We start from the raw sequence: 64885 nt of genomic DNA on the forward strand, positions 1-64885 counted from the left end.
CCTAAAATCAAATTAAACCCCTCCCCCCAAATTAAGGCCTATATTAAACATGTGAAATGGGGGGGGAATGGCAGGGGGGGCTTGCTGTTAGGAAGTACTTTTGTTGCATAGCCGGATATGGTGCTGCCTGCATTGATTTCGGCGTTGGTGGGGCACTTCGTATCGGGAGACCTTCCGCCATTGCTTTCCCTTCTCCCCATACTGCCGGCATTTGGCACAGCCATGCGCACCCAGCCAGGGCTCCTCCCTGCAACCAGAGCCCGGCAGAGACACTCAGCTTCAGGCGCTCCTGTCGCCGACTTCCCTTCGCCTTTGAAGGCAAAGCTAATTCTTTTAAAAACGATGCCCTACTACCAGTACAACAAAGCCTCCCCTGCCCGAGAGGGTAGCCCAAACCCACGTGGGGAGGTGAATCTCCCGGGGCCGCAGTGCAGGATCAGCCCACCCTAGGAGAAGCCCCCAGTAGCCATCCCTGCCTGGCGCCGGGCAGAGCGTGAAGAGCTTCGCCTGGGGCGCCCACTGCAGCTGACAGGTGGGCCCTCCTGCCCGGTGGTGGAGCTCTCGCCAAGGCAGTGAGCACCTCCCCACCGGGCCCTCCGCTCATCCTGCCAGGGCCGCACCAGAGCTGGGTGGGCTGTGCAGAGCTGGGAAAGCGAGCCACAGGTGCGTGCCCGCCTGAGCTTGGCTTCCTTCCCAAGTCCCTCCAGCCCAAACCCAAAGGGGCCACCGGGAGAGGCCGCCCAAGGCAGTGATAGCGCCCATCCATCCGCGGACAGGGAGGCGAGGTGACAGCCTGTGCCACGTCCTCCTCCGAGCTGACCCCCACCGAGTGAGCGCCTCTGCTCGATGCCCATGCCGCTGCAGTGTTTGGAGCTGTCGGCGCATTTGGAGATGCTTGGGGATGGGGACAGACTGGGTGAGGGGTGGAAAGGGCGGGCAACTTCGGGCTCTCTCTGCCGGACCTGCCAGCCAGGGAAGCAGCACTGCCATCGCCTCACCTCCCTGTCCGCAGACAGGTGGGTGCTATCACTGCCTCAGGCAGCCTCTCCCAGTGGCCCCTTCAGGTTCGAGCTGGAGAGACTTGGGAAGGAAGCCAAGTTCGGGTCAGCCCGGCTCTTTCGCTTGGCAGGCGGCCACACACCCACACTCGCTTTCCCGGCTCTGACCCGCCCACCCAGCTCTGGCGCAGCCCTGGCGGGATGAGCAGAGGGCCCAGCAGGGAGCCGCAGGCTGCCTTGGCAAGAGCTCTGCTGCCGGGCAGGAGGGCCCACCTGTCAGCTGCGCTGGGCACTACAGGCGAAGTTCTTCACGGTCTGCCCGGAGCCAGGCAGGGATGGCGGCTGGGCACTTCTCCCAGGGTGGGCTGATCCTGTGCTGTGGCCCCAGGGAGGTTCACCTCCCCACGTGGGGTTGGGCCATCCTCTCAGGCAGGGGAGGCTTTGTTGTACTGGTAGTAGGGCATCGTTTTTAAAGGAATTGGCTTTGCCTTTCAAGGCAAAGGGAAGGTGGCGACAGGAGTGCCTGAAGCCGAGTGTCTCCGCCAGGCTCTGGTTGCAAGGAGGAGCCCTGGCTGGCCGCGTGTGGCTGTTCCAAACGCCGCGGCATTACTCTAAACTTTGCGGCAGCATGGGGAGAAGGGAAAGCAATGGTGGCAGAAGGTCTCCCGATACGAAATGCCCCACCAACGCCGAAGTCAACATCCAAGCCATCGCTGCCTGCCCACCCGAGGATGCAAGGGGCAGGAATTAAGTCACCCCTGAAAAGACGGCCTAGCCGTTTTTTCGGGACTCAAAAAAAAATAAGGCCCGGCCTTATTTTGTGAGAAACACGATAGATAGATAGATAGATAGATAGATAGATAGATAGATAGATAGATAGATAGATAGATAGATAGATAGACAGACAGATAGATAGGCAGGCAGGCAGGCAGAAAGACAGACAGACAGGCAGACAGACAGTAGATAGATGATTTGATGATAGATGATAGATGATAGATGATTTGATAATAGATAAATGATAGGTAGGTAGGAAGGTAGGTAGATAGATGATTGGATGATAGATGATAGATGATTTGATGATAATGAGGTAGATAGATGATTTGATGATAGATGATAGGCAGACAGACAGACAGAGATACAACAACAAGTAGATATACCACAGTCCACCAGGGAGAATTTTGCTGAAATACATGCAGTCCTTGACTTCCAACCAACTACTTACCAAAGTTACATCCTACCTGAAAAAGTGGATTGATAACCTGGATCTAAAAGTTCCCGAGCCCTGTATTTTACCTCCAAATGCAAATGTCCTGACTTTCCAATCTTAATGCCCAGGTGCAATATGTGTTTGCATGTCTGCGCTTTTTCTTCCCAATCGAAAGAGCTGCCTAAGAAAAATGATTATAACCCTGGAAAATGAATTCAGGGCTCGGAATGGCTATATTAAGACATCTAACGTTATTACTTCAGATCTGACACTCATTCTTAGTTCAGGGGTAGGAGAATTATCAAATGAAATCAGCATTTTGCTTGTCTTTTTTCGTTTCTCCCTGCAGCCCTTTGCTAATATGAAAGATGGCAGCCATCAAATTTATTCACATTTTTCTTGTCAACAATATCATTAACCAAATCCCTCCATTTCAAAGTTAATAAAAGCATCTGGCTTTTCGTGCAGTGTAAGGCTGCCTTGCCTATTTCAACCCTGCACATCAACGGATTTGCATTGGACCAAATTTGCATATTAATGAAGGACTAATTGCTCTGCAGTCAACTTCTTGCATATGAATTACCTGTGCTTTGTATGATACTTTCTGAATGATTAAAATGATGCAACAGACGAAGAGGAATTTTTTTTTCAAATCACGAAAATATTTGAAAGATAGAGCGGGGGAAAGAGATTTGCCAATTATTTTAAGGCTTTAATAGTTCTTCCCATTATTGGTTTGTTCCATTTCTACAAATATTTAATTAAGGGAGGAAGGGATCCTTTGTTTTTTAGACAGATAACCTCACAATTAAAAGGTTTAAGAATTGTTGGTTATCAATTAGAAACTCATTTCATTTATAGCTCTTGAGATATTGTAGTAGTCTTGGAAGAAATATCCATCCGGTTCTGTTCCAAGCCGGGAGAAAGACACTGGAAACATGGAGGCTGATTGGAAAGATGGTTTAATGGTGAAGCGGAAGCACATGAGTAGTTCTGGGCAGCTGACCACATGGAGTTGAGAGTGGGTGGCTTTTATGCCTTCTCTTGGGCTTTGAACTTGAGCTTCCTGTTCCTGTGCAAGAACATGTATTCTATTGGCTGTTGTCAGACTCCCATGGTGCCATGTGGAGTCATGTTTGTCTGAGTCAGATTTGGTTGAAGTTTGCTGAGTGATGCGATGTCCTTAAGAGATTGTGCAATGTAGTTAGCTCTGCCGCTAGATAATCCTATTATGTCCCGAAGGGCCATGTCTTAATCCCATCAGCCTGGAGCTGAAGGTCTTTTATCTTGTACTTAGGATGACCCAGTCCTGCTGGGGCTATTAAGAAAGACTTGCGGGCTGCTTTCTGTTTTTAAAAACATTATTCTCTTTTAGGGAAATATAATATTCTGGCTTTTTAAATATTTCCCCCAAAATTTCATTCTTCTAGGAGAGGGGTGGGTGGTAACTTTCTACAGTAGGCAAAATTCTGTTATTCTGTTATACTCTATACTAGGGGTGTCCAACCTTGGCAACTTTAAGACTTGTGGACTTCAACTCCCAGAATTCCTCAGCAAAGCAAAGCTGGCTGAGGAATTCTGGGAGTTGAAGTCCACAAGTCTTAAAGTTGCCAAGGTTGGACACCCCTGCTCTATACTGTTATTCTGCATAAAATTAGAGAACATAAACATTAAACAATGCTCAGCAAAACTTCCTTTGCAGCAATTTTCAGAGAGTGAGGGCTTCTTTAGGGATTGGCATTCAAAGGAGAGGAATGGACCTTTTGAGGGCTATTACACTCTCTGGATGTATCTTGTAACCCAGGGAAGGTTTGGGAGGAGGAGGAAGAAGAGGAGGAATCAAATGAAAAAATAAAATAAAAATAAATCCACCAGCCGAATGTAAGCTCTACCTCTTTTTTGCACACCCCTTCGCACAGACATAGAAAAGATGGGATACTTTTCAATTGGCCTTATAAACAGCACCACTTTATTTATAAGGCCAATTTAAAAGGCCACCCAATTCACGACAAATATGGATGGCCTGCAGATTTAGTAACAGAACTCTTTAGATATGGACACAGGGATATAGATTCCTTGAAAACCAGGCAGCATACAACTTTAGTCACTTATTACTCTCTGCAGTGCAGTGGTTAGAGTGCAGTACTGAAAGCTACTTCTGCAGCCAGCTGCCGACAATTTGGCAGTTCAAATCCCACCAGGCTCAAGGTGGACTCAGCCTTCCATCCTTCCAAGGAGGGTAAAATGAGGACCCAGATTGTTGGGGGCCAATAGGCTGACTCTGTAAACCGCTTAGAGAGGGCTGTAAAGCACTATAAAGCGGCATGTAAGTCTAAGTGTAGAGGTGGTATTCGGCAGGTTCTGACCAGTTCTGGAGAACAGGTAGCGGAAATTTTGAGTAGTTCAGAGAACCAGCAAATCCCAACTCTGACTGGCCCTGCCAATCCCATCTCTTCTCTGCCTCCCATTGAGTCCCAGCTGATCAGCTGGGTCTCCTTTTGTTGCCCTACACAGGAGAACAGAGCTGGAAAGCAGGCTAGTGGGGGAGGGAGGGAAGGGGGATTTTGCAGTATCCTTCCCCTGCCACGCCCACCAAGCCACACCCATCAAGCCATTCCACGCCCACCAAGCCACGGCCACAGAACCGGTAGTAAGAAAATTTGAATCCCACCACTGGTCTCAACATCTTTTTTACAACGTGGTGACCAAAACTGTATTCATTAATTCCAAATGTGCCCTTACCAAGGCCTTATGAAGTGGAATTAACATTTCACGTGATCTTGATTTTGTCACTCTATTTACAGAAACTTAAAAAATTTAAAGTTTACAGAAACTCAAAAGTTTACAGAAACTTTACAGAATACCTTATTATGGTTGGTGGCACCGTCAGCCAGTTGTTTCAACTGAGTTTGGCCTTCTTATCCATCTTATTACTGCTGTGGTTATTATTAATTTCCTGTTTGTTTCCTGTTAATAGACTGGCTGTCAAATCACATAATTTGACACGAATTCGTCCGCAGAAATCATTTTGATTAAACTAAATATTGTGATACGGAAAAGGAGGCGTTCCTTTCTCGCTTCCTCCTTTTTCCCTTTTGCCTGTAAAATAACAAATCAGAAAAGAAGAAGAAAAACGGCATTACATATGCAGTTAGCGTAAGACATCAAATCTCATAAAAAGGGGGAAAATTTAGATATAGATAGTCCTTGACTTACCACAATTGAGCGCAATATTTCCATTGCTCTGAGACATTTTTAAAGTAAGTTTTGCCCCATTTAATGACTTTTCTTGACACCACGGTTAAGCAAATCACTGCAGTTCTTAAGTTAATAACATGGTTGTTAAGTGAATCTGGCTTCCTCGGGGGCTTTGCTTGTCAGAAGGTCGCAAAAGGGCATCACATGACCCCTCGAGGACACTACGACTGTCATAAATGTGAGTCAATTGCCAAGTGTCTGAATTTCAGTCACTTGACTATGGAGGTGTTATAATGGTTGTAAGTGTGAAAAAGGGAATGTAACTTTTTTCAATACTGTTGTAGTCAGTAAATGAACTGTTATAAGTCTAGGACCGTGAAGGCGAATCTATGGCACACGTGTCACAAGTGGCACGCAGAGCCATATGTGCAGGCACGCGAGCCCAGCCAAACTTACCTACACTGTGCATGTTCCCAGCTGATTTTCGGCCCATCTGAGGCTGTTTTCTTCCTCCTAGAGTCTCAAAGGAAGCCTCTGCAGCCTCAGGAGGCTAAAAAATGGGCCTTCCGGAAATACCAAAATGGGCCCATTTTCAGCCTCCCAAGGCTCCAGAGGATTCCCTCAAGCCCCTGGGAGGGCGAAAATGGCCTCCCCTTGGCTCCAGAGGCCCTCCAGAGGCTGAAAACGGGCACTTCCGGTATTTCTGGAAGGCCCATTTTTCGGCCTCCCGAGGCTGCAGAAGCTTCCCTCAAGCCTCGGGGGAGGGCAAAAAAGGCCTCAAACGGGCCGAAAATCAGTTGGGAGGCACACGCACACGCAATGCAAGAAAGGAGGTGGGGGTTGTATATGCATGCGCAGGGGGGTATTGTATTGTGGGTCCCGGCATGCACGCGCTTTCAGCACACCCCAACAAAAAGCTTTGCCATCACTGATCTAGGACCAACTGTACAAGCAAAGCGCCTCGTTATCTCAGTCACAATAAAATGCATGTAAAAAAAGAGATAGCTGTCATTTTAATTGGTTTGATCCATTTTCAAAAAACTCCCTGAGTTTCTTTCAAAATGGTCTTCTGGTTTCCTCCCCCACCTCAGATTATCATTCACCTTTAGCATTTTGTTGGCATCATCATATACAGGTGGTCCTCAACTTACAATAATTCATTTAGTGACTGTACAAGGTTACAACACACCTGAAAAAGGTGACTTATGACCGTTTTTCACACTTACAACCCTTGCAGCTTCCCCATGGTCACATGATCAAAATTCAGATGCTTGACAGCCGAACTCATGTTTATGACGGTCGCCATGTCCTGGGGTCACGTGATCCCCTTTTGTGACCTTCTAACAATTAAAGTCAATGGAGAAGGCAGACTCACTTAACAACCATGTTGTCAGAGTTCCAACCAAACTCTCCATCCCAATTCAGCACTCAGAGACAAAGTCCATTCAAATAAGAATTGGTTGGAGTTGTCGTAACTGAGAGTTCCGGGTTTTCTCTACCCAAAAGTAAAATCAAAGATCCATCCCCTGTACCCACCAGTCCATCACATGGTCGAATCAAATCTTTCTCCCAACTGGAGACCTCCCTCTAGTCCCATGATGGTGAACCTATGGCATGTGTGCCACAGGTGGCACGCAGAGCCATTTGTGCGGGCATGCGAGCCCCAGGCAAACTTACCTCACTGCGCATGCATGCACCTCCCAGCTGATTTGGGGGCCTTTTTTGGCCTGCCAGAGGCTTGAGGGAAGCCTCTGCAGGCTTTGCAGGCCAAAAAATAGGCCCATTAAGTCACTTCCTGTATTTCCAGAAATATCAGAAGTGATAAAATGGGCCCATTTTTCGGCCTGCAAAGCCTGCAGAGGCTTCCCTCAAGCCTCTGGCAGTCCAAAAAAGGCCTTAAACAGGCCAAAAATCAGCTGGAAGGTGCAGTGCAGGTAAGGGGGCGGCGTGGGGGGGAAGTGCGCGCACATGTGTAGGGGGCGTGGGGGGGCATGCACATTGCCTTCTGGGTGTTGGCATGCAAGTGTGCAAATGCAATTTTTGGCACAGGAGCCCAAAAAGGTTAGCCACCACTGCTCTAGTCCATCCCCTCCAGGTGCAGGGAAACTTGTCCTTCACTCTCTGAGAAAGAATGTTGTTGTTTCACTATGAAATCCCCCCTCCCAAATTCCCAGGCACTGAATGTGGCAGCCTCAAAGCTTCCAAGTGAAAAAAATACACGTTACTAACTTAACAACTGCAGCGATTCACTTAACAACCGTGGCAAAAAAAGTCGTAAAATGGGACAAAACTTACTTAACAAACATTTCACTTTAGCAACAAAAACTTGGGGCTCCGATGTGGTCATGAGTCGAGGAGTGTGTGTACCATCTTCTGGATGATCCAATGCCCTTCAGGAAAATTTGAAAAGGGGGTTTGATTGACAGGCAGCATGTCTGTATTTCTTTTTTCCCCCCTAATCATAAAATACAGAGAGAAAACGTCCACTTCACACAGGCAAGAATTACTATGAGGTTAAGTCCTCTCCGCTCTGAGCACCACTCACTTAGATTTAAATAGCATCCAGCAGCAGAAAGATCAATTAAGAAAATTAAACAAAACAACTGCTCTTCTGTGCATGAGAAATTGGCCAGGGCTCAGAGAGCGGCTGCCCAGGATGGCTGGCGGTTTGCCTAACCCACATAACTCTGAGGTTTGTTTTAGGCCAAGGAGTCTGTGACTTTTTCCCACTGGTGTTTCCATTGCATGCTGTGAAAACACGCTCCAAAATGCAGTCTGTGGACCTAGGGCAAAACCCAACTCTGATTTGATGCCATTAACATGTAGATTTAATTAAACAGAGTTAACTGGATTTCTCTGCCGTGGTGTCTTTTAAAATCATCCCTCTCCCATTCAGGTTAAAAATTAGCATTTGGTAACTACTTTAATTAAGCTTTGAAGATGTTTAACACAGGCAGCATAAAAGTTTATTTTTATTTGTTTGTTTGTTTGTCAAACATATACAAGATAACAAGTACAAGTATGAACATCAAGAGGAACATAGGAAGTTGGCCAAATAAATCAATCCAGGTGTATATTGTGGTATTTTTTTGACTTGTCAGATCTGGCAGAGAAAACTGGATGATCCGAAAAGCTGAAAAATGGAGGCTCTCAATTTTGGGACTGGAGAAGATTCTTGAGGACTTGAAGAACATAGAATCATAGAGTTGGAAGGAACCTTAGACCCAAAGGTTTTTTTTTCCAGAGGCGACTGGATTTCCTTTGTTTTTCCTTGAAGACATTTATCCAAGAAGCTTCTTGGATGACAAGCGAGATGTCTTCAAGGAAAAACAAAACAAGTCCAGTTGCCTCTCAAAAAAGCACCTTTGCAACAACCTTTGGGTCTAAGGTTCCTTCCAACTCTATGATTCTATGTTCTTCAAGTCCTCAAGAATCTTCTCCAGTCCCAAAATTCAGAGCCTCCATTGTTCAGCTTTTTGGATCATCCAGTATCAACAATATCAACAATAGAGACCTTCAAATTTCTACGTTCTATTATATCACATGACTTAAAATGGACACCTAACACCTCTCGAAACTGGAAGGTTGCTATCATATTACCCTCAGTCCTTCTCCTTGGATCACAAGAACAAAAGATTTGATTGTAGACGAAGCCAAACCAGAATGCTCATATGATGCCAAGACAAGACCTTGGAGAAGACCTGATGCTCAGCCAACTGAAGAGGAGGCTAGTAGAAGATAAGGTGGCCAGATACCATCAGAGATGACCTGTGATGACCCAAAGGGACGTGGCACAAAGGCAACACAGTCAGATAATCAGAAGGAGTCCCTTTATTAGCTCCAACTTTGCTTCCAAGGTCCTGGTTATCTTCTGGGCTGGAGAAAAACTCTCCCAGGAACAGCCTTTGGCTGCAGAGAATCAAGCCCAAAACGTGGTTAAAACAAACTGTAACTACAAGTCAAATCAAGGTAAGATGAGATAATTAGTCTGGCAGGGCAAGAGAAGGAATTCCAGAGGTGAAGGAACGGCAGTAACTCAACATGATTGGGAAGATGCCAGGAACGCAGATAACCAAAGTCAACACAAGATAAACTCAGGTTTGCTCTCAGCAGCCTGCCGCATGCAGCCTGCCTTTCTTATCAACTGTCTTCCCAGGTGTAGCTAATGAAGGAAATCAGGGCCCTTCCCCATAAGCCACACAGCCCATGTTGCTCTCTTCTCTGTTCCTCCCTGCATGCCCTAGAATGAAGAGGGGGTGGGCCTGGGTCTTCCTCTGTTGGACGGGAGGATGTTCTGGAAGGATGGTGAGAGCTGGCAGCAGAGAATTGGTGCGAGATACTAGAACCTGCCTGAGATCTAGCTGATTTGGGATCGAGGGAGGAGGCTTGCTTTGAGTGGTGGGAAGAAGCTGCTTGGAATTGAAGACCTCTGTCAGATGTGGTCTTCTCCCTTGGTGTTTGCTCCTCCGGTAGCGCATCGAGGAGCGCGTCCTGGAGGGAGTTTTTCTCTTTCCAGATGTTCTTTGTTCGCCTCCTTGAAGCATTGAATGTGTTCCTGGAGCTCTGGGTCTTCCAGGTTCGACTGTGTGTACTTGAGCTTACTTTCACTGTCTCTCCACCGTGCAAGATGCTTCTCTAACTCCTTCTGCATTAGGAAGAGGCTCTTGAGGGGCAACTTGCTTTTGGGGGTGTCACAGATCTTGACCAGCTCCTTCCATGCGTTTGCATAGGCCTTCTGAGGTATCACGGCTTCTCAAGAGGTGTGCTGTCCCAGCCAGTCTATGGGAATTGGATAGTTACTTAGGAATTATGAGCTGTCCCCTTAAGGGAATGCATCATGGTAAATGTAGTTAAAGGTATCCTGGCAAATGTAGTTCATGTCACGTGGCCACATCTGTAATCCTGATTGGTCACTAATCTGACCCTCGATGGGTTGGGGGAGTTTTCCTCACTTTTGCCTGAACTCTCTAATTCATGGCAGCTGCTTTCTATCTCTACCAGATGGGTTAGGAGATAACCATCTTTTACTACAAGGCAGATATCCAGAGGAGTGGTCATTAAAGAAGAACATCACAAATGTGAGTTATGAGGATACCTGGTGAACCAATAACTGTACTTTGTTACGGACGTCTTGTTGAGTTTATCTATCTGCATCTGCACAGCTTAAAACTCCAATTCTATCATAGCGATAGAAAGCAGCTGCTGTGGCCTTCCAGTTTGAGTCTCTTCGGCGACAGACCAAAATCTGCAATTGTGCGCGATTTCGATCTGTGCTCGCCACCAGAGCACCCCGAGCTGGCTGGTTTCGGGGTTAAGCCACCCTGTAGAGTGGGTGAAGAAGGGGGAGACTGCCAGCAGGGTTGAGGAGAGCCGCATCTCTCTTCCCCCGTTGGCCATTACTCCCTTTCCCAAAGGCAGTTGCAGCAGTGGTCAGAAATGGCCACCTCAAAGAAGAACTGAACCGGAAAAGAATGTGCAGGAGGAAGATAAGAAGAGAAAGTTTTGGTCGACCGGGTTAAACCGAAAAAGCAACAACATAAGGTACCCTGGAATTTAAATTAAATAACATCTTCTAGCCAAGCACCAAAACTTTGATCACATGATCGTGGGAATAGAGGTAGTCCTTGACTTAGAACTGTTCATTTAGTGATCTTTTGAAGTTACAACAGCTCCAGAAAAAGTGACTTATGACCGTTGTTCACACTTATGACTATTGCAGCATCCCCTGTAGTCACATGATCAAAATTCAGACATTTAGCAATTGACTCATATTTATGACGGTTGCAGTAACCTGGGGTCATGTGATCGATTTTTGCACCCTTCCGACAAACAAAGTGTCAACTCATAAAATATTTCTATGGTCTTTTTAGAGTTGGCAACAGAAAGGGAGGCGGGGAAAGGGGTTTGAAAGAGTAATGCGGCAGCTTGGAAGTCGAAAGTGCATTCCATAAATGGTTTTTCAAAGATAGTAATTAGATGACTGAAGTTTCTGCCTAATCTCCAATCTAATTGGAGAACGTGATTGATGACTCTTGACTAATGGATGTGTCTCATTGGAGAATATGAATTACGATACACCCAGGCGGTGGGGGAAGACCAGGGTCAAGGATGACAGTTAATTATGTGTCTCAGAGTCGGCTACACCCAGGCAGTGCTGGACATGTTAACTCCCAATAAATCCTTTTTAAGTTTTTGAAGTTTGGCTCGAGACTCACGATTTAATTGGGGTAACTGCTGGAATCCTGACACAAAGTCAATGGGGAATCCGGATTCACTTAACAACCGTGTGACTTATTTAACAACTGTAGGGATTCATTTAACAACTGTAGCAAGTAAGGTGTCAGCCTTGGAAGCCATATTTGACTTGGAAGCTTCGAGGCTGCCACATTTAGTGCCCGGGAATTTGGGAAGGGAGATTTCATAGAGAGGTAGAAGATTAGACTCAACAACATTCTTTCTTAAAAGTCAAGGAAAAGTTACCCTGCACCTGGAGAGGAGTGTCTGGAGGAATGGCTCCAGTTTGATTGGGCCGTGTGATGGACCGATGGGTGCAGGGGATGGATGTTTGAATTTCTCTTGGGGAAGGGGAAACCTGAATTTGAGAGAGTTTTCCCAGATGTGTCAATATGACGACTCTAATAAATTCTTCCTTGGATGGACTTGGTTTCTGAGTACCGAATGATTATCGGGAGCTTCATTGGAACACTGACATGAGGTTGTAAATGGGGCAAAACTCACTGTACAGATGTCTCGCTTAGCAACAGAAATTTTGGGCTCAATTCTGGCCGTAAGTCAAGGATGACCTGTACTGTGATGGTCGTAAGTGCAAGGAAGGGTTGTAAGTCCCTTTTTTTTTCAGAGCCGTTTTAACTTCAAATGGTTGTAAGTCAAGGACGCTCTGCAAGGGGTTGGAAAAGCAAACGGAGTCGGGTGCAAACCCTTAGGGGTTTATTAGAAGACGTGTAAGGCAACTCGGGTGCTAGGAACCCGCAGCCCAGGGCTTGCAATTAATAAGATGCAAATCTAAGCAGGGGGAAATGAGATAATTAGATCCCAGCAGGAGAGATGGGGCTTCTTAGCTCGTGAAGTGCTGCCTGCAAGGGAAATGGAATTGAGGACTCTTCATAGGAACGAGAGCATCTGCCAGGGAGGGGGGAAAGCAGGGGGGGAAAAAGGACATTTTAAGGCATAAAAGCTGCGGAGTTGGAGGGCCGCGAGAAATCCAAATCGTTAGACAAGGCGCCGACTAAGCTTGACCCAAAGAGATCAAGCTTAGAAGCCCCAGCTAGGAAGAAGTAGTTTGTTTGGCTCTGTAACCCAGCAAGACAGACTTCACACACTTCAACGGATAATTAGGATTGCAGAAAAAAAAACAATTGCTACCAACCTGCCTGTGGTGGAATTAATTTTTTTTTTTTAACCACCGGTTCTGTGGCCATGGCTTGGTGGGTGTGGCATGGCTTGGTGGGCATGGCAAGGGAAGGTTACTGCAAAATCCCCCTTCCCTCCCCACCCCACTAACCTGCTTTCCAGCTCCGTTCTCCTGTGCAGGGCAACAAAAGAAGACCCAGCCGATCAGCTGGGACTCAGGAGGCAGGGAATAGATGGGGGCGGGGCCAGTCAGAGGTGGTATTTGCTGGTTCTCCGAACTACTCAAAATTTCCACTACCGGTTCTTCTCCAGAACTGGTCAGAACTTGCTGAATACCACCTCTGCAACCTGCCTTCCATGGAGGACCTGCATACTGCACAAGTCAAAAAGAGAGCTGTGAAAACATCTACATCCCGGACATAAACTGTTTCAACTCCTTCCCTCAAAACGACACTATAGAGAACTGCACACCAGAACAATAGACACAAGAACAGTTGTTTCCCTAACGCCATCACTCTACTAAACAAATAATTCCCTCAACACTGTCCAACTATTTACTAAGACTGTTTTCAGTTTCCATCCATTATTCCTTGTCTGGCCTTCAGGGGCTTTGGAAAATAGCTTGACCCCTTCCTCCTCTCTGTGGCAGCCCCTCCAAATATTGGAAGGCCGCTGTCCTGTCTCCCTTGGTCCTTCTCTTCACTAGACTAGCCAGGCCCAGTCCCTGCAACGGTTCATCATATGTTTTAGCCTCCAGTCCCCTAATCATCTTGGTTTCTCTTCTCTGCACTCTTTCTAGAGTCTTCTAGGGGCTTGGAGAATAGCTTGACTCCCTCTTCTTTAGGGCAGCCCCCGAGATATTGGAAAGACTGCTATCGTGTCACCCCGGGTCCTTCTTTTCGTCAAACTAGACACCCCCAATTCCAGCAACCGCTACACTCCTTCGAAACCTCTCTTTTAAAAAATGCCACCTCTGCTCCACAAAACCTGTGAACAGCTAGCCTTTCTTCTTCATGTTTTCTTTATATTCACATCGACCAAGAGAAAATGTGCTCTTCACCTGCCCACAAGTGGTCTGCGTATTCAAATTACACTAATTGGTTTTCCATGATTTAGTTCTTCCCTTCCTCGGTGCTTGGAGGGAAGCACGAGAATCGCAGCGAACTCGTTTTAATTACAATTGCTCATTAAAGTTATCTTGCAGCCTACTATAAAAAAAATCGAAATAAACAAACAACAGTAGAAGCAACAGAGTCAGGGATTTCTGTTAAGGGAGCGGGAGAAAAACCCCTTTTTCTGCACGCAGCGTGAAACAAGGCTATTTAATTTCCCAACATAAAATATTCATCTCTGATGAAGTCCTAAAGGTGCTTTTTTTCCACCCCAAAAGGCAACCGGGCTTTCTTCATTTTTCCTTGAAGATGTTTCGCTTCTCGCCCGAGAAGCTTCCTCAGTTCTGACTGCATGGTTGAGAATGGAACCGTAAGAACCGAGGAAGCTTCCTGGATGAGAAGTGAAACAACTTCAAGGGAAAAACAAAGAAAGTCCAGTTGCCTCTTGAAAAAGCACCTTTGGATGACTTGAGTATCTCCATAAATATCATCGCTTGAAGAGTTTAGATCGGTTGCCCTTAATCCGTAAGGAAACGGAGTCACAGCTCCTATATGTGTGGCATTTTCTTGACGAGAGTGTCTCTGGGGCTATGGTTTCTCTGTTTTGAACTCTGGGTCCAATGGACGTTGAAGCAGGGGTGGGTTTCTACCGGTTCTGTCCACCTTGGTAGAACCGGTAGCTCTGAAGAGCAGCAGACATAGAACCGGTTCTATGTCTGCTGGTGTTTTTGCCCACCTGCCCACCTGGGCTCTAACCTGATCTTTATGTCCTGATTTTTCAACTTCAGCGGCGGTTTAAAAACAAAACAAGAAATGAGGGCTGTTTCAAAGGCTGCTTCTCAGCCTCAGCATGCTAATGACACACAGCTCACAGCGGGCAGGGAAGCTCATAAATCCCGAACCGGTAGTTAACCCTGTCGTATCCTACCCCTGCACTGAAGGCAAACTTTGCTACAGAATATGACTTGTTCTTGACTTACAGCCACCATGGGGACTAGAATCTTGATTGCAGAGGTGGTGCAAGGGTCATAACCAGAATTTCCATGGCTAAGCAAGGCAGTTGTTAAGTGAGAGATGCACCTAGTTTTATGACCTGTTAATTGTTAAGGCAGGGGTCCTCAAACTTGACCGCTTTAAGCCTTGTGGACTTCAACTCCCAGAATTCCTTCTCCAGTCATGTCAGCTCAGGAATTCTGGGAGTTGAAGTCCACAAGGCTTAAACTTGCTGAATTTGAAGACCCTTGTGTTAAGGAAATCATTGCGGTGAAGTGAATTACTCAGTCATTAAGTGAATCCAACTTCCTCCACTGACTTTGCTTCTTAGAAGCCAGCTGGGAAGATCCTAAAAGGCAACAGCCGGAGTTGCCTGAATTCTGATCCCCTGACCGTGGGGAAATGCTGCAGGGGTCGTAAGTGTGAGGACTGCTTGTGAGACAGCGCAGTTGTCATTTTGAACAGTCGCTAAATGAATGGCTGTTGGTCGAGGATTATCTGCAACATCATTTAAGACTGACTGAAGAGTGAGAAGCACGAGGAAAGGCCAAAAATCACTTTTCTCCAACTCTGTTTTAACTTCAAACCCACATTAAATAAACGGTCATAACCTGAGGATTGCCTGTAGCACTGTCAAGTTAGAACAGAATAGAACAGAGGTCCCCTAACTTGGCAACTGTAAGACCAGTGGACTTCAAGCATAGCTGGCTGGAGAATTCTGGGAGTTGACGTTCATAACTAACAGATAACAGATAATTAGAGTTGGAAGGGACCTTGTAGGTCATCTAGTCCAACCCCCCGCCCAAGCAGGAGACCCTACACCATTTCTGACAGAAGGCAATCCAATCTCTTCTTGAAGGTCTCAAGTGATGGCGCTCCCACAACTTCCGAGGCAAGCTGTTCCATTGGTTGTCTTAAAGTCTTAAAGTTGCCAAGTTTGGGGACCCCTGGAATAGAATAATAGTTGGAAGGGATCTTGGAGGTCTTCTAGTCCAACCCCCTGCTCAGGCAGGAGAGTTCAACAATCTCTGACATACCATTATCCATCAATGATGGTTTTTAAACAATAAATAAATAAATAAGAAGTAACTTAATTAGTACTTTTAAAGTTGTTTTCTAACTTCCCCGTGTAACCTACAGCTGTGGGATTTCCTATGGGTATCCCACCCACATAATAACCAGGTCTGATCCTTCTATTTAAGTAGGCCCTGGGTTCAAACAATACAGCTGGATGGTATTTGAAAGAGACATAAGAAAAAGCACTAATAGGGAAGAATATTTGTAGCTCAGGGTTGAATTGTGCGTTCCTTGGTGCTCTCTGATCTTGGTTGCTTTCTTGCAGACATTTCATTGCCAAACTAGGTCACATCATCAGGGTCAGAAGGGGTGTGCTCTTTTTTTATATATACTCGTTGCTTGTCCAGTCAGTGTTGCTGGAAGTGTTCTTGATAGTTCCTTAGCTGAACTGTTGTTTTTGTTGTTGTTCAGCCACTACATCATGTCCAGACTATCACAACCCCAGGGTCACGTGATTAAAATTCGGGTGCTTAGCAACTGGAATGTATTGACAACAGTCACTGCATCCTGCGGTCATGTGCTCTCCAATTTGCGACCCTCCCCGCCCAGAGGGTTCTGAGCAGCAGGTCCTGAGCAGTTCTGGAGAACCGGTACAGGAAATTTTGCATAGTTCGGAGAGCCGGCAAATACCACCTCTGACTGGCCCAGCCCCCATCTATTCTCTGCCTCCCATTGAGTCCCAGCTGATCGGCTGGGTCTTCTTGTGTTGCCCTCCACAGGAGAATGGAGCTGGAAAGCAGGTTAGTGGGGTCGGGAGGGAATGGGGATTTTGCAGGATCCTTCCCCTGCCATGCCCACCAAGCCACGGCCACAGAACCGATAGCAAAAAATTTTTTGAATCCCACCACTGTCCCCACAGGTTCCAACAAGCAAAATCAATGATTTGCTTAACAACTGCAGTGATTCGCTCAGCAACCAGAGCTGAAAAGATTGTAAAATTGGATACAAGAACAACTACTTTGTTTAGGAAATGGAAATTCTGATCTCAGTTCTGTTTGTTGGTCGAGGAATACTTTTACAGGAGAAGAAATCAGCTCACCTTTTTGTCGGCATGTGCCGAAATGGCGCATGTATGCCAAAATAGCGCATGCATGTCTGCACCTATAATGCAATGCGTGCATGACCCCCTCCCACTCGCCCGCCCCCCATGTATGCATGCATGACCATAACTCTTAAGACTCCATTTGGGGCCTAGCAGGCCTCCCTGCAGTCTCCTGGGAGCAAAAAGGGGCGCAGGGGGAGTGCGCCCCCCCGTGGCCTATTTTTGCTCCCAGGAGAATGCAGGGAAGCCTACTAGGCCCAAAACGGGGACCGCCGGAGGGGACGTACCGCACCCCCCCCTGCGCTCCCTCACCCCTGCAAATGCGCATATGATCCCGGTGCTTCCCTCCCCCACACATGCGCATGTGTTTCCTGCATGTGCCCTGCTCCCTCCCCGCGTAGGCACAGCAGAGACCCCAAAACCAGCTGGCCGATGGGAGGTGCACACGTATGCGCGGTGGAGTTGAGCTGGGGTGACGGTTCACCTGCCTGCAGAGAGGGCTCTGCATGCTACCTCTGGCACGCATGTCATAGGTTTGCCATCACGGTGCTAGATCATTTTATTTATTTATTTATTTTTGTCAATTGCTTACAAGATAATAGGTATAAGTAAAAACATAGTTATGAATACAAATGATACATATAAAAAAAAAAAAGAAACAATAGGACAGGGACGGTAGGCACGTTGGTGCGCTTATGCACGCCCCCTACAGACCTCTTAGGAAAGGGGTGAGGTCAATAGTAGACAGTCTAAGGTTAAAGTTTTGGGGGTTTGGGGAAGAAATCACAGAGTCAGGTAGAGTCTTCCAGATATTGACCACTCTGTTGGTGAAGTTGTATTTCCTGCAATCAAGTTTGGTGTGATTAACCTTGAGTTTGTATCTATTGTTTGCTCTTGTGTTGTTATGGTTGAAGCTGAAGTATTCATTGACAGGTAGGACATTGCAATGTATGATTTTATATACTATACTTTGATCGGACCGAAGGCAGCATAGTTCTAGGTTTTCTAGGTCTAGAATTTCAAGTCTGGTGGCATAAGGTATTCTGCAACGAGTAGAGGAGTGGAGAACTCTTCTTGTGAAATATTTCTGGACTTTCTCAACTGTGTTAATATCAGATACGTAATGTGGGTTCCACACTGATGAGCTTTATTCAAGCATTGTTCTAGCAAATGTTTTGTATGCTGTAGTTATTAGTGTAATATTACCACAGAAAAAGCTATATAAGATTAGGTTAACAACTCTTAACGCCTTTTTGGCTATGTAGTTACAGTGGACTCCAGCACTTAGATCATTAGAGATGAGTACTCCAAGATCCTTGACAGAATCTGGAACATCAACAAGGTCTTGACTATTCAACCTGTATTTTATTTTCTGATTTATTTTTTTTGCCAATATGTAGGACAGAGCATTTATTTGTTAAGATTTGAAGTTGCCATTTGTTTGACCATTTTGATACATAGTCAAGGTCTTTTTGAAGGGTAGCAGTATTGTCTGTGGTGTTGAATAGCTTTACATCATCAGTGAAGAGAACGCAGTTGCTCTTGATATGATCACAGAGGTCATTTATGTAGAGTATGAAGAGAGTTGGTCCTAGAACACTGCCTTGGGGGACACCACTATTCACAGGTACAGAATTTGATAGGACACTCCCAATTTTGACCATTTGTTGTCTGTTTGACAGGAATGCTTCTATCCAGTTATGCAGGTGTCCAGAGATACCATAAGATTTTAGTTTTAGGAGTAGTTTGTCATGTACCAGTGAATCAAAGGTTTTACAGAAGTCTATGTAGATTGCGTCTATTGCTTTGCCCTGATCGAGTTGTATAGTCCATATGTTTTTGCAGTGTAAGAGTTGCAGACTGCAGGATAGTTTTTTCCTGAAACCAAATTGTTTATTGGAGAGTAGGTTGTTTGTCTCTAAGTGGGGGATAATGGATTGGTTAATAATTGATTCCATGACTTTACAGGTGACACAGCATAGAGAGTTTGGTCTGTAATTTTCAACTAGGCTGGGGTCTCCCTTTTTGAAGATGGGGATTACCATGGCTTGTGACCATAGTTTTGGCAAGGAGCTGGTCCTGAAGGATTTTTCACAGATTATGCTTAGAGGTTCGGCTACGGCAGTAGATAGCTTTTTTAAGAAGTAGGCACATATTTCGTCCGGCCCAATAGATAGAGATGGTTTTGGATTGCGTGGTGCTTTTTCAACATTGTCTTCTGTAAAATTGATATGTATTAGATCATTGTAGTTGTCTGTGGTTCAACTAAGAAATACTGGGCATGATCCATTGCTGTTTACAAATACTGAACCAACGAATGTGTTAAAGAGGTTGGCTTTAATAGTGTCGTCGTTGCAGTCTTTACCATTAGGTCCTTTCAGGGGTGAGATGGACCTTGAGTCTTTTAGTTTGTTGTTTACAAAATTGTAAAAAGCACTGGTGGAATTGGTGCGTAGAAGGTTTTCCTCTTGTTTAATGTGATAATTGGTGCATTCAGTCTTTATCTGGTGGCATAAATTTTTGTATCGGCTTTTGAAGTTGACAACGTGACCAGATTTGTTTTTCCGCCAAAGTGATGTCCTTTTAGATTGAAGCTTCCTTATTGTTATGGGTAGTCTATTTTTTTTGTTTTGGGAGTTGTTGTTGGTACATATAGTTTGATGACTCTTTTGACTTCAAGTAAAAATATGTTGTAATGGCCTTCTATGGTATTGCATCCAGAGAATAGAAATTGTCAGTCAAGGGATGAGAGATCGTTGTTTATAAGATCATAGTTGACTTTTTTGAAGTTGTAATTGGGGATTCTGTCATTGTGATGATTTTTGTGTGGACGTATGTTGAGACAAAAGTCAATCATGTTGTGGTCACTGTTGGAACAGGGTTCTTTAATTTGTATTCGTAAATTGAATTCAAACTATTGCAGAAGATGAGATTGAGGCAGTTGTTACTTCTAGTGTTGTTGGTTACTAGTTGTTCTAGTCCCAGATTTGTTACTGCATTGTAGAAGGTTGCGTGTGTGGGTTCAGTTGTACATTCGTTAAGGGTCCAGTTAATATGAGGTAGATTGAAGTCACCAAGAAAGATAAAAGCATGTGGGCAGGATGTTGCCCATGTTAGTAGTGTATTTATCTTGTTTGCATGTTAGTGTATTTAGCTTGTTTGCATGTTCGATGTCATAATCAGGGGCCCTTTAACATAATAAGAACCGAAATGTGATATTTAAGGACAGTTCACAGATGATGGTCTCAGGAAGAGCAAGCTCCTTGGTAACTTGGATGTTTTTTAGATGTAGGGACTTTTTATAGGAGATAGCAACACCACCTCCTCTATGGATTTCACAATCTGATCGGTAAACATGATAGTCTGTTACTGTGGTAATGGAGTCAGGGAGAGATGCGTTGAGCCATGTTTCACAGACAAATACTCTATGATGTCGAATTTAGCTGTATTTCGTAAGAGGAGAAATTCAGGTATTTTATTTACAAGGCTTCTTGCATTGAGTAGCTTGCATTTAAGGCCAGTTGTGGTTGAAGTAGAGGTAGTTAGGGGCGTGTGTGCCTAGTTTTGAGTGATGTTGGATTGGATGGGGTGGGGTTGGATGCAGAGTTGTGGGTTGTGTGACTTTCTTTTGATGTAATCAGGTCTGTAGTCAATGTATAGTCCTTTTCTCCATTGTCTAGACGCTTTTTGAGTTCTGCGTGGAGTTTACGGAGTGGATTCTTTGCAGTATGGATAAGTCTGGTCTTGAGCAAAGTTTTTTGTGGTTGGGATTGGTTTTTGCAATGGCATTTATTGTATGAATGAATATGTGTTTGCTGGACTCATTTTTGCATACAACTCTACAAAATCTTGGGGCCACAGAGCTGTCATTGTATTTGCACCCAGGGCCATCTCTGGTTATTTCAATGATATCTTCAAGAGAGATGTTTGTTGTATTTGAGTTGCTTATGATATCACGAATTTTGGTGATGTTGTCTGATGTGTTGATGTCTTCGAGACCAAATAAGATGGCATTTGGACGTTTCTATTCACGTTCCATGGTGTCTCTGATGAGTAAGGAGATATTATTTGTGGAATTATTTGAAGGGATAGTAATTGTTTGTGGCTGTGGTTTGGTGGTTATTTTTGGTTGTAGTTGTGATTGTAGTTGAGGTAGTGGTTGTGATTGTTGTGGGATTTGATTTTGAGATGATAGGTACTCACTTATCTGTGCTGAATTTTTTTTTTCAAGAGAGATTAGGCTTGCTTGTATAATTGTTTCAAAATGTGTTGCTAAGTGTTCTTCTATTGAGTGAACGAGTGATTCTATGCTTTCAACTCTGTCAGGTAGGGTACTCAGTTCGTTTAACTTAGGAGAACATGATGGACATAGATAAAAGAATGTATCTGAATTTTTAACCATATCAGCCAGGCTTTTGTTTGCGTTTAAGCAGGCAGGGTGGGCTAGATGATCGCATAGGCGGCATTTGATGTAAATTTTGCTTTCATTGATGGTTTCAAGACATCTGAAACATGTGCAGGAGTCTTGGAGGTCATTGGTAGAGATATTTTTCTTTTTCAATGGCCCCAACTCTTCAGCTTGACCGGGGATGGGGGGGCGTTGCTGACTGAGTGGGTGTGGCCAATTGGTTCCAGCCCTATGATTCTAGCCTTCTTTGAGAGTTCATGTTAGCCCTTCAAGGTAGGCCAGATAAAAAAAGCAGACCTCATGAGGTGTGAGGAATGCGACTGAAATATCAACAATGCAATCGTTGAAAACAACAACAATAAAACAACAGAATCTTGAAAATCTGCTCAACTTTCCTCTGAGCAAACAATAACAAAACAAAGGTGGTTTTTTTTGCAAGGGGCAACTGGACTGCCTTGGTTTTTTTTCTTGAAGATCTTTCGCTTCTCATCCAAGAAGCTTCCTCAGTTCTTCTTTGGTTCCATTCTCCACCATTCAATCAGAACGGAAGAAGCTTCTTGGATGAGAAGCGAAATGTCTTCAAGGAAAAACAAAGCGAGATTAGTTGCCTTTTGAAAAAAAAGCACCTTTAAGACAACCATAACCTGGAGGACTGAGAATCTCCACAGACATCAAGGCAAAGTTATTTTGAGTCTCTAGCGCATATTCTCTTTCTTGGGGCAATATAATCGTTTCCAAATCTCTCCTTAACAGCTCTCTCTTTTCTTCCTCCTCCCCAAGATCCTTTCTACCTTTGTCCACAATTTGACATCTCTGTGTAGGTTGACTATCTCTGTTCTTCTGAGATAATATTCTTCCCAGTCTATAGCTGTAGAATCTCCGAGTGGTCCCCCATCCAAAGATGTACCAGCCTGCCTTTGCTTAGCTTTCTGAGATCAGTCAAGGATACCTAAGTGCTGAAGAGAAATGTCTCTGAACAAAGAAACGAACAAACATTTCTCCTGCTATAGCAATTTCGGAAGGAAGTTCGAAATCCACATCATCAATCAAAAGGGTGACTGTGGCAGTCTGGGGTACAGGTGCTCCCCCTTGTGTTTATAAGCTATTCTTGCAGGTCTATTTCAGAAAAAAATGGGGAAACATCAAGAATAGATTATTGAGTAGAGTAGAGTAGAGTAGGGGATAGAATAGAATAGGGAATAGAATAGAACAGAACAGAACAGAACAGAATAGAATAGAATAGAATAGAATAGAATAGAATAGAATAGAATACAGTAGAATACAATAGAATACTGTGTTTCTCACAAAATAAGGCCGGGCCTTTTTTTTTTTTTTTTGACCCCTGAAAAAACGGTTAGGCCGTCTTTTCGGGGGTGACTTAATTTCCTCCCCCCCCAAAGCGGCCCATATGCACGTACCTCACCACGAGGCTGCTTCTATCGGCTGACAAAAGCTCCCCGAAGGCAGAGTCCCCAGCTGCTTCAGGGTGTGGCGTGGCTGCCCGTGTCCCCTCGCCTTTAGGGCAGTCTCTTTCAGGTGATGGAAGCTCCCCAAATGCAGTCACCAGCTACTTCAATCGGCTGGTAGAAGCGGCCTCACAGCGAGGGAGTGTGTCTGTGCCATGCCTCGCCCGAAGCGGATGGGAACTGTGCCTTCAGGGGAGTTTTCATCTGCCGAAAGAAGCGGCCTCACGGCGAGGGGAGTGTGTGTGTGCGCTGGCCCAAGGCCGCTTCTACCAGCTGATCGAAGTGGCTGGTGACTGCATTTGGGGAGCTTCCATCACCTGAAAAGACTGCCTAAAGGCGAGGGGACACGGGCAGCCCCGCCGCCCGAAGCGGCTGGGGACTCTGCCTTCAAGGGAGTTTTCGTCTGCCGATAGAAGCGGCCTCGCAGCGAGGGAGTGTGTGTGTGCGCTGGCCCGAGGCTGCTTCTACCGGCCGATTGAAGCTCCCTTGAAGGCAGAGTCCCCAGCCGCTTCAGGGCAAGGCGTGGCACACACACACTCCACTCGCTGCGAGGCCGCTTCTACCGGCCGATCGAAGTGGCTGGTGACTGCATTTGGGGAGCTTCCATCGCCCGAAAGAGACTGCCCTAAAGGCGAGGGGACACAGGTAGCCACGCCACGCCCTGAAGTGACTGGGGACTCTGCCTTCAGGAAGCTTCTATCGGCTATCAGGGTATCTAGCCTAGGCTACCTGCAGGGCACTCCTAAAGTCAAGTTTTCTCCCCATCCCCCCCGCCCTTCCCCCGCCCATTTCTCTTCACCTCGTGTAGTTCTAACAAACGATGTGAGAAATGGTGGGGAAACGCATGGTTTGAATAGGCCTAAATTTGGGGGGTGGGGCTTAATTTCACCTCATGCCTAGAAATCATGCTGGGCCTTCCTAATCGTGGAGGCCCTATTGTTGGAGAAACAGATTAGGGAATAGAATAGAATAGATTAGGGAATAGAATAGAAAGAATAGGGAATAGAATAGAACAGAACAGAATAGTATATTAGTGTTATTAAATACACAAGGAATTTGACTGTGATGTAGAAGCTCTTGATGTACATGCAAAACAACAGAGTAATATTCATATAATGATACCAACAAGAGAAGGCAGTAGAAAAGATGAGAAGGATGGTATTAAAACAGCCATACCACATGGGTATATTCTGAACATCAATAAGAGAAGGTTTCTAAAACAGGAATCCCTGCAGAAAGCCCAACATTTAAAATAGCTTCCTTGCCATCTTCTCTCTTTAGCGGACTAACTGTTTCCTTGATTTTTTTCTTGTTATTTATATGTTGGAAGAAACTTTTTTTTTATTATCTTTGGCTCTTGTTGCAAGTCTTTGTTCGTTCTGAGTCTCCGCTATCCTGACTTCGTCTTTGCAGATTCTGGCTATCTGCTGATATTCTGCCTTAGCTGTATGTCCTTCTTTCCATTTTTTTTTGTATTTGTCCTTTTTTTCTTTCAATTTGCCAGAGAGATCTTTGTGTAGTCATGCTGGTTTCTTCTTGGATTTCTTGTTTTTCTTTCTCAGTGGTTATTGTGCTGGTCTGGGCTTCTATGATCATACTTTTTAGCGTTTCCCAAGATTCTTGAGTTGTTTTCCCCTTTAGGATTTTCAACCATGGAATCTTTCCCAAGTTCTCTCTGAGTTTATTAAAATCAGCTTTTATGATCATAAGTCAAGGACGAATTCCAGTTAAGGATTTGATTCCAAAATAAATTGTGGATTGAAAAAGCACCGAGGGCAGGACAAGAAGCAACGGATGGAAACTAATCAAGGAGAGAAGCAACTTAGAACTAAGGAGAAATTTCCTGACAGTGAGAACAATTAACCAGTGGAACGACTTGCCTTCAGAAACTGGAAGTTTTTTAAGAAGAGATTTTACACCATTTGTCTGAACTGATACAGGGTTGGACTAGAAGACCTCTACGTTCCCTTCCAACCCTGTTATTCTATTTTATTCTATCTATGTGAAATTACTTTTCCAGCATCAGAAATACTGTTTTTTTTTAATTGCAATGCATTACCAACAAGTCTTGCTTTTCAGCAACGTATGATTGTGATAATACAGGTAGTCCTCAACTTACAACAGTTAATTTAGTGACCATTTGAGACGACAATGGTACTTAAAAAATGGCTCATGATCGATTTCCACACTTATGACTATTGCAACATCCCCATGGTCACCTGGTCAAAATTCAGAAACTTGGCAACCTGCATGTTCAATTGGCATCCTTCAGTCTCAAGAGGTTATGGTATCGTGCTATGAAACCGGTAACTGCCACTTCCCATTGTTGTTTCAATGCTGTATGCAAAACTGCAACATCCTGTCCAGAGCATGAGGCCTGGATAATTTAATATGGAGGATAAACTGTTACCCAAGCAGAAGATTCCCCCCTCTTCACGTCATTGAAATAGTGTCATGCCTCTGTTGGAGTCTGACTCCGAGGGAGAGGAGGAACAGCCGACAGGGAGTAGAAGTGTGGCTCCGGAGGTTGTGAAGGGAGCTGGGGAAGGGCACAAGCTGGTTGGGCAGTCAGAGGAAGACCCAGGCCCATCTCCTCTTTATCCCAGAGCACGCAGGGATGAGAGGATAAGGGAGAAACATGAATGGCATGGTTTATGGGGGAGGAAGGGGCCCTGATCCCCTTCATGGGCTGCAGCTGTGAGGACTGTTTAAAAGGACAAACTGTGCATCGCCCATGCTGGAAGCAAAGCGTGTTTTATTCTTGTTGGAGCTTATCTGTGTTTTGGCTTCCTCCCAACTGGGGTGGGCTGCATTGTCTGGTAGAAGCCTGCAATTAATCATCCGTGCCTGCCATAGTAATTCCTTCAGTGTGGTTTGTGTTTGGTTTTTTTTAATTTCGAATTAACTTTACTTTGGGTGCAGACTGCATGTACTCCCTTCCTAAACTGTTTTCTTTAAGAGTTTGATTTCCAGCCAGGGATAATTGGACATTGGGACCAAGTTGGAGGCATTAAAGGAACTTTATTCTATTTTTGTGACTTGGGTTATTTTTGTGTCATGCCCCGGGTCTAATGGAATAGCAGAGCCAATACGATTAATTCCAGCTGCGTCACAGGAGTTACCAGAACGTGATTGTACACTGTCACGAACTACTTCCAGGATTCCAGCTCCAAATTTTGCCTTAAGGTTGACTCCAGAAGCCTTTTCCAAGAATAGATATAGCCACAAGGCAGAGGACGTTTGAAATCAGAGTTTCCCTTCTCCTAGAAGATGGTTCTACCGTTTTATCTGCCATTGGGGCATGAAGCCCTCTTCTGCCTTCAAAACTGTTGACCATCTTCAATCTCCATGCATTAACAGATAACAGATAATCAGAGTTGGAAGGGACCTTATAGGTCATCTAGTCCAACCCCACCGCCCAAGCAGGAGACCCTACACCATTTCTGACAAATGGCAGTCCAATCTCTCTCTTGAAGGTCTCAGGTGATCAATCGATTATTAACCAATTAATCTTATGACAGTTGCAGTATCCTGGGGTCAGCCGATCGCCTTTGGTGACCTTCTGACAAGGAAACCCAATGGGGAAGCCAGATTCACTTAACAACCATGTTATTAACTGAGCCGGAGTCAACTTCCATTTCACATGGCGCGTCTTCTATCAGTCGACTTCCATTTCACATGGCGCGTCTTCTATGATTCAGACCTTCTTAGACTTTGTTGTTCTGGCCGTCCCAATAGTGATTGTTTGATGTGTCTCTTGCTTCTCGTGGGATCGTTGAATCTTGTGCTCTCTGCTCCAGTGACTTCCGGTTGGCCTTTCCTTGTTTCGGGGGGCGGGGGGGGGGGTACTGCCGTGTCTCTTTGGACTATAGCTCTTTTTGTTCCGGCAGACCCTTGCAATGTGCCCCCTTTTTTGCAATATCGGCATATGGCATCCAAGAATCAGCATTCAGACCTCGGGTGGTTTCCGCCACAAACCGCACCCTGAAATTCAGGTTTTCTTTCCCGTCTCTCTCTCTCCGGTTTCTTTCGGAATGGAGTCTGTTTACCTCCTCGTCATCAGTATCGGTTGATGATTCAATATCCTCATGGTGAGAGGTTGTATTCATCTCTTTCATTTTGGCTGCAGACTTCTTTGCGGCTTCAGCGGCAGTTGCCTCAGCAATGGCTTCGTTTGCGGTGATGTTTGGTCAGTTTAGCAGTTTGCTTTGTAGGGTTGCGTCTCTTAGCCCAAGGACTATGCGATCCCTCATAGCTTCATCCATGTTGAGGAACTCGCATGCCCCCCCTCCAATGTCTCTTAACGCGGCTACGAAGTCTCCGATGCTCTCGCCTTCTAATTGGTCGCGCTTATAGAATTCGTGCCTTCTAATGAGATTGGACACGACTGGCGCGTAATGGTTCTTCAGCATCCGATTCAGGTCTGGCCAGGCCATCTGCTTAACATCATTTGGTCTCGCTAGTGCCTGGGCCATTTTGAAAATCGTCGGGCCACAATGCATCAGGAATACGGCTCTCTTCCTCTGGTCAGTGATCCCTTGTAGTTCGTTGCTTTCCAAGAACATAAGGAATATATCAATGTATGACTCCCAGTCTTCTTCGGCTGGATTGAACAGTGCGGGTAGCAAATTGTTGCCGGCCATTTCATGGGTCTTTCGGCTCTCGTTGCCATGTGCTTACGGTCTTTGTTCCTTCGATCCCACCCTCTTCACCAGTGTTCTATCGCCAGAACAAAACGGACTCGAAGACCAGAGTTGAAAACAGCTCTTTATTAGCAACCAGTAACTTCAACTGAAGTCGAGCCGCGGCAGCCCTTTTTATAGCGGCTGCTCACGGCTCGCAACCAATGGCATGTATTTAAACTTCCCGCCACTATTCGGCCAATCGAAACTCGTTGTTCCCAACCAATCGTTATGCTGTATTAAGTAACCAATAGGAGTGAGGTATTAGAAGTCTGTATTTGAATACACTACACTTTTCACTTAAAAATCACCAGTATTTATTTAAATATAACAATATTTGCATAGCAGTTAGCATAAAATATCATAAAATCAATGGCCTATCCAAAAAATGTCATAAACTGTAAACCGTAACCGTAAAGCGTGCAGGACTTTTTCATACAGCTGTACTTTATATCTTCATTTTTATTTTCTTTACTGAATTATTTCACTTGTCTTTTAATTACTTGTTGTGTTTGTTTGTTTTTGACCCTCCTTACACGAAGTTCCCTGGATATCTTCCACCTGTCCCCTGTTTCTTCTGTTGATGCTTATTTTGTTATTTCCTTTCTCTCTTCTCCCTTCAACCGGTTCTCCTACAATCTGTGTTTACTCCAGAACGGAAATCTTTGCCTTCCTGTTCTAAATATTTACAACGCCCTGGAGGCAAACAGCTTCCAAAATTTGAGAAGAATGACTGCAACACAAACCAGCCAAATTGAATTTTGGAAAAAATGCTACATATGCCACAGGAATCGAACCTGTGAAGTGAACCTCACACAACACTTAAGACATAGCAGTCCCTGATTCTGTTACACAGAATGCTCTAAAGTAAACAATACTTTGTAGCCCCAATTCTTGTCAATGGTTTCACCTATAATTTAGGGCGAAAATAGAATTGGAAGGGACCAATCCCATGCTCAAGCAGGAACCCTATGTCATTTAGAAGAGAATATTGAGTAGAGTAGAGCAGAACAGAATAGAATAACCTGGAAGGGACCTTAGAGGTCTTCTAGTCCAACCCCCCTGCTCTGGCAGGAAATCCTATACTATTTCAGACAAATGGTTGTCCAATCTCTTCTTAAAAACCTCCAGTGTTGGAGCATTTACAACTTCTGGAGTCAAGCCGTTGACGTTCCAATGATTAATTGTTCTCACTGTTGGAAAATTTCCCCTTAGTTCTAAGTTGCTTCTCTCCTTGATTAGTTTCTACCTGTTGCTTCTTGTCCTGCCTTCAGGTGCTTTGGAGAATAGCTTGACTCCCTCTTCTTTGGGGCAGCCCCTGAGATATCAGAGCACTGCTATCATATCACTCCTAGTCCTTTTCATTCAACCCAATGCCTGCAAACGTTCTTGGTATGTTTTAGTCTCTAGTCCCCTAACCATCTTAGTTGCTCTTCTCTGCACTCTTTCCAGAGTCTCAACATCATTTTTGTATTATGACAACCAAAACTCGATGCGATATTCTAAGTGTGGCCTCACCAAGGCATTATAAAAATAAGAGCATTTTGGATTACATTTATGGGCACGCAAAACAAAAACACAACTGTAGTGCGTGTCAATCAGACACCTCTGGGGCACAGGTTTGCAGATTTAGAATAGAAAAGAATTCTTTTATTGGCCAGGTGTGATTGGACATACAAGGAATTTGTCTTGGTGCAAGTGAGGTACTAATACCACTCTATAAAGCCTTAGTAAGGCCACAACTAGAGTACTGCATCCAGTTTTGGTCACCACATTATTAAAAAGATGTTGAGACTCTAGAAAAACTACAGAGAAGAGCAACCAGGATGATTAGGGGACTGGAGGCTAAAACATACGATGAATGGTTATAGGAACTGGGCTTGGCTAGTCTAGGGAAGAGAAGGACCAGGGGAGACAGGAGAGCAGCCTTACAATAGTTGAGGGGCTGCCACAGAGAGGAGGAAGGGGTCAAGTTATTCTCCAAGGCACCTGAAGGCCAGACAAGGAATAATGGATGGAAACTAAACAAGGAGAGATTCAACCTGGAAATAAGGAGAAATTTTCTGACAGTGACAACAATCAACCAATGCAATCAAATCATACTAGGTAACAGTCAATAAAAATCGTAAGGATACAAGCGACAAAGTTACAATCCTACAGTCACAAGTGGGAGGGGAAGGGTGATAAGGAGTGATGAGAAGATTAACAGTAATACTAACGCAGACTTTGTAAATAGTTGAACAGTGTTGAGTTTAAGGTGTGTTACCACGAGTTGCGAGGACAAACTATGTTGTACAGCTGATCCTTGACATACAGGTAGTCCTCAACTTACAACGGTTCATTCAATGAGCATTCAAAGTTACAACGGCACTAAAAAAAAAAATCCCCGGTGACCATTTTTCACCCTTTTGAACCTTGCAGCTATCTCTTGTGATCATGTCATGATCAAAATTCGGACACTTGGCAACTGGTTTATATTTATGGCGGTTATGTCCTTTTTGTGACCTTCTGAGAACAGGGAACCTTGTTTCGCTTAATCAACCATGTTACTAACAAAAGCAATGATTTACTTAACAACCATGACGAGAAAAGTTGTAAAGTGCATCAAACTCACATAACAAATGTTATGGTGCCCTCCATGTGCTCACCAGAGGTAGCCTGACTGCCATTAGGTACCGAGATGAGATCCTCAGACCCCTTGTGAGACCATATGCTGGTGCGGTTGGCCCTGGGTTCCTCCTAATGCAAGACAATGCCAGACCTCATGTGGCTGGAGTGTGTCAGCAGTTCCTGCAAGACGAAGGCATTGATGCTGTGGACTGGCCCGCCCGTTCCCCAGACCTGAATCCAATTGAGCAGATCATGTCTCGCTCCATCCACCAACACCATGTTGCACCACAGACTGTCCAGGAGTTAGGGAATGCTTTAGTCCAGGTATGGGAGGAGATCCCTCAGGAGACCATCCGCCACCTCATCAGGAGCACGCCCAGGCATTGTAGGGAGGTCATATAGGCACATAGAGGCCACACACACTACTGAGCCTCATTTTGACTTGTTTTAAGGACATTACATCAAAGTTGGATCAGCCTGTAGTGTTTTTTTTTTCAGTTTAATTTTTGAGTGTAACTCCAAATCCAGACCTCCATGGGTTGCTAAATTTGATTACCATTGATAATTTTTGTGTGATTTTGTTGTCAGCACATTCAACTATGCAAAGAACAAAGTATTTAATAAGAATATTTCATTCATTCAGATCAAGGATGTCTTATTTTTGTGTTCCCTTTTTTTTGAGCAGCGTATATATATATATATATATATGTATGTATGTATATGTATATGTATATGTATATGTATATGTATATGTATGGTATTCAGCTTTGTTCAGGTATTTTCCCACATCATTGTAGTTGTGCTTTTAAAGTTGTAGCAACGTTTCGGTAGAATCTCATCTGCCATCATCAAGCTTCTGTGATGGCAGATGAGATTCTGCTGAAACGTTGCTACAACTTTAAAAGCACAACTACAATGACGTGGGAAAATACCCGAACAAAGCTGAATTCCATTACATACATACATACATACATATACATACACATTTAGACTTTGTACCATTATAAATCTTATTCTTATACCTCTTTTTTTCCATTTTAAATTCTAATTTCACTTTTATGAACTTCCTTTCATGTCCCTCCATATGTTAAATTTATTCTGTACTTTATACTATTCTAATTTATTCTGATCTTTCAATTCTAGTGTTACAACTATCTAGCTCATATGTGCTTTGTTTTCCATGTGGTGGCTGTTAAGCAAATCCCAGTGGTCATTAAGCAAATCCGTTGTCTGCAGCAGGCATTGCTTACTGGACACTGGAAGGAAAGGTGACCACCATATGACCCCGGGATCCTGCAACTGTCTTAAATACATACCACGTGCCTACATTTTGATCACGTGACCATGGGAATGCTGCAACGGTCATAAGTGTGAAAATGGTGATAAATCACATTTTTTCAGGGTTGTTCCAACTTCCAATGGTCACTAAATGAATGGGTTGTAAGTTGAGGACCACCTGTATTGGTGAACTTATAAAGTCTCTGGGGATCATTAATTACTTAATGATTAATGAAGACAATCACACTTGGCCAATAAACTATTCTATTCTATTCTATTCTATTCTATTCTATTCTATTCTATTTTATTCTATTCTATTCTAAATTACTTTCCACCAACGGGGCTTAAGCAGCTACAGCTCAGTAGGGATCGAGCTCTACCTCTCCAACGGAGCCGCCCTCAGCCCCGCCCCTACGTAATTACGTCCCCAGCTCCTCCTCCCCGTGGAAACGCCCCCCAGAGCCGCCCTACCGTGACTACGCCACTAGCTCCGCCTCCTTCGGTAACGCCCCCCCCGCGCGCGTTTCCTTTCCGCGACGACGTCCCTAGCTCCGCCCCCCTCGGCGACCCCTCAGGCCCCGCCCCCACCCCCACCTCAGCGCCGCCCCCTGTTGCCGTGGCGACCACTTTTCTAGGCCTGTTTTCCTCCTCCTGCGGCCGGCGTGGCCACTCCTCTTCTTCCACGGAGCCGGTAGTCGGAGGCAGCTGGTCGTCGCTCGCTCCTTCTCTCGGTCGGTCTCTCCGTCGGAGACTGGCGCTTGGTCGGCCGCCCCCGCGGCTGCCATGGCGGTGGAGGCGAGGCTCGGGCCTCCCGGACAGGCCTCGCCATGAAACTCCGGCCCGCTATGAGAGGTGGGTGGCGGGGATTTACCGGGCGGGAAGGGCCTCTAGTCCGAGGCTTCGGCTGCCTCTTGCGTCCCCTCTCCCATCCCGGCCGCTTGGAGACAACAACTCCCATCATCCCCTCGGCGGGGGAGCGAGGAGCGGGGAAGAGTTGGCCTGATATATATGCAGAAGTTAGGAAAGAGTGGATGGATGAGAGGCCACCAGGTAATCCCACTGTAATCTAAACCTGGGTTTTCCCCTCTTGGCCCCTTTAAGATGGGTGGACTTCAACTCCCAGAATTCCACAGCCGCCCCCCCCCCCCACCCCCCATGGCTGGGCAATTCTGGAGTTGTAGTCCACCCATCTTAAAGCAGGCTGGCTGGGGAATTATGGGAGTTGAAGTCCACCTTTAAAGCATGTTGGCTGGGGAATTCTGGGAGTTGTTGTCCGCTCATCTTAAACGCTTGTTCGCCAGGGAATTCTGGGAATTGTAGTCCACCCATCTTAAAGTACACTGGCTGGGGAATTCTGGGAGTCGAAGTCCATCCTTAAAGCATTCTGCTAGGGGATCCTGGGACTTGAATTCCACTTTTCTTAAAGAGGCCAAGGCTGGGAACCACTGGTCTAAACTGGGAAATCCCCTAGCCCTCACGGAAGTCATCAGCCACCCACTCACCACCCTTTAATGTGTCCAGCCATGTCCTTGAAATGACCAGGAACTGGCCTCAATGAGGCCTGACTTTTGAATTGACTTGCTATTCTAATTACTTCAGAGGAGCGAAAGAGAAGTATCGGCCCAACATTGCATTTTGGGAAGAGGGATTTTGTGGCCAGGACCTGCCTGGGCTCTGCCCATACTTAGGGGTATTGTAGTTCCTGCTGCTCTGGTTGCACCAGTCATGCCCTGCCTTTCAAACAGGATTGGGGACTGAGTCGTAGCACTGAAGGGGATACAGAGAATTACTATTATTAGGTGTTCTGCTTGTCACAATTTCCAAAGCACCCAAAGGCCAGACAAGAAATAATGGGTGGAAACTGAACAAGGAGAGATTCAACCTAGAAATAAGGAGAAATTTTCTGACAGAACAATCAGCCATTGGAACAAGTTGCCTTTAGAAGTTGTGGGAGCGTCATCACTGGAGGCTTTCAAGAAGAGACTGTACTGTCATTTATCAGAAATGGTGTAGGGTCTCCTGCTTGGTGGGGATTGGACTAGATAACCTACAAAGTCCCTTCTAACTCTGTTAATCTAATATAATCTAAGAGCGGTGACTAATCCCTTTCTCCAAAAAAGACTTTGTTTAATTTACTTCTCCTGAAGTGCTTTACTGATTGTGTAAAACTGGGCTGAATACAGGTAATTCTTGGTTTACAACTATTTGTTTCGTAAATGTTTGAAATTACTACAACGCTGAAAAAAGGGACTGTTTATCACAATTACTATTGCTGCACTGTCCCTGTGGTTGCGTGATTAAAATTCAGGCGGTTGGTAACTGACGTGTATTTTAAGATGGTTGCAGTATCCTGGGATCATGTGATCACTTTTTGGTAACCTTTCTGCCAAGCAAACTCAATGGGGAAGCCAGATTCACTTAACAACCGTGTTACTAACTGAACAACTGCAGTGATTCACTTAACGAGTAACAGAGTTGGAAGGGACCTTTGTGGTCTTCTAGTCCAGTGGTCACCATCTGGTGGGCCGCGAGAAAATGTTGGTGGGCCACAGAGAAATCTCACCCCCAGAGCACCCCTCCCAAAGCAATTAATCCAGGCTGCGCAGAAACACAAGGCTGTGCCACCCACATGGCCCACTGGGACCCTCCCCACCCGCTCACTCCTTACCCGGCAAACTTGCCTGCTAAATTACTATTTTTCCAACCATCAGCTGTTCTGCTGTGCTGGGAGATTTACATTAGTTAGGAAGCAGGAAATAGTTGGATTTCTTGCCTTCCAGCTAGTCTTTAGATCTTCGGCTCTGCTTTTAAGCACAGCCGAACCTCCCTTAGGACTGAAGGTTCTGTTATTCAGTGCAGACTCACAGCAAGCAAATTTGAGAGACTGAGCTAGCCGATGGCAGATGGATAGGTCACTGAATGATTCTGTGAGCAACTCAATCTGCCTGCCTGCTTTGCCTGATTTTGGGTAAAAATTTCTCTTTTTTATATAAAAAAATCAATATTTACATACATGGTGCGTTGTGAGTAAATTTTGTGAGTTTCTTTGCAAGCAAATTTTTGACAGACTGAGCTAGCTGATGGCAGATAGATATCTGAATGAATCTGTGATTATGTGAGCAACTCAATCTGCCTGCCTGCTTTGCCTGATTTTGGGTAAAAGTTGCTCTTTTTTTATAAACAAAAATCAATATAAATATTTATAATAGTTACATACAAACCATGCCCAGCCAGTCACATGACCACCAAGCCACACCCACAAATTAGGCCATGCCCACAGAACCAGTTAGCGGTACTGGGGTTTAAAATTATGAGTTATGGTCTCTGAGGTCCAAAAGGTTGGTGACCCCTCAAGCAGGTGGACAGTGTGCTTTGCAATGGGAGCTCGTGGAACAGGACGCCAGCACATCAGGCAAAACATGTTGTAAAATGGGGCAAAATTCATAACAACTGTCTTGCTTAGCAGTGGAAATTTTCAGCTCAATTGTCATTGTAAATCAAGGACTATCTGTTACCCGCTGCCTTCCTAAAATAGGTGGCCAATGTCCTCACCCTCTCATTTGGGGGGGAGGGTAAAGAAATCAGTGGCTGGCCACCTCCCAACTTATGAAATGCCATTTTCCCAGTAATCCTGGCATTTAAAATGTAGATTTGGGGAAAAGTCCTTTGCCATTTTCTCGAAATCATCGGAGTTAAAGTACAAAAGATCTGGATAGCTGCAAATCGTCTACAATGCACTTGCAGAGCCTGGAAACTTGATTTTGTTCATTTGGTTCTCCAGGAATTTATCTGGAAAGGATGCCTCATTTTATCATGTTGGCGTGTTCCCCCTTCCCTACAGGGCTTGCTGATTGTGGTTTATAAACCTTACTTGATGTCTTCCTGTGCTGTGTGAATTCACCCAGTTGTGGCTTATTAAATAAATCCTAATCAAAGCCACATCACATAGTTTGTGATAGTTATAGGATGATCAGGATCATTCAGAAAATCACCAGACCTTCCTTTGTCCAGAATATAATAAGAACTCCTGCCTTGGGCAGTGGGTTGGACTAGAAGACCTCCAAGATCCCAGCCATGTGATTCTACGGTGTTGCTTTCTTGAGGACTTCTTGTTTGTCCCTTCCCCCTCTTTCCCTGGAAATCTTGGATTTACAAAAACAAACACTAGCCTGTCGGACTGGTTTTCTTCTTTACATATTTATCCTGACTTCTATGCCTTTCTCCCCTCCTGTTTTCTGCTCTGAATAACTATCAGGGGATCAGCCAACCAGGGGTATTGTCACTTAATGTCCTTTATGGCCACTTAAGGGGGTGAACTTGGCTTTGCCAACCTTGGCTGCTTTCCAGAATCTTTGCTTCACGGTGTATAAATTTCTGTAGGCAAAACAGATCCTAATTCAAAGGTGGTAAATGCCAAAATAAAAAGCTGTTTAATGCAGGGTCTCCGGCCTTGGTAACTTTAAGACTTGTGGACTTCAACTCCCAGAATTCCTCAGTCAGCAAAGCTGACTGAGGAATTCTGGGAGTTGAAGTCCACAAGTCTTAAAGTTACCAAGGCCGGAGACCCCTGGTTTAATGAGCTTCAGGCAATTTCCAGAGTTTTATCTCTGCATTAAAAGCTGGGGTACCAGCTGGTGAAAGTTGCTTTGGTGATTGCAATGTCCCATAAGCCAAACAATAAGAACAAAAGCCCCCCATGAAAACCCAGGTTAGAGAATTGCAAGAATTCTCCTGGTAATAGGTTTCCCACCTGCCAATTTCCTCAACGGAGCCCAAAACTTCGGTTGCTAAGTGAGACATTTGTTAAGTGAGTTCTGCCCTGGTTTGCGACTTTTCTTGCCCTGGTTGTGAAGTGAATCACTGCAGTTGATAAGTTGTTGTGGCCTGAAGAGGCTCTGACAAGTGCTCTGCGTTGGAGGCAGTGATGGGACCAGGGCCCGTCCGACAGATATCAGTTGCCTTCGGAGTCGGACTTCAGTGAAGCAGAAGAACATCTAGAGCAGTGATGGCTAACCTATGACACGCGTGTCACTCGTGACACGCCGAGGCACTTTGACTGACACGCCTGTTGGTGTGGGGAAAACCTGCACATTTAGAGGCTGCCTGTGCTCTGCTCCAATCCCTGCTCCCTGCTTGTTGCGTGGAGGCGTGGTGTCACCGCTGCCGCAAGATCTTTGCAGCAGAGAACCAGTTTTAACCGCCATAAACTGAGGTTTGTCAGTTTCATTACCTCAGGAACGCTACAGGAGGAAAGGTTGAGGTTCACAGCCCTGTAAGGTGGCCTTCCAATCCCCACATCCTGCACCTGCAGCCCTGAGACCAGGGAGACGAGTTTCACAGCCCTGTGTGATCACCCCAGCCCAGTCCGTCATAAACCAAATTATTGATATTTCTTGAAGTGACACACGACCCGAGGAAGGCTACACTTTTTCCTGATTTTCGACACACCAAGCTGAAAAGGTTAGCCATCACCAATCTAGAGACTGTTTTCCTATCTGTGGCTCCGAGAGTCCAGATAGATCTGATCTTCTGTGGTGTAGAGAATCCAGCCCCACCCTACTCTGGTGGACTGAGTCTGCGTTAAAACTGAAGCTCTGCCCTGCCCCGGCTTTTAACGAAGCACTTGGCAGACTGGACATGATTGTGGAGGTGCGAGATAAAAAAGAAAACACATTATTGCTCCCCACCAACCCACAGCCAGACCAGACCAACCAGGGTGGGGCTGGACTCTCTACGCCACAGAAGAAAACGACCATTCAGGTAAGCCAACGTTCATTTTCCTCTCTGAGGCTCCCAGAGTCCAGATAGACTGGGTAAGATCAGATCTATCTGGACTCTCGGAGCCACCCGAAGAAAATGAACGTTCCCAGCGTGCGCATGCACAGAGTTGCCAGAAGAAGGGAACAGCTGAGGAACAAGGGCCGATTGGAGAGTAAAGCCACAGGTGGACAGTGAATGGCCCCTCCCCTAGAGTATAAAAGAGGAGCGAAAGGGGAGCGGGCTTTTGCAGAAAGACAATTAGTTCATTTCAGCATGCTTCCCAAGTATTGCGGCGCGTGAAAGATATCGGCCTGGTCATTCTCCAAGCCCGAAAAAGGTATAGGTAAAGGTTCCCCTCGCGCATCCATGCTACTCATTTCTGGCTCTAGGGTGTAGTGCTCGTTTCTGTTTCAAAGCCGAAGAGCCAGCGCTGTCCGAAGACGTCTCCATGGTCATGTGGCTGGGATGACTAAAATGCCTTCGAAGGCGCAAGGAACGCTGTTCCCTTCCCATCAAAGTGGCTCCTATTTTTCTACTTGCTTTTTCTACATGCTTTCGAACTGCTAGGTTGGCAGAAAACTTCCCTTGATTAACCCCCACCACAACCTACATGACTACAGATAGTCTTTGACTTATGATCGCAACCGAGCCCCGAATTTCTGTTGCTAAGCAAGGCAGTTAGTTGTTAAGTGAGTTTTGCTCCGTTTTGTGATTTTTTTTTTGCTGCCGTTGTTAAGTAAAACACTGCAGTAGTTCAGTGAATTAGGCGGTCGTTAAGCAAAGCTGTCTTCCCTCCCCCACCCCTTCACTTTACTTCTCAGGAGGTTGCAAAAGGGGATCACGTGACTTTGGGAGAGTTCCTAAATACATGCCGGTTGCTAAGTGCCCAAATTTTGATCATGTGACCATGGGGAGGTTGTGACAGTTGCCATGTGCAAAACTGTTCCAAGTCACTTTACTCAGTGCCGTTGTAACTTGGGATGGTAACTAAATAAATAGTCGTAAGTCGAGGACAGCCTGTTACTACTGTGTTTCCCCCAAAATAAGACCCAGTCTTATTTTTATTTTTTTGAACAAATTTTATTGATTTTCCAAAACAATACACAGACAAACAGAACATAAAATATAATGACATAGGAATTTTTTTTTCTTAAAAAGCCAATACAACAACTTATTTAAAGACAGAATTATTCCAAGTTATCACATTTCCAAACAAGCACAATTTGATATATATATTTACCTTATCTGTTCATCTTCATATCTTATCCCAAACTTCTCTTTATTACTTCTTTTCCTTCTATTTATTCAAATTATATCTCTCTAACTTTTTTCTTATTTTCTTTTGGGCCCTGAAATAAGCACTAGGGCTTATTTTCAGGAGGGTGTCTTATTTTTTCCCCCATGTACGGGAGGACCACTACTTCTGCTTGTTCACATTTGGGCAGCAGGCTGAGTGATCCATTGGTGCTGCGGCTGCGAGGGAGGTGGGGAGGGGTAGAACTGCCTTACATGCCCCACAGGTGCTTACTTCAGGGATCCCCAAACCAGGCCACCCATGCCCTAGCGCATCGTTCAGCCTCCTGCTCTGTTGCGACTGTGAGCAAGCAGAAGTGCGCCGCTGGCCACGTACGAGTTCCTGCTACACGTGGCTGGTGCTGCCACTGCAAGGCAATTGTCGAGGCATGGATGGCCTAGCTGTGGGAGCCCTGAGGTAAGCCAGTATGCTCACGGTGCTTAATTGGGAATTATTTTGTGGGTAGGGCTTGTATCAAACTCAAGGCCTTTGGGCCAGATGCAGCCTGTAAGGTGCTTGGATCTGGCCCATGGGGCTACCTTGGAAACAGCAAAGGACCAGCTCGTGGTGGCTCTGCCAGTGAAAACAGAGCTCGGGAGGGCCATGCGTGGCCGTCCCAGGCTCCGTTTGTGGCTACAACAGCCTTTTGCAGCCCTCTGCCAGCTCCATTTTCACTGGCAGAGGGCTGCAGGAGGCCATCGCGGCTGAAAATGGGGTCCAGGAGCCTGTTTTCATGGCAGAGCACTCGGGCCACCACAGGCAGTCCTGGTAAGTGATGTCATGCTAGTCAGCCCCGCCCCAGCCCTCCTGAGGTCAAACAACCCTGATGTGGCCCTCAATGAAATTGAGTTTGACACCCCTGCCTTATATAGCAGTAGCACTTAGACTTATATACCGCTTTATAGTGCTTTACAACCTTCTCTAAGAGTCAGCCTCTTGCCCAACAATTTGGGTCCTCATTTTCCCACCTTGGAAGGATGGAAGGCTGAGTCAACCTTGAACCTGGTCGGATTTGAACTGCCAAATTGTAGGCAGCTAGCTGCAGAAGTAGCTTGCAATACTGCACTCTAACCACTGTGCCACAGAGGCTCATATATCATCATATACATATGATGCGCACGTGGCGAAAAAACACGCTAGGGCTTATTTTCGGGTAGAAACACAGTGCTAGACCTTTCATTCCTAATCGATGCTGGTTCTCTTCTGACCGTTTCTTCCTTCCTGTTAGGAATCATCACACCCCAATCCAGATCTCAGAAGCAAGTCCGTTCCGTACCATGCAGTCCACCCCGAACGTTCGACACACCGGACTCAACAATGGCCACAGTCACAGCCCCACCTGCCAGGGCCCTCACGCCACGAGGTCTCCCGGAGAGGAACCTTGCCAGCACGCAGGGGACGTTCACATCCAAATGACCTCAGCGGTCGGGGAGTCAGAGGCCAATGCTGGCTCCCGGCAACATCCACGGTTGGGGACTCAGAGTCGGCCACATGGCCAAACGCCTGGCGAAGTCCGAAGTGGCCACTCTGGTGGTCCAGCCACGGAGGAACAAAGAGACAGCTCCCTCTCGGAATTCAAATACCTCCTTCAGTGGTTACACAGGAGCGTCCCGTACATCTTGATTTTGTCCATCAAAATTCTCATGCAACATATCATTGGTAGCGTATCAACCTGTGGGTGTTTTGGAAACATCAAGGTTTTGGGTTTTTTTAAGTGTATTTGAAAGTAGCGATGAATGAGTTGGGTATGGATCAGTCTGGACTTCAAGACCAGAAGTTTTGGACCCTAAAAAAAAAAAAACCCCGGTGGGAAACTCAGCTAAATTCGACGTCCTGCACAAAGGAAGCACGCCAATTCAATCTCCATCTTTTCTTTCCCCCACTTGATTTTCATAATTTTGATATGTGATTTGGGCTTCCGAGACCTCCCTAATGCTTCGAATTATGTCTTTTCAACCTCAAGGGCCAGTAACTCACTTTAAAATTAGACATGGATTTAAACGCTTTTTTTAACCTTTAAAAGAGCCTCAATCTAGGTAGTTCTTGTCTTATAACCAATTGCTCAGTGACTGTTGGAAGTTATGACAGACTCCCTCAGATTCACGGGCTTTGGGTGCATTTGGGGTGCTTGGTGCCCACCCCCCATTCACAGGATCCTGCAGTCAGGTGACCACAATTGACATATATTTTTTTGCCAGTATTTCCCTCTGGTTTCCAGCAAAAAAATTCCCTTTGCAGACAGTGGGTTTACTTTATGACCATTGTCATTGCTTAACCACCACCACAAAAATATATATATCATAAAATCAGGAGTGGAGAAGTGTTGACCTGCATAAGGATTGGCACAACTTATGACCATAATTCCAGGCTCAGTGGTTGTAAATTAAGGACTACCTGAATCTTATTTTATGCAGGTAGTCCTCAACTTATAGCAGTTTTTTTTACTGACTGTTTGAAGCTATAACGGTACTGAAAAAAGTGACTTAGGATCATTTTCCACACTTATGACCATTGCAGCATCCCTAGGGATGTGATTGACATTTGGATGCTTGACAACTGATTCATATTTATGATGGTTGCAGCGTTCCAGGGTCACATGATCCCCTTTTGCGACCTCCTGACAAGCAAAAGTCAATGGAAGGGAAGCCAGATTCACTTAACAACCATGTGACTCACTGAGCAACTGCAGTGATTCACTTAACAAATGTGGCAAGAGAGGTTGTAAAAGGGGGCAAAATTCACTTAACAAATTTTTCACTTAGCAACATAACTTTTGGCTCAGTTGTGGTCCTGAGGACTGCCTGTAGTGTTTTGGGCTTGAGGCCTAATGCGAACTAGAGGTAGTCACAACCGATCGCTTAGTGACTGTTCAAAGTTGCAACAATACCCTAAAGTGACCGTTTCACACACTTACAACTCCCCATGATCAAAATTCAGTTGTTGGGCCGCTGACTCATGTGCAGTGTCACCAGGCAGTGGTAGGATTCAAATTTTTTTACTGCCAGTTCTGCGGATGTGGCTTGATGGGCATGACAGGGGAAGGATACTGCAAAATCCTATTCCCTCCCCACCCCACTAACCTGCTTTCCAGTTCCCTTGTCCTGTACAGGGCAACAAAAGAAGACCCAGCCAATCAGTTGGGACTCAGGAGGCAGAGAATAGATGGGGGTGAGGCCAGTCAGAGGTGGGTTGGCCGGTTCTCCGAACTACTCAAAATTTCCGCTACCAGTTCTCCAGAACTGGTCTGAACCTGCTGAATACCACCTCTGGTCCCAGGGACAAGCGGAGTCAGGGCCTGTTCTAACCAAGGCTTCCTGCGACTGTAATTAAGTACGCGCTTAGTTAAAACAACTTTTATTTTATAAAACAGTCCCTCGAGATAAGCACCCACCTTTCTCTTTCTTTGAATTGCTGCCAACAACTAAAGTGCCAAATGAACTATAAAAAACCAACCGAAGTACAAAGTCCACATACAGAGCTTCAAGGTTGAATCCGAACAGAGCGAACGACTTTGCTTCCTGCAAAGTGTTCATCATTGAGGTCTGACTTTTATTCCTTATGGGAGGGGCAATCACCTCCCAGTCTTACTCCCGAGTCGCCCCTTTTGTCTCAGCTGCTCTCGCCTTCTAGCAGCTCTGCGCACACGCGCACTGGGAACAGGCTCCCCTTGTTCCTCTGCCTCGCTGCTCCCAGACTCCGAAGGCTCCGGAGTCAGCACCCCACTCCCAGATGGTCCTGGCCCCCTCTCTGCATTGGATGCAGGACCCTCGTCCGAGTCCTCTCCAGACTCCCGGACTGACCCCCGTTCTTCCCCACTGTCTGATTCCGCTGCCGTCTGCACAAGCTGCCCGCGAAGCACAACAGGTGTCATTGTAACTTTGAACAGTCATTAAACAAATGATTGTAAGTTGAGGACTATCTGTAGCAAGAAACACAGTTATTTATTTTTTTTAATGTATATTCCATTTTCAGTTCCACCCAGCAAAAGGGAGGAACGGATGGCTTCCAGTTCCTCTTTGGGGCATAGCTTCCCAGATTTGGATTTTTGGTTCTTAAGCTTCATCTTGAAGTTCAGTTTCCCCATTTGAAAGGGAACAGGGGATCCATCTTTTTTTTAAAATGCCATTTCTAACCTTTCCACCTCTGTTTTATGTTCTGTGCCTCCAGTAGAAAAACATTGCTAATGGGGAAAACAATCTAGGATTTCTTTTTAATTTGTTCTTTTGTTGCCATATACACAGGGGCTCTCAGCTCAAAGTTAGGGTGTAGATTGCCTGCTGTGTCAAAATATTCTGATTTCCTTCAAGGAGAACACTAAAGAACAGTGTTTTTTCCAGTGGCAGCAACTGTTAAGACATGTGGACTTCAACTCCCAGAATTCTCCAGCTGGCTGAATGAAGAATTCTGGGAGTTGAAGTCCACACGTCTTAACAGTTGCCGCCCTTGGAAAACACTGCTATAAAATACACCTTTCCGGCACTTGCGATGCTACACTGAATGCATAGAGACACCCAAATTGACAAATAAATGCCCCATTTTTTTAAAAAAAAAAAAAAGCCAGGTGAAGCTGCACAGGAAAGATTTGAGGTCATGCTGTCAGAATGAATGCGGTTCTATTACATCAACTATATGAAAAATTTCACGGATTTGCTCTAATTACACTGCTTTGATTTACAGAGTACAGGCTGTTCTAATTTGAGTTTCTGCTCCGTCCCCTGCATTTTGTACTACGTTTTTATTGCATAATGGTGCCGGGAGATAGGGAGGAATAAGGTGGAGAACTGGTTAGATTGGAAATATCTCAGTCAAAACACGGCATCTCCAAGCCAGCCTTTACCAAGTATTTTTCCCGAAGTGTTGGGCTCGTCCCATTCTAAGGAGTCCTTGGTGTTTTCTCAGCTTGGCTGTTTTCTTGCGGAAGTTTCATTGCCCTACTAGGTAACATCATCAGTGCAAGTAGAGAGTGGGGTTTGCTCTCATTTTATGGCATGTAGAGACCAAAACCCCACTCCTTATTAGCTCTGGTGAATTTACCTAATTGGATAAAGAAACATCTGCAAGAAAACAACCAGAGCACAGAGAGCACCAAGGACCCCACAATCCTCCTCCTCCTCCTTCCTGCAAACCCCACTCCCCTCTAGCACTGACAATGTTACCTGGTTGGGTAAAGAAACGTCTGCAAGAAAACAACCAAGCACAGAGAGCACTAAGGACCTAACAGTCCTTCTCCTCCTCCTCCTCCTCCCCCGCTCCTCCTGTCTGCAAACCCCACTCCCCTCTAGCATTGATGATGTTACCTCGTTGGGTAAAGAAACGTCTGCAGGAACACAACCAAGCACAGAGAACACCGAGGGCTTCTCATTTCAGCCCTTACAAATATTCCCCTTTTATCGGTCTCCCCATTTTGTTGTGAGAGCTACAGAAACGCTCTTTATTAATTCATCACCGGGATTCTCACAAATTAATTAATTAGCACAGGATCTTGTTGCACTTTAGGGCTGCAGTGCCCCTGTGTATAAAAAGGCCGGTTGTATTTGTCCCCTTGTTTAAAAGAGTGTTACGTAATTCTTGCTTAATTTTGCCATTTGTTTCAAAGAAACTTGGGTTTGGTGCCTTTTTTGTTTTGTTTTTTTCTCTTTTGTTCTTTTTTTCTTTCTTTTTTCCCCTTTTTGTTTGTATAATTGACCCTTTTTTCCTAACAGGAATTTCTCTGGGAATTGGGCTGCTCACAACTTTTATGTATGCAAACAAAGCCATTGTAAATCAGGTTTTCCTAAGAGTAAGTATCGATTCCTCCAGCATGGTTGTAAGTATTTTTAAAGCTTCATTTTACTCCGGAGATCGATACAAATTCTGGACAGAAATATAGAGTGCGGTGTTCACTTTTGTTCTACTAGGCTATAAAATAGCATAGGTTTCTTTTTTAAGGCTTCCTTTTAAAGACAATGTTTTTTTAAAAAAAAATACTGACCTGGGACGTTTTAGATAAACACACTGAGAAATTTCAGATTAAATGCCTGCAGACCACTGGATTATAGGTAGTCCTCGATTTACAGCAGTTCATTTATTAACAGTTCAAACTTGCAACGTCACTGAAAAAAGTGACTTAACTACTATTTCACTTTTATGACCATTGCCATCATTGGTCGCATGATCAAAAACCAGGCGCTTGGCAACTGTCTCATACTTATGGTGGTTGCAGTGGGTCACGTGATCCCCTTTTGTGACTTTCTGACTAGCAAAGTCAACACAAGAGCCAAACTCACTTCACAATTGGGTCACTCAACTTCAATGATCTGGCTAACAACGGTGGCAAGGAAGGTACAATGGGGAAACACTCACTTAACAACTGCCTTGTTTAGCAACATAAACTTTGGGCTCAATTGTGGTTGTAAGTCAAGGACTACCTTTATTTCAATAAACTAATTTTATTTTATGTAAGAGAGAGAGAGTCAGATTGTTCTAATGGTTAAGATAGCAGGCTAGAAAGTGGGAGGCCATGAATTCTAGTCTCATCTTAGGTGTGAAAGTTGGCTGGGTGAATTTGGGTCAGTAACACTCTCTTAGTCCAATGCACCTCACAGGGTTGTTGTGGGGAAAATCCGAGGTGGAAGATGTGTTGGATCTATTTGCTGCCTTGAGCTGTTTGCAAAAATAGTAAAGATGGGATATAAATTTCAGTGCTTTCTGACAAGCCAGCATCTTCTGGAAAACTGTAGAGCAGTGGTGGCTAACCTTTTTGGGCTCCTGTGCCAAAAATTGTGCGTGCGCTTGTACGTTTGCACTTGCGTGCCAGCATCCAGAAGGCAATGCATGCCCCCCCATGCCCCCTACGCATGCTCACGTAATCCCCACCCACCCCCACCATTCCCTTACCTGCACTGCTCCTCACAGTTGATTTTCAACCACTTTGAGGCCTTTTTCGGCCTCCCAAAGGCTTGAGGAAGGCTTCTGCAGGCCGAAAACTAGCCCCGTTTTGTCACTTCCAGTATTTTCGGAAAAACAGGAAGTGATGAAATGGGGCTAGTTTTCGGCCTGCAGAAGCCTCCCTCAAGCCTTTGGGGGGCCAAAAAATGTCTCAGATTGGCCGAAAATCAGCTGTGAGGCACGTGCATGCCCAGTGAGGTCAGCTAGTGTGTTGGCACAAATGGCTCTGTGTGCCCCCTGTGGCCTGCCTGCCATAGGGTCGCCATCGCGGCTTTAGAGCATAACATGCAGGCGTGGGCTGCTGGGGGTTTGCAGGGGTTCGGGAGAGCCCCTAGCTAAGATTCTGCGCAGTTTGGAGAACCCCCAAATCCTACCATTGGCTGGCCCCACCCACCCCTTTCCCTCTCCTCCTAGGAGTCCCTACACGGCCCGTTTTGGGTGCGAGGTAAGTACAGGGCCTGCGCGGAGGCTCAGGGAGGGCAAAACACCAGGCCTCCCAGAAGTTCAGGAAGACTGCGTATGGGCCCATTTCTGGCTTCCAGAGGAGGGCAGAATATGCCCCCTGCCGTGGTGCAGGGCGCTGACTAGGCCACGCCCACCAAGGGCCTGCCCACCCAGCCACTGGGCAGAGAACCCTTAAAATTTTTGAAGCCCGCCCCTGGTAACATGGCCTATAAATATGACAGGACGTGTTATTAAAATTGGTCTTCCCTTATTTACCAAAACCAAGTGGGAGATTGAAATACATCTGAATTATGTTACTTATTTGAAGGAAAACCGGTCAGTGAGAAAGCCACTTAAATTTCACTTGAACCCGTTTACGCTGTTTCGACATTCTGAGTGGCAGAGGGCAGAAAAATTAATAAATACGAATAATATCAGAGGAATAAACCAAAAGCATCATAATTTGCACAATCTGTAGCTTTTTAAAATATTATATGCTGTTATTTCTTTCAGTTTAGATACGTTTGTGTGTGTTTGTGTGTTTTTGTCGGTATCATTGTAAATACCTAATAAATACCTAATTAAATACGATCATTGATTTATGGCCACAATTTAGCCCAACATTTGTGTTGCTACACAGCAGAGTTTCTTCTTTTAAGTCCGTTTCTTTTCTTTTTACAATCTTTCTTGACACAGTTGTTAAGTGAATCACTGCAGTTGTTAAATTAACAACACGGTTGTTAAGTAAATCTGATTTCCCCATTGACTTTGTTTGTCTAAAGGTCGCAAAAGGGGATCAGGTGAAACTTGTACCAGCAGGGGAAAAAAAAACATTATCTCTGATTTTCACACTTATGACCGTCGCAGCATCCCCACGGTCAAGTGATCAAAATTCAGATGCTTGGAAACTGGCATGTACTTATGACTGTTGGGGGCCACATGATCACCACTTGTAAACTTCCCAGCTGGCTTCCGACAGGCGAAGTCGATCCAATTCACTTAGCAACCGTAGTGATTTGTTTAACAAGTGTACTGATTCAACCACTGTGGCAAAAAATGGTTGTAAAATGGGGCAAAACATCACTTATAAACTGCCTTGCTGAACAGTGGAAACTGGGTTTGGTTGCGGCCCTGAGTCGACACCACTCGCTGCGGGACAATTGAACAATTCTATTTAATTATTTAAAATAAATAAAGATTATTTTAATGTTTGCCATTCACATTTCATTCTGTCCTTCCTTTTGTGTATTGTGTATCGTGAAGTACGATATTCCAAAGGCTTTTTTGTTGTTGTTGAGCTCAGAATATTATTGAAATGGATTATATTGGAAAACCATCACAGAATAACAGGGTTGGAAGGGACCTTGGAGGTCTTCTAGTCCAACCCCCTGCTCAAGGCAGGAGTCCTTCTACCATCCCAGTCAAGTGGAATCACGTGACTCTCTGTGCCTCTTGGTTTAGCCCTGTGTGAGGCTACCGATTGATCGACATTTTCTAAAATTCTTCTCTTGCAGGAAAGGTGCTCCAGACTACGGTGTATGTGGTTGCTACTGTTCTTGACGGGGTCATCTGTCTTCATCTATTACACCTTCTACTCGCAGTCGCTTCATTACAGGTAATTCAGCACAGACTTAATTCCCCATATTGGTACAGGTAGTCCTCGACTTATGACGGACTCTCCCCTGCTACCCCAAATGTAGTAGAGGGTTCTATGATGGCCTACTCGTCATGGCCGACTCTCCACGGCCAACCCTCTGCGGGACAAGAATTATACTGATATCAAAGAAATGAAGGAATAGAATCATTAAAGAAAGGATGCAAAAGGAGGGACAGAACGAAATGTGAATGACAAAAATTAAAATAATTTCTTACTTATTTTAAATAATTACATTGAATTGCTCAATTGTCCTGCAACGAGTTGGCCGTGACGAACTGTCCTATTTCCAACGTGCAGGTCGTCCTCGACTTATGAGGGACTTAGGATTCAGATCTGAATTTCCGATGTTCATCCTTCCGTTTCCCCCCCCACCCCCATGGGTGGTGCGGTGGCCTAAAGGTGGAGCTCTCGCCTCACAGTCAGGAGGCTGTGAGTTCGATCCCAGGTAGAGGCAGATATTTCTGTCTCTGAGCGCATTGAGAATATATCTGCTGAATAAAACTCCGCATTGGCAACAGGAAGGGCATCTGGCCAGTAAGCACTCAGCTCCACTCAGTTGCCTGACTCCACCCTGCAAGGGATTCTGGGGTCGTTAAAAGAGGACGATGATCCTTCCATCCCGTCCCCTCCTGAAGTTATGGGATCACATTTTAGACGCTTGACAGCTATCATAATTGGGCCCTAAGTTTCTCTCGCCAAGACCGTTGTTAAGCGAGTTTGACCATTTTACGACCTTTCTTGCCGCAGTTGTCAAGTGAATCACTATGGTTGTTAAATTAGTAACTCGGTTGTGAGGGGAATCTGGGTTTGCTTGTCAGAAGGTCGCAAAAGGAGATCACACGACCTCAGGACACTGCAACCGTCATAAATACGAGTCAGTTGCCAAGCATCTGAATTTTGACCACGTAACCATGGGGATGCTGCCAAGGTCCTAACTGTGACAAAAAAAGTCCCTTTTTTCAATGGTGTCGTAACTTCGAACAGTCACTAAATGAACTCTTGCAAGTCAAGGTCTACCTGTATATGATGAAGCCACCAAAATGCCAAAAGCGAATGATAATCGTCGGTGGGGGTGGGGGGAATAGAAGATAATTTTCCGATGGTCACTAAATGAACTCTTGCAAGTCAAGCACTCCCATTTTTTTCCTCCCATTTGGATTCTTCCACTGTCCGTATTTTTTCCCGGTTGTGTCTCTTAACATTTCCAGGCTTGTTTTTGTGTCTCAGTTACCCTAATCCTCTGCTGTTTTTATGGTTTCTCTTCAAAGCTTAATCCTCTTAAATCCCAAGGTGGATTTTTGGAACTTCTGGGAGGTGCTCTGGATTGTGGGAATCACCGATTTCGTTTTGAAGTTCATCTTCATGAGCCTGAAATGCGCCGTTCTCCTGCTGCCTTGTTTTATCATGTCTCTTAAATCCAAGGTAAAGGCACCGCTGTCTTTAATTTGATTTTAATTTAGCTGTCCTGCTGCGTTGGATGAGAGCAGGTTTTGCTGCCTTAACTCATTTGAACTAGGAGAAGATTCAGCCTGGAAATAAGGAGAAATTTTCTGACAGTGAGATCTATCAACCCGTGGAACAAAAGTTGCCTTCGGAAGTGGTGGGAGCTTCATCACTGGAAGCTTTCAAGAAGAGGCTGGACTGCCATTGGTCAGAAATAGTTTAGGGTCTCCTGCTTGGGCAGGGGGTTGGACTAGATGACCTACAAGGTCCCTTCCAACTCTGTTATTCTGTAAATCTGTAAAACTCCATTTCCAGGGGTGCAGATATTGACTTGAAAGTGAGGGGAGTGCATTTGAAAGGGGCCGTACTGGTGAGTCCTTGACGTACGACCACAATTGAGTCCAGAACGTCCGTTGCTAAGCGAGAAAGTTGTCAAGGGAAGTTTTGCCCTGGTTTTATGACTTTCCTTGCCACAATTATTCAGTGGCTCATGCCTTTGTTACGGTTGTTAAGTGAATCTGCCACTCGCCAGAAAGTTGCAAAAGGTGATCACATGACCCCACCCAGGACACTGCAACCGTCATAAATGCAAGCCAGCAGCCAAGCATCTGAATTTTGATCACACACGATTGTTGGGATATTGCAATGGTCGTAAGTGTGAAAAACGGTCATCAGTCATTGTTTTCAGTGCTATTGTAACTTTGAACGGTCTACGTTCTTTGTGCTGGAAAGGGGATAAAACTTTTACAGTGGGAGGCAAATCTTAGCCCCCGTGGCTCCCCCCATCGGTAACTTAAATTGAGACCCCCAAAAGACCGTTTTGACATGCGGCTTCTTGAATTTTGTGTCTTGAAAATTTTGTGTCTTAGTCTGCTGTAAAAAGAGGAGGGCACAATTGAGCCCCAAGTGTCCCCCGCTAAGGCAGCTAAGTGAATTTTGCCTCGGTTTTACATCCTCCTTGGCCACAGTCGTTAAGCAAATCACTTAAGTGAATCATACACTTGTTAAACCCAATCTGGCTTCCCCCATGGACTTGTCATGTCAAAAGCCAGCTGGGAAGGTTGCAAAGGGTGATCCCATAAGCCCAGGACATTGCAGCCGTTGCAAGATGGCGGCCAGGGGAGCTGATCAGGAATTGTCAGCACCTCAGCAGACCAGAGAGAGAGAGAGCTGCCAGAGGCTCAGCCAAGCCCAGGTCTGCTGGTTTAGAGGCAGCAGCCAGAATTAGAGCCAGGGCCCCTAAAAAACCTCCTAGGGCAGACCAGGCGCAGACAGAAAGCCTTGGATAAAGAATTCAACAAGGCTCTGAGGTAATCCAAGATGGCTGACAGTAGTGCCATCTCTTCCCAGATTCCTCATCACTCTGCTAAACAAATAATTCCCTCAACACTGTTCAATTATTTACAAAGTGTACACTACTATTACTGTTAATCTTCTCACCACTCCTTATCGCCCATCCCCTCCCACTTGTGACTGTATGACTGTAACTTTGTCGCTTGTATCCTTATGATTTATATTGACTGTTTCCTAGTATGATTTGATCGTTGATTGTACCCTATGACTATCATTAAGTGTTGTACTTTATGATTCTTGATTCTTAACTATTCTTTTCTTCATGTATACTGAGAGTATTTACACCAAGACAAATTCCTTGTGTGTCCAATCACACTTGGCCAATAAAGTATTCTATTCTATTCTATTCTATTCTATTCTATTCTATTCTATTCTATTCTATTCTACTCTACTCTACTCTACTCTACTCTACTCTACTCTCATGAGGCCATGCAGCAGGACCAATTGGCAAATACTAGACAGTACTTGACAGCCTGGTCACTAAGCGGCTCCATTAAATCAAGATTTGCATGGAAACCTCCAAATTAGAGTCAGTTGCCAAGCGCCCAAATTTTGATCACGTGGCCACGGGGATGCTGCAACGGTTCTAAGAGTGAAAAACGGTCATGTCATTTTTTTAAATGTTGTAACTTTGAACAGTCACTAAATGAACTGTCGTAAGTCAAGGACCACCTGTATTGCGTGAATTTTTCTTCTAATGTTGCATTTCCGTCGTTTCCCACAGGGTTACTGGTATATGCTGTTGGAAGAGCTTTGCCAGATCTATTCTAAAGTGGTTCCTGCCCCTGTGTGGTTTCGATATTTCGTTGGCCTTAGGGAATTGGATGGCACCATCGGGTGGAGTTTTGGCATCTTGCTGGCTCTGCTGTATCTTATCCTAAAGGTAAACATTTGTTTCCTTCTCAGTGTCTTATCCTGAAGAGAATGGGGTCACACTGGGAGCAGAGTTTTCAGTGTTACAGGCAGTCCTTGAGAGGGATTTTGGAGTCCCAGTCGACAATCCCTTGAATAGGAGCCAGCCGTGTGCTGCAGCTGCCAAAAAAGCCAGTACAGTTCCAGGCTGCATCAACAGAGGGATAGAATCGAGATCACAGGAAGCGTTAATACCACTTTATAAGGCCTTGGTAAAGCCATACTTGGAATATTTGCATCCAGTTCTGGTTGCCACAGTATAAAAAAGATGTTGAGACTCTAGAAAGAGTGCAGAGAAGAGCAACAAAGAGGATTAGGGGACCGGAGCTAAAACATATGAAGAACAGTTGATGGAATTGGGTATGTCTAGTTTGATTAAAAGAAGGACTAGGGGAGACATGATAGCAGTCTTCCAATATATGAGGGGCTGCCACAGAGAAGAAGAGGGAGTCAAGCTATTCTCCAAAGCACCTGAGGGCAGGAAAAGAAGCGATGGGTGGAAACTCATCAAGGAGAGAAGCAACTTAGAACTAAGGATAAATTTCCTGACAGTGGGAACAATTAACCAGTGGAACGATTTTCCTCCAGAAGTTATGAATGCTCCTATACAGGTTAGTCCTCGAGTTACGACCACAGTTGAAGCCAAAATGTCTGTTCCTGAGGGAGACATTTGTTAAATGAATCTTTTGACAAACTTTCTTGCCATAGTTGCTAAGTGAATCATTGTGTCAACTAAAAAAATACTCCTTTGGTCTTTTTAGTTGCCAGCAGAAAGGGAGTGGGGGAAAGCAGTGCATTCCTTAAATGCCTCAGATAATCGCCTTGGCAGCCCAAAGCTGTCGGCGCACAAGAATATTGCCTGAGAGCACGATTGATGACTCTTGGCTATGGATGTGTCCCATTGGAGAATATACATCCAGGAGATGGGGGGTCAAGGGTGAAATGAATGATGTGCCTTAGTGTCGGCTGCACCCAGGCAACACCAACATGGTCACTCCTAATGAATCATTTTTTTTTTTACTCTGAAAGATGCAGCTAGAGACTTATGATTTGAATGGGGGTGGATTTGTTGGAACCCTGACACATTGCCATTGTTAAGTTAGTAACACCGTTGTTAAGCGAATCCGGCTTCCCCATTAACTTTGCTGGTCAGAAGGTCCTAAAAGATGGATCATGTAACTCCAGGATGCTGCAACCGTCATAAATATGAGTCAGCTGTTAAACATCTGTATTTTGATCATGTGACCGCGGGGATGCTGCAAAGGTCGTAAGTTTGAGAAATAGTCATAAGTCACTTTATTCAGTGCCATTGTAATTTTGAACAGCCACTAAAATGAACTGTGGTAAACTGAAGACTATTGTGTACTAGAATTTCGTTGTGGTCTCCCATCCAAGAAACCCTTGCTTCATTTTCAAGCCCTGTGAGGTTGGCCTGATGTAGAATCTAGCATGCTAAGAAGCACGTGTAGCGACTGGATTTTATGTGGTCTAAGCTTATAGGGACATGCCTATTAAATTTAATAATAGTTGCATGACACTTAAGCACTTCAATTTGCTTCCAAGAAATGCTTTGAGTCTGAAACGCCAAGTAAACTATTATTACAGGACAGACCGTAATTCTTTTATCTCCTGTTCACTTTCCAGCTTTTGAGTTTTTTTGCACAACTGAAAAACTTCAGAAGGGTCTTACGGATATTTTTTACACGACCGGTGAGTATTTTTTTTAATCAAAGTTTTTTTTTTTTTCAATATAAACATACATATTTTGTGGACATTGTGCTGACTGGTTCAAGTCTTTTTTAAACAACAGTAATAATAATAATACAAATAAGTATGTGTTATTCTAATCTTCAACAATGCTAGTCTCTTTTCATAATCCATTTATCATTTTCCCATTAATTCATTTAAACATAAATAAGATTTCTTTGCGCCCTGTATTTGTTATCCCTAAATATTATTATTTAATATTTTTTAAGAATTACTCATTATTCCACCATAACTTCAATATTCCAAATGTGTAGGATTACTAATAACACCAAATATTAACAATATTTAATCATTCCTGGGAGTTATCTCAAAATCCAACATAATTTCTAGTCCTTAATATTTTAAATTCACAATACACTTTAACACACTAACCTAATCCTAAACTCCCATCTACTAATCTTAACTTATTTGGATTATATTATCTTATCTGTTGATGTATATACTATTATTTTCCCTTCATGTATTTTCCCATTATATTAATATATTTTCTCATTATCCATCATCTCTTAACCTTTTTAAAGTTCGATCGTTTATTGCTTTTTTTAGTCAGCCTAAACCAGTGAGTATTTGTATGCTCTAAAGAGAATAACAGATAGTCCTTGACTTATGACTGCAATTGAGCCCAAAATTTCTTTTGCTAAAACAGCAACTGTCAAGTGAATAACAACTGCTAAGTGAATCAGTTTTCCTACAACCGTGGGAAAAAAGTCACAAAATGGGGCAAAACTCACTTAATAAATGTCTCACTTAACAACAGAGATGGGCTCAATTGTGGGTGTAAATTGAGGACTACCTGTATTAGGTCAAGCTATTCTTAAACAGGCAGCAAACTTCACACTCCCTTGTACTGATGATGTTATCTAGTTGGGTAAAGAAATGTCTGCAAGCAAACAACCAAACTCAGAGAGCCACTAGAATGCCACGAGAATTGGCCTTAATTCTGTCCCAATGGTTGTGGTTCTTTGCGCCATATTTTATAGGATTATAAATACTAATATACTTCTTGGTATCTATTAGTTTTGAGACAGAATTTTTGATTTTTTTTAATCATGGTCATAGATATATGTCTTGCTCAAAATGTAAATAGAGGGCGATGTTTAAAGAGGCATGAAAGCAGTTTTTGGAAGGAAGGACTTGCTCCATCTGAGCTTTGCTGTATAGCCTTCTGATTGATTGATTGATTTACTCATTGCATTGATAGAGCTTCCCATCTCACAGAAGGTAACCATAATAGCAAACAGTTAAAATTCTGAGTCTTGCACAGATATGCATGCTGTGTTATCTCTCTCTCCTGTAAACATAGAGCCCTGTGTTAACAAAGAAGCTGGCAACTGTTGGGTACTCTCTGAGCCTGGTTGTTTTCCTGCAGACGTTTCATTACCAAATTAGGTAACATCATCAGTGTTAGTAGCTGGAAACAGAAAGTCTTCTCTTTTTATAGAAATAAAATTAGTCATACCCACACAGTTGCTTTGAAAAAGTCCAGAAATGTATGGGGCCAAATTCTTGGAGCCTTTTCTGATCTTTGTGCAGGAAGATCTTCTCTCTAATTTTTTAAATTGAGGCTGCAAAACGATCCAAAAATAAACCTGGGTTTAAGGTCAGCAAAAGAGCAGGATAGCTCTGGGTCAAAACTGCAAAGTAAATACGCTCTAAAGGAGAGTATCTGTAGCTCAAGGTTGCAATGAGGGGACCTTGGTGATCTCAGCACTTGGTGGCTTTCTTGCAGACGTTTCATTACCCAAATTAGGTAACATCATCAGTACTGGAAGGGAGCGGGGTTTTGCGCTGATGTTGTAACCTAGTTTGGTAGTGAAACGTCTGCAAGAAAACAACCAGGCTCAAAGAAAACCAAGGACCCTTGAATACTCTCTCTCTTCTCTAGCACCTCTAACATTATTTCACCCTCTTCCTCTTCCTCCTCCTCCTCCTCCTCCTCCTCCTCGCTTTGCAGAGCTACGGTGTGGTGGCCAGCAAGAGACAGCGTGCCGAAGCAGACGATCTTTGTGCCATTTGTCAAGCTGAATTTCAGAAGCCGGTTGTCCTCCTCTGTCAGGTAACACTCAGCGATGAAACTCTTGTAAGCTACACCTTGTGCACACGCACTGAAGTTTGCATGCCCATTTTTCATTGTAACAGCACTTCCGTAACAAGTGAAACCTTCATCCGCTTAATGTCTATGGAGATTCTCAGTCCTTCAGGTCATGGTTGTCCCAAAGGTGCTTTTTTTCAAGAGGCAATTGGATTTTCTGGTTTTTCTTTGAAGACGTTTCGCTTTCGCATCCAAGAAGCTTTTTCAGTTCTGACAGGAGAGTGGAGAACGGAAGGATTTTATATTCCTTGCAGGCAGCTGGTCATTTGCATCCTTTGTAGGGAGTCATTGAGGCCACTTGAAGATTTATCTGTGTCCTCAGGGTCACCTGAGTGGTGCAAATAGGTGTGGAGCCTCCTTGGAACTGCTGAGAGGACTCTGTTGTAGAGAGGAGATAGGTGATATTCTATTCCTCCCCTTCTGTTGGGGGAGGGGTGTTCAATTTGGGAATAGATGGCCTCTTTGATCCCCCTCTCAAACCAGCAGTCCTCTCTGTCCAAAATGTGGACTTTGCTGCCTTCAAAAAAGTGGTCTTTCAGCCGCTAAAAGGATGTAAATGACCAGCTGTCTGAAAGAAATATAAATCCTTCCATTCTCCACCATCCAGTCAGAGCTGAAGAAGCTTCTCGGATGGGAAGCGAAACATCTTTAAAGGAAAAAACCAGAAAGTCCAGGTGCCTCTTGAAATAATAGCACCTGTGGGACTTCAGCCCCTTGGCTATTTAATCGGTCTTGCAAATATTGGGAGATCCTGTTAAGTCTGAATGTTTGACCTTAAAAAGCATCGTGTTACCAGATCTGAAACTGAGTTTTAAGACATAGAGGAAGTATCTGAAAGCTTTTTGAAATCCCATTAAAGGTAACCCTCCACTTTTAACCCTAACGGAGCCTGTTTGTTATGGTCATAAGTCGTAACAATCCTAAAGTGGGTCATCCTGATTTTATGTCACTTTTTAAAAAATTGAATCACCATGGCCGTTCAGTGGATGCTGCGATCGTTCGCTATGGGGTGTTTCTGTGCCGAAAAGCGGAAGTAAATACCGATGTTGGGCAAAAACATAAATCATGGTCACGACTGTGGGATGCTGCAAACAGTGCCTGGAATGTGGTCATGTCACTGGCAGTGTGTGTGTGTGTGTGTGTGTGTGTGTGTGTGAGGCCAGCTGTTGTAACTTCAGAAGTTGGTCGTAAGCACCTTTTGGGGGATTTGTCATAACGTCAAACTGTTGCTAAGTGACTGGTCATAAGTCAAGGACTACCTTTAGGAAGTTCAGCATAATGGCAGAGAGAACAACAGAGTGACAGAGTTGGAAGGGACCTTGGAGGTCTTCTAGTCCAACCCCCGGCTCAAGCGGGAAACCCTATGCTGTTTCAGACAAATGGTTGTCTGATCTCTTTGACAAATCTCTTCCTGAAAGCCTCCAGTGATGGAGCACCCACAATTTCCAGAGGCAAGTAGTTCCACTGGTTAATTGTTCTAACTGTCAGGAAGTTTCTCCTTAGTTCTAGGTTGGATCTCTCCTCCACTGATTTTCATCCGTTGCTTCTTGTCCTGCCTTGAAAGAGAGGAAGATCTAGTAAGTCCCCCTCTCTTCCTTTGATACTCCCAGGAATCATGCCAGCATACAGAAATGTTGACCCTGCCCTATAAAACTGCATCCATTTCTAAATCAATATTTTTCTTAACCAGGGAGGTGCAGTGGCTCAGTGGTTAAGACATTGGCCTGGTTGGCTTGCCCAGTTGGGTTTGAAACCCGAGCATCGTGCTACAGGTTGAGCTCCTGTCCTCACCCCAGTTCCTGCCAACCTAGCAGTTCGAAAGCATGCAAATGCGAGTAGATAAATAGGCACCACTTCAGTGGGATGGCAACAGCACTCCGTGACATCATGCTGGCCACATGACCATGGAAATGTCTTGGGACAAGCGCTGGCTCAATGGCCATTGAAACGGAGACGAGCTGCATCCCCCGCAGAGCCAGCAAGAATTTCATTAAAATCCGTAGTAAAAAATAAAAAGACCTTTATTTTTCCTAACCGTTCTGAGGAGATTGGAGTTTGTTGGCTGCTGATTCAAAATTGCTCTGCGAGGATGATGCGGGAGGAGATGCTTCGAAAGAGTTTGCCATTCAATTCTTCATGCATTCATCAATTTGATTTAGAGCTGAGCACAGCCGCTACCGGTTGAGTAACAGTTAAGGGGGTCAGTGAAGATCCCCACTCATCCAGGTAGAGTTTTCTGGAAGTCAAGGCAACTAGAACTTTTTTTCTTGCTGGTTGGCTTATCCAACTACAGGTCGTCCTCAACTTACGACTACCCTTGAGCCCAACATTTCCTTTGCTAAGGGAGACCTTTGTTCAGTGAGTTTTGCCTCGTTACGACGTTTCTCTCCCCGGTTGTTAAGGGAATCCCCTGCAGTTGTTCAAGTTAATGACATGGTTGTTAAGCAAATCTGGTTTCCCCATTGACTTTGCTTGTCAGAAGGTCGCAAAATAGGTTCGTATAGTTGTGGGACGCTGTAACCGTTATAAATACATGCCAGTTGCCAAGTGCCTGAATTTGGATCACGTGACCATGGAGAAGCTGCTTTGGTCAGAAGTGTGGGAAATGGTCGTGTCAGTTTTTTCAGTGCCTTTGTAACTTGGAACAGTCATTAAATGGATTGTTGTAAGTCAAGGTTATTGATCGCTTCTTTGGTCTGAGCAAGAAGGTTAGGGGTGTTCTGATCTAGGCCTCACAAAATCACAAAGCAGACTCCTTATCCCGACAAAACCCCTTTTATTTAGGCTAATGTGAATTCCTATCATTCACATCCAGCAAAGTCCTGGCAAACATTCTTTCAAGGGTGAATTGCAACCACAGACCTTATCTGGCTTGGAGAATTGCCAGGGCGATAGCTTCCAAGCGCAACGCTGTACAAGGAAACACTTGGCAAGGAGTCTCTGTGAGTCACGAACAAAACTTCACACTAATTAAGCGAACTAATTGTCTCCTGCAAACACCACTCCCCTTTTGCTCTTCTTTATTACCTAAGGGAGGGGCCATTCACCATCCACCTGAGCCTTTACTCCCAAGTCGACCCTTGTTCCTTAACTTCCCTTCTCCTGGCAGCTCTGTGCATGTGCACATCGGGAACAGGCTCCAGCTGTTCTTCTGCCCCACTGATCTCCAACTCCAAAGGCAGCTGATAACTGTCGGATGGCCCTGGCCCCATCTCTGCCTCTGATGCAGAGCCCTTGTCAGAGCCTTCCCCAGACTCCAGGACCGGCCCATGTTGCTCCCAAACCTCCTCACTGTCCGATTCTGCCACCAGCTCCGCTGGCTGCTGGCGGGCCACAAGAAGGGGGACTCTTCTTGGAGGACATATTTCAGGTCCCTCTAACCAATTTACTCAGACTGAAGAAGCTACTAGGATAAGCAGTGAAATGTCTTGAACTAACAAGAAAATGAAGTCGTTGCCATGACTCAACTTCCAGATAATGGTTGACTACATACAGCTTTTTCAACCACTTGTAGCCTAGAATCCATGTTTAGATATAAGAACGGAGTCAACCGAGCCCTTTGCAGAGTCCTCGAATTACAACAGTTCATTTAGTGACCATTCAAAGTTAGAATGGCACTGAAAAGTGTCTTATGACCACTTTTCACACATTCTTTGCAGCGTCCCCACGGTCACGTGATGAAAATTCAGATACTTGGCAACTGAAAGTCACGTCGTATTTTTGACGGCAGCAGTGTCCCAGGGTCACGTGATCTCCTTTTGTGACCTTCTGACCAGTCAATGAAGGGAAGCCAGACTCCATTCTCAACTGTGTTGCTAACTTAACAAGACAACCGCAGCAAGAAAGAGCGTAATATGGAGCAAAACTCACTTAACTCTTTTGTTTAGCAATAGAAATCTTGGACTCCACTGTGGTCGTAAGTCGAGGACTACCTGTAGTCATATTCCTAATGGAGATTCTCAGTCCTTCAGGTCATGGTTGTCCCAAAGGTGCTTTTTTTCAAGACGCAACTGGACTTCCTTGGTTTTGCTTTGAAGACGTTTCGCTTCTCATCCGAGAAGCTTCTTCAGCTCTGACTGGATAGTGGGGAATGGAAGGATTTATATTTCTTGCATCATTTGCATCCTAATTTAGAGAGTTGTTGAGGCCACTTGGAGGTTTATCTGTGATATAGGAGAACAAACCCATCAGGACAAGATTCAGCAGCCCACCTGCATTTAAAAGACAAAAGCCACACTTGGGGACAACAAGGTCCACTGAGGACCACTGTTTTGAAAGAAGGGTCAAAGAGGCCATCTGTGTCAAAATACAACAGTCTTCTTTCAACAGAGGGCTCGGGATAGGACATCATCTCTCCTGTTTAGAACACAGGCCTTTCAAAGTTCCAAGAAGGCTCCACACCCATTTGCACCACTCAGGTGACCCTGAGGACACAGATAAACGTCCAAGTAGCCTCAACAGCTCTCCAAAATGAATGCAAATGACCAGCTGCCTGCAAGGAATATAAATCCTTCCATTCCCCACCATCCGGTCAGAGCTGAAGAAGCTTCTTGGATGAGAAGCGAAACGTCTTCCAAAGGAAAAAAAAAAACAAAGTCCAGTTGCCTCTTGAAAAAAAAAAAAAAAAAGCACCTTCGGGTCATTTACCTAATGTTTGCATGCTCCTCTAACCAAAGCAATCCCTTCTCTTTCCAGCACATATTTTGCGACGAGTGCATCGCTCTGTGGCTGAACCGGGAAAAGACGTGTCCCCTCTGTCGAACAGTCCTTTCCACTCACGTCAACAAGTGGTATGATGGCGCAACCTCTGCACAACTGCAACTCTATTAAAACAAACTAAAAATAAAAGTGGCTGTGTGCTTCACAATATAGACTCATTTGAGCACCAGGCGTGCGCGTTGTAGAGGACATGACTGGAAGGAGGAGAGAGGGATACAGAAGGAATAATGCTTTGTTCTCTCCACTGACTCTATTGGAATTCGTTCAGGTTCTTACAGCCTGTATCCTACTTAATTTTTCATATGCTGCTGCTGGGAAATTCTCAAATTTCTGAGTATCTAAAGATTATTTTTTACAGTCTACCAAATCAGCAGTGGGGATACCTTGACTGCCTTCCAGTATTAACATCTGGTCTGTGCAAACTTTAGATTCTGAGGTACAAAATCCACCTTGTAGGATTTGGCGTTATCGGGGTGCTTCTACTCATTGTACCTGGCCGTCACACAGCAAGAATCATGGAATCGTTTCTGCTTTCCATGTCTGTAAATCTCAACTTTCAATTATGCAAACGTGGATGAAATTTTCTTTTTTTTTTCTAAGTCTGAATTTTAAAGAACAAAGGTTTTGGCCTCTATTTTGTCAAAAGCAGCTAGATTTTTACTAAAGAGTTAAGCTGTATTTTAGCTATACTTTTTTTTAAAAAAAATGTAGCGTATGATTGATGAAAATAAATGCAGTTTGAATCTGTCAGCCTGCAATTTTTTGTGTTAAACTTTTTTACATGTTTATAAACTCATTTTTTTTTCTGCATTTATATGTAGAATGGCATGAATCTACTTGTGACCAAGGAATAGGTGAGCACACTAAGTCTATGGTGGCGCAGTGGTTAGAACACAGTATTGCAGGCTGACTCTGCCCACTACCAGTTCGATCCTGACTGGCTCAAGGTTGCCTCAGCTTTCCATCCTTCCAAAATGGGTAAATTGAGGGGGGGAAGCTGATGGTTTCGTGTGAGTGGCAAATGCACACAGCTCCATTTGCACAAACAGCAGGCACTGGTTTCGGAGGGGGGAGGGAGGAGGAGGTTGGGGACCTCTGCCCTATAAAGTGACTCTGGATAGCTGTATATGGACTGGATTCTGAATGGATGATTGTATACTTACTCACAACTCATCATTGACTTGGGTTCATTAGCTTTAATAATTCATCATCAAAATCCAGGAAGCCAAAATTAAACCAACTTCATCAGAAGCATGCTTCCTTATTCCGAGTCAATAACCAGTCTATTTCTTTTTTTTTTGGAGTATTTGGTAAAAGATGACACCTATTTTTCCCTATTTAGCTGCACATGGCACAAATCTGACTTCAAGAGACCTAACATTTCACCTGTTGGCACCTAGCCACTCAGATTGGCTTGGAAACCCAAGTTTTTCCCTTCAAGAGCAAGAAATAAAAGAAATCACCATTCGGTCATTTGTTCAAAGATGCATTTAATTGCTATTTACACCCATCTGTTTTGAAATCAAGTATATTTTATTACAGTAAATAGTACAGAATGAGGTAAGAACCCTCATACCATTCCTTGTAAGGCAGCTGTAGTCGGATTCATAATGGATGGTTTAATACAGCCAGCTAAAGTTTTGCAGAGAGAACATGGTTTTTAAAAAGGGTACAGGTGAAAAGTTGTCATTGTGCATCACTGTTGAGTTCTTCCCATCCCCTCCCTTCCTTAAAAGTACCAGGGTGCAGACGTTTTAATTACTGAAGATACACTGGGTAAGAGAAACTGAAATGAACCCTGCATCGTTTCATTCTTCCGAAAGCATAAAAAAGCTTAAAAGCTATATCCTGGTTTAGACAGACAATGAAAGCTTGTCATCGTCAACACATCCAGTACACAGCTTCTATTTCAACAAGGGTTAACAAGCCTTCCAGGTGGCTGGGGTTGCTAGACAAATTTGCACCTTACAGCCAGAAAGGACAGAGAAAACACAACCTGAACTACGGTTTTACACGGCTGCTGCCCTTCCAACCTGCATACACAGCAGTCCTAGGTTACCAGCAGAGAATAGTTGTAGCTCAGGATTGGGCTGTGGGATCCCTTGGTTGCTCTCTGAGCTTGGCGGTTTTCTTGCAGATGCTTCCTGACCCAGCTAGGTAACATCATCATTGCTAGGAGAGGGGGTTTTGCACTGATGACGTCACCTAGTTCGGTCACGAAACATCTGCAAGAAAACCACCAAGCTCAAGAGAGCACAAAGGACCCCTAAATCATTCAAAACAGACCTACATTCTCCCCTTTTCCCCCTACAGCAACAATGCACCTTGGGCCAACGTGGTAGGGGAAGGAGTAGACCCTCACTAATCCACTTCCAGCCATTCTGAGAGGCCAGTCCTTTGACATCCTGTCCCTTGATCGTAAGGTCAGCCTTCTGCAATCTTCTCGGCTAAACCAGATAGGAGCAGGTGGCCTCAGGCTAGGGAAGATAACCTCTTTCCTCCCTGAAGATTGTCATCTGCAGACCTGCTGGGGAAGTGATGGCGACCATTCCTCTTAACACAGTGGCTCCCAACGGTACCAGCATTTTGGACTGGCAGGAAGGGGGGGGAAAGAGGCTCTATGAGAGGAGCAGGCATGCCCGCTTGCAGCTCCATCTCCGCCAGCGGCTGGCACTTGCATGCGCGTGTGGAACTCCGTTTGTGCAAGTGCCTGCCGCTCGCACACAAATGGAGCTGCCTGCCTCTTGGGCAGCCCAGTTCCAAACAGGCCCAGTTCCAGGCCATGGCCCAGAGGTTGGGGAGCCCTGCTCTAACACGCGGATAGTTTCTCCCACCATCATAGGAACAAGGTTAACACTATAGACTTGAACGTTTTCGTATGAACTAGGTTAGAACACAAGGGAAACTGACCCACGGTGCCTGGAGGAAGCTGATGGCACTGAAGCAAGCTTGGCTCGCCAGCAGTGTCCGTGCCCACAGACGGACAACCATGCGATCCAATGCCTCGCGTGTTCTGCTCTGCCCCTAATACGTCAGGCAAGCCGACCCGTTCAAATTATTTCTTATTATTTCCTCAAAGCAAACTCTAGTATACAATCAGCACTGATTCTTAGCCGAACGAAAAACATGGTTCAAGTCATCAAGATTTAATACTTAACATTTAATTTATATATTATATATATATATATATATATATATATATATATATATATATATATATATATATATATATATATACTTCAGCAGGTATTAACCCCAGTTATTTCTTCGTTATATAAGGAATACAAAAATCTATAAAAAAATCAAACGATAGCAAAAAACCCCAAGATTATAATTAAAAAAGCACAGATTGTATAAAATAAATCTTAATTACTATACCCCAATGGAAACCTTTTTTTTAAGACATTGTTAAAGAAAGCACTTAATTTCTCCAATAGACATTTCCATAGATGGTTGCAGGTCATACGAGGGAATTACACTCTCTCTGAAGTTTGACACAATAGCTATTATCTACAAGAAGGGCAGGAATCCAGGTCGGGAAATTGATTCTTTATACAAATAAATACAAGACCACCCAAATTGCATAGTGTGTGCGCTTAACTGTCCCAAATTGCAAATCCAAAAGTTTTTCACAGTTCAAAAGACCAAAAGGGGCACATGAAACTAACGTCTTTACCTCGGGGTATCCCACTCTGGCAACTTTTTAAGATCGGTGGACTTCAATTCCCAGAATTCTGGGAGTTGAAGTCCACCGATCTTAAAAAGTTGCCAAGGTTGGATGCCCCTTGGTTCCGTCAATGACACCATTTCATCAACCACTCTGCGAGGTTTTCCCGGCTAATCCCTCAGCTAAGAGAGGCCTGCTTAAGCAACAGCACACAACGTACGCAAGGTGATTGTAGCCAGCCACAGAGAAGGAACCGCCCAAACCCGAAATGTGAGCATCTTGCACCACTCCAAATCCAGATTTCACGCCACTGGGGTGTGGGGTGAGGCACCTCTATAGGAAGGATTGCCTTTTTCTCAGTTCAGGACAAAGAAAAAAGTTCCACCTGTCTCACTGGATGCCTCCCAGAGGGATCTTCCCAAGACTCGTCTATTTCCAGGCATATATGGGCTTCCACCCCAAGAATTCTTCTCGAGGGCCATGCTGGCTGTGGAATTCTGGGAGTTGGAAGTTCATGCACCTGGAAATGAGCAAGGTTGGGAAAGGCTGTCCCAGAGCCACAGGGCTGGCTGACAGCTGGATTTTCCAAATAATGCAGGAGAAAGGAAGCGAGCCCCTTTCCTGGCCCTGCCAAGACCCTCACCCAGGCAATGGCGGCCTTTCTGTTCCTGTGGACCACAAGCCTGAGTCTCCCTCCCCTCCTCTCCCTCCCCTCCTCTTCCCCAATTGTGCCATTATTCCTCTGCAAAAGGAAACAATGCCATTAGTTAGTTGACATGACACCACCCACTAAATCCGGTGCGGGTGCCTGTGGAAGAAGAGTGGAAGACCCCTGATCCAGGTCACACCCAGACCCTGCTCTCATCCAGAAATGTCTCCCTATTCACACACGACACTGACTGATGCTTGGGTACATGGGAAAGGGTCTCGTTTTGGAGTGGCCCGTGCAAAATTTAGGAGCTTGCTGGCCCACAGGAATTCAATCTCCTGTTCTAGAAGAGGAGTCCCCAAGCTTGGTCACTTTAAAGACTTGTGGGCTTCAATTCCCAGAATTCCCCAGCCAGCATGCTCGAAGACAGGGGCCTCACAAACTTGGCCGCTTAAGGCTTGTGGACTTCACCAGCCAGTCATGATGGCTGGGGGATTCTTGGGAGTCGAAGTCCACCCGCCTTACAAGTGGCTGAGTCTGGAGGCCCTTGTTCTAGAACCCGAAGGAGAATCACTGCCCCTTTTTGGTGGGACTTTCATTCCCAGGATTGTGTCTTTAATTTTGCTCCTGGAGGGGGAAACCAAGGTAGGCCGCTCTACACTCAACAGAGGTGAGGCCGTGCTCACCAGTGTCCCCCCCCACCTCCCCTCCACACGTTCCCCTCCCCACAGCTTGGATCCGAGGTGTGGAAGTACCGTT

The 64885-nt window shown here is 44.8% G+C and overlaps 1 protein-coding gene across 1 annotated transcript; it reads left to right on the forward strand.

Moving 5' to 3' along the window:
- The first annotated feature begins 32120 nt into the window (after positions 1–32120).
- RNFT1 (ring finger protein, transmembrane 1) lies at positions 32121–60560 on the forward strand. The gene is made up of 9 exons (XM_026710254.2): positions 32121–32294; positions 39725–40155; positions 44199–44275; positions 47382–47482; positions 48793–48946; positions 51045–51203; positions 52877–52942; positions 54954–55055; positions 59787–60560. The coding sequence occupies exons 2-9, from the start codon at positions 39774–39776 to the stop codon at positions 59919–59921; spliced, it is 1176 nt and encodes a 391-aa protein (XP_026566039.1). The 5' UTR covers positions 32121–32294; positions 39725–39773; the 3' UTR covers positions 59922–60560.
- Positions 60561–64885: the final 4325 nt, after the last annotated feature.

Source organism: Pseudonaja textilis, chromosome 1 (genome assembly GCF_049901715.1).
Source record: "Pseudonaja textilis isolate UNSWEBS1 chromosome 1, rPseTex1.2, whole genome shotgun sequence".
Taxonomy (NCBI): Eukaryota; Metazoa; Chordata; class Lepidosauria; order Squamata; family Elapidae; genus Pseudonaja; species Pseudonaja textilis.

Coding starts and splice junctions, on each gene's coding strand:
- RNFT1 (XM_026710254.2), top strand. CDS start 39,774: ATGCAGTCCACCCCGAACGTTCGACACACCGGACTCAACAATGGCCAC. Junction 48,947..51,044: donor TCATGTCTCTTAAATCCAAG/GTAAAGGCACCG, acceptor CGTTTCCCACAG/GGTTACTGGTATATGCTGTT. Junction 55,056..59,786: donor CGGTTGTCCTCCTCTGTCAG/GTAACACTCAGC, acceptor TTCTCTTTCCAG/CACATATTTTGCGACGAGTG.